A 60,948-nucleotide genomic window follows, 5' to 3' on the forward strand; every position below is an offset into this window, starting at 1 on the left:
ATTTTTACTTTTTCTTCTTTAATTAAGGTTGGAGCCAAATTATGGTGAACAAATTAAGAACACATGATTATGGTAGGAAACCTCTAATTGTGAATTGACAAGTGAACTTCTAAACCCTTTCCTTTGTTTAATTAATTAAAATTTTATTAGGATTCTAACTAACATCCATTTTGGGTATCTATTTCATAAGTCTTCCATATTCAATATGGGGTTTCCTTATTAGGTTGTTCTCTATTCATTCTTCTTTTTAAATATTTTGAAAATTTTCTTGTTTGATTGCCGAATATATTATAACTTTTTTTTCCTTTATCATTTATTATATGGAGAGTATTCTTTGTAAATTTTGAGTTTGTACTTTTTCTTCTTTTTTGTTCTTTGTCGTGCTATGTCTCTTTATCAGATATTTTTAACTTTAGTTCTTTTTCTTTTCTGGTCCTTTCTTGTGCTATATCTTCTTATGAGACATTTTAAATTTAGATTATCTTTCATTTTGCGGTTGTAATTTTGTATTATTTGTTTAAGTTTTTTTTTTCTTTTTTGGTCCTTTGTTATGCAATGACAAATGGGATACTTTTAATTTAGATTTATTATTTTTAGCTTGCTTGCACTATCATTTGATTGTTTTGAAATTTTGAGTTTCTTTATTTTTTCCTCGTTTTATATTATGTGGATTGTTTTGAATTTCTTCTTTTGTTTTTTTTATGTTATGTGATGTCCTTTTAATTTAGATTTATTATCTTTTAGTTTGCATTTTTCATTATTATGGATTGTTTTAAATTTTTTATTTTCTTTATTTTTTTGTTCATTTGTTGTAGAATGCATTTTTATGAGACATTTTTAATTTAGATATAATCTTTTAGCTTGCAAATTTTTAGAGATTGTTTTGAAATTTGGAGTTTGTTATGACATCTTTACTTTCAGTATTTTTTGTTTTTTCTTTTCTTTCTTTTCTTTTGTTAGTTTATGATATTTGTCTTGATGGGACAAACGTGGAATTTATTTTCTTCTTCTCTATGATGACGTTCAAATTCTTTTCACCCTCTCTTCGAAACTTTATTGTATCTATTTAATTATTCAAATCTTCCCTTCTTGTTTCTCTGTTTCATGTTGTTTCGTTTTTTCTTAATGTGAAATTCTTTGATTTAGTTCCAATGTTACTGTGGGTTTAGAATGGGTAGATAACTTCTTTGATTATTGTGGTAAAGGCTTGATTGTACTTTTGATTTGATTTTCTTTATTTTCGTTAGCATACTAATATTATTCTACTCTCTAACCAACTATTTATTGGTCATCCTCTCAGATCAAGATAGAAGCTTTCTTCCAAGACTCTAACTTCCATTAAAGCTCCTTTGGAGATACAAGCTTTCTTCCAAGGCTCCAACTTCAAGAATAAAAACATGTTCCACTTCCTCAAAATCAAGTGTAAGCATCCAGTTGAGAGAAAATCAGATGATCAAATTCTAGAGATTGAATGACATCGCATCAAATCACAAAAATACAACACCAACTCAAGTTCAACTCCACGAATCAAATTTCTCTAAAAATCTCGTGCGAACAAATTGGCACACCCAATGGGACCATCTCTACCTCTCATCTCTCTCTTGTCATCTAGATCTACAAGCAAATCAATGGCATCAAAGAAAGTTGCATCCAAATCTACAGTTGCAAGTGACACCTACACAGGATCGGTCACCTGTAGTCGTTCTAAGGGGATCGTTCAAGAGCAAGATCAAGGTTTCGCCATTGCGTAGAGCATCCTTAAGCAATTGATGGAATCTCCTAAATCTGGAATTGTCATCAAGGAAAATCCTCTATAATAATGACTTTGATTCCTACCTCTAGCTGGTAAAAGAAAAAAGCATACTATGATGTGATGTCTGTCATGATGGCTGATATAACGGTCGAGGTTGCCATGGCGGAGATAGAGAGAAATTAATAAATCAGTCTTTTAGGAATTGAACACCATGACCACCACCAAAATTGTAGATGCTGAACAAATAGGAAAAGAAGTCGAGGAAGATGAAGAACTACAAAAAATGAAAGCTAATCTGAAGGAAGGTGTAGAAAATGAAGGAAAATACCAATGGACTAATAATAAGTTGTTGTACAAAGGAATGATAGTATTGTCCAAGGATTCTGCATACATTCCATGACTCTATACTAGGAGGTCATTCTGAATTCTTGAGAACCTACAAAAGAATCAGTGGGGAACTGTACTGGTAAGGAATGAAGGTTGACGTAAAAAGATACATGGAGGAGTGTGACATTTGTCAACAGAATAAATTTGAAGGGACCATGCCCGCCAACGTGTTGCAACCAATTCCCATTCCACATAGAATACTGGAGGATTGGACAATGGATTTCATTGAAGGGTTACCTCTAGCGGGCGGATTTAATGTAATTATGGTTGTGGTAGACCGCTTGAGTAAGTACTCTTATTTCATAATGTTGAAACCCCCTTATATAGCTAAACAAGTGGCGGGCCTCTTTCTGGATAAAGTAGTAAGCAAGAACGGAATCCCTAAGTCCATCATTACAGATAGGGACAAGATCTTCCTTAGCAATTTCTGAAAAGAATTATTCGCTACCATGGGAACACTCTTAAGGAGAAGCACTGCTTTTCACCCCCAAACGGATGGGCAAACGAAGAGAGTAAATAGATGTCTTGAAACATACTTAAGATGTTTCTGCAACGAACAGCCAAAGAAGTGGGATAAACTCATTCCCTGGGCAGAGTTGTGGTACAATACCACTTTTCATGCGTCCACGAAAATAAATCATTTCCAGACTGTGTCTGGCAGACCCCCTCCTCCAATTTTATCTTATAGTATGAAGAAATCCCCTAATAATGAGGTTGAAAAAATGTTGAAGGAAAGGGATTTAGCCCTCAATGCCCTAAAGGAGAACTTATATTCTACTCAAAACAGAATGAAGAAGATGACAGACCAGAATAGAAGAGAGTTGAATTTTCAAGTTGGGGATGAAGTATTCTTGAAATAAAAGACCTTACAGACAACGTTCTTTGGTGCAAAAGAAGTGTGAGAAGCCAGCACCCAAGTTTTATGGTTCTTACCCTCTGATTGAGAAGATTGGAGAGGTAGCTTATAGATTGTTATTACCCCTAAAGCTATTATTCATATGTGTTTCATATATCTTAGTTAAAATTGAAGCTAGGGAAACACCAAGGAGTTCAGCATCAACAACCGATATTAACAGAAGACTTCGAATTGCAGTTATGGCCAGAAATAGTGTTGGGAGTACGATGGAACCGGGAGTTAGGCGGAAATGAGTGGTTAATTAAATGGAAGGAGTTGTCCGAAAGTGAAGCCACTTGGGAATCAGTCTACCAAATGAACCAACAGTTCTCTAATTTTCACCTTGAGGACAAGGTGAACTTGGAACCGAGGGGTATTGTAAGGCATCCAATTGTCCACACGTATAAAAGAAAGGGTAAAAGAGTAAATACACAACTGGCTAATAATGAGGGAATGATAGAAAAAGATAGTGCCAGTAGGGCCCATGCGGAGGAATGAGAGAATGTTGTATAAATAGGTATTTTTCGGGATTGGGTAGCTAGGTCTATTTTTGTTCTTCTGTAAAAGTCGGATGTTGTAGCCTGGGAAAGATATTTTCTGTGTTTTTCTTTTGTTATCTTGAGTATCGTGTCTTCTGTAATCGTTTTAACCTATATATAAATAAAGTTTAGCAGAGTATTGTCTCTATTTTTCGATTTTGGTGTGAAAATGTTATTATTTTATAAGTAGAATCTTTACCGTTTCACTTGTTTTCTCAATCCATATAAAATTGACATCTAATACTCATAATATATACATAAGAGAATTACTACATTCTTACAAATTTAAAAAATAACAAAATTATTACCAATGAAAAGTAAGTTGAATGAACTACATTATTATTTTAATATCAGTCTATACACCAAAACTGCCTTCTTTTTTTTTTACCATTTTTTATATATTTATAAATCCTAAATTGCACACAAAGAACAAAAGAAAAAAAAAACTAAACGTGATATATATATATATATATATATATATAATATTTGAAACACTAGGTTATATTGACATGATAGAATAACATATGTTTATACATATCATTTGTTCCCTTGGGTGGATCGATATTTATACTTAAGGGCCCAAAAAAGGTAGTGCAAGAAATTGAGGCCACTAAGAACACACATAACCCAATAGAAGTTAGAAAGACGGTAGTGATTAATGTTGTGTCCAGACAGCCAAGGCCTATGCCAAGCTTTGGCACTCACATGGTTCACAACCGATACAATGACCGAACTTAAATAATACCCAACAGCCAACGAAGCCCATGAAAGAGCCGTAGCCAAAGACCTCATAGTAGTCGGAGCCTCCGTGAAGAAAAACTCCAACAAACCCGCCAACGTAAACAAATCTGCCGACCCCAAAAACAAGTACTGGAATGCAATCCAAAGGAACGTAATGGGAAGCGGGCCGTGCACATCCGGGTTGGCATCAGCCACGGCCTTACGTTTGGTCTCGACGAGTGCAGCGACAGCCATGGCAAGGACAGAGAGGAGGAGGCCGACACCAATGCGTTGGAGGTGGGTGATGCCGGCTTCAGTGCGAGTGAGGGATCGAGCGAAGGGGATGATGAGATGGTCGTAGAGAGGGGCGAGGATGATGATGAATAGGACAGGGAAGACTGGGAGGGAGGCTGGGGGGATTTTGAGGGAGTAGATTTTGGTGTTCATTGTGGCGGCTTGTTCTATGGAGAAAGTGGAGAGTTGAGCTAAGCATGAGTTGAGTATTATGGTGCATGCAAAGATTGGGAGGACTTTTATGACTATTTTAACGTCTTCAAGTTGTTGGGTTGTGCATTTTAGTGATGGGTGGAAAGGTGGGTTTTGTACTGCTTTGTTTAGGAATTTGAGGCTTTGAGTTGGAGTAGTTACATTGTTTTCTGTTAGGTCTTTATTGATTAATTGCTTTGGGGTTGATGTAGTTGATGGGCTTCTTGCAAGGCTTGCCACTGCGTTTGTTGCTGGTTTTTTGTTGCTCCTACGGTTCAATGTTGCTGCTACTAGTACCTAATTATATCATCATTCATATAATTATATTAAATGCGTTATACTAATCTTGGGCCGATTGTAAATAAGTCTCAAACCATTAACAAATATAATATAGTGTAATGTTAAAGAATTTGCAAATAAGTAAAGTTTAGATTCTTACTCTTCTAGAGTCTATCCGTAATAAACTACATTGCTGGTAATATGAGTTTATTATTGTCGATATAGTTTTTTTATTAATAGCAGTACTGTATTAGCAATAGATTCTATTACTGATCAATTTTGCTATGTTTTCGAATGCTTTAAAATTGTTATTATATAAAACTCATTTTTAGCCATAGAATTGTTATCCATATTGCAATTATCCTATAAAAAAAATGTTTCGGTACAACTCGAGTTGTATCTATCTTTCTACGCTATCCTCTCTAATACTCAATCATTGATGGCACATAGCAAACTTTTCTTAAAAGAAACATATTTTAATACTTCCAAAAATATAAATATATATATATATATATTTTTCTTTTCTCGATCGAGTGGATGCATGAGGATATTAAACTTTAGGCTACACTCAAAAAAAGCAAATACTTTGATGTAATCTAGTCTACACTCATCTTCTTTGCATTTTCTTTTAATTATAAAGTAAAAATAATATAAAAATATATGTTTTTTTAAAAAAAGTGTTAGCCACTCATGTGATGATATTTTGCTATATTTAATTATACACGGGAATGAAATGCATAAAAGTAAATGCATGTTAGTGGTAAGCGTAGAAAAATACCTTGAGAATGGTGGTAAGGGGACTACCGGTGGGGATTTTGTTACGATAAAAAGGAGAACCAGCAAAGAACAAAGGAATGGATAGAAAAATGCTGATAGTTGAGATTCCAAAACCCCATTGCCACCCCAAGTTGTCTTCAATCCAAACCACGAATGTCACTGCAATAAGGGCTCCACATGACAGACTAAACACAAAGTAGTTGAAGAAACTAGACCTCCTCTTCCTCCCTTGTGGGGTGCTTTCGTCGAACTGCTCTGCCCCGTGCGCCGGCAGTGACCCCTTTATTCCACCGACGCCCAACGCCACCAAGTACAGCCCTATGAACAGCACCGCCATCTCTTTCCCCCCTACTTCCTTGCACCCCTTTGAGCTCCCCTCCTCGCATGATGAACTCACCTTTGCTTGCACTGTCAGCATCACTAACCCCTATTCCATGTGTATATTAGCACCAATCAGCATGGTTACAAAATCAACAAACAAGAAAAATAAAAAATCAAACACATAGAAATATTTGATTTGTTAACCAGCGTATCAGTTACTTCCGTGAGATAAAGGAAGAACAATTTTATTTGATAAAATGTTACAAAATACTTCGTGTCACTAGGGTTAGAGAATTTATATAATGCATTTCTCTAAACTTCATATTTGTTCATTCAAACAACCATGTAACATATTCAAAGTATTTTAACAAGCATACACACACTAAGATATTATTTTTAAAGAATCTCAACTACATCGACCCATCTATATTATCATGGTTACGTTGTATTCCACTGTCAATTCATTAACAGTAATAGGAGCACAAAAAAACAAAAACAAGCAGACAGAAAGTAGATGAAAAGACAATGATGTATTACATAAAAAGCAACTAAATTAAGGGGAAAAAATAGTGGTTGGAGTGTAGTTCTGTAAAGAGTTTTGATGGATGAGAAAGAAAGTCATGAAAATAAATAAAATCACTTTGAAAACTGTCAAACTATATTATCAAGTTACTTTGAAAATTCTCTACAAAACGATGCAATTAGATGTAGATGTATAATCTGAATATATGCTCCGAGTCTTTCCATTTTTGAGAATTTTGTTATCTCATACGAGAGTAACCCCTCATATATTATTCCACATTTTGTTATCTAATATGTTTATCTGTCCTATTAATTAAGTTTTGAATTTTGTTTCAATTTTTATTTTTAACTAGGTTTTAAGATTTACACGTTTACCTCATTTTCAATATTAAATATTCACTTTCAACTATTAGAGTTAATATATATTAATTGATTTAAAATAATTAAGAAGTGAAAATATCCTTTAATTTTGACCATGATGAAAAAGTTTTCACTTTCAACTATTAGAGTTAATATATATTAATTGATTTAAAATAATTAAGAAGTGAAAATATCCTTTAATTTTGACCATGATGAAAAAGTTGAAACTTAATCTATTATAATTCTTTTAAACTAATTAATAGGCATTAACACTCAACAAACAACAAAGTTAAAAGTGTAAAATTTGAAACATGTTAAAATTATAACTTTCTTAAATCCTAATAAATTGAAACCTAGACTCAAAATAAAAGATAAAAAGAGATTATTCTTTATTTTTAGAGCAATAATTAGGTGTAATTCATACTGCATCTATTCTCAACGTTCCTCCCCTTTACACACAAGTAAAAAAAATCATTCTATAACAAAGAAAAAAAAAGTCCAATAACATATTTGTATTGGATGTTAGCGAGACTGTATGGACTTGAGTTTATTATTATTATTATTTTGATGGGTGGGAGAAAAAAGAGGTTGATGGGAAGGGATGTAAAAGAGAGAAGAGATATGTAGGGTTGTGGTAGTCGTCTAGTTGCAATGAAAAGGAAAAGAGAAAAAGAAATGGAAAAGGACAAGTTGAGGAAGGAAGAAGTTGGTTTAGTGGAGGTGGTGAAAACCAGATCAAAAGAAAAAAAGCTTTATTTGGTTTGACGCAAACGGATGAGTTCCAAGGTCGTAACACACACTTTCATCACTCATCCATTCTCACTATTAACTTCTTTTTAAAAGGTATAATTTAATTTTTTTTAAAGATGTTTAAAGCTATATGAAAACATGAATTTGCTTTTTTACTTTTTATCAACTCAATAAATAATATACTTTTCATACTGGTGTATAAGTTTCTTTTTTTAACTTATATTTACCAATAATTTTCTATTTGTGTATATATTTGACAATAAGACTTTATTCTCATTATTCCCAAATTACAATCTTAGAATCTTAGACATATGTCAAGATTTATAGTATTATCTTTTTCTCTCATTCAACTTGATCAACTTGTTGAGTAGGAATTTAGTAGAAAATTCTTTAAAGTTACCAACTTTTGAATGTGTGTTTGAGTTAGCTTTGGAATATAAAAAAAGAAAAAAAAAACAAAATTAATTAAGTTTTTTCTTTAACACTTAAGTTTGACAAAGATACCAATATTGTTTTTCTTGGTGTGTATGACGTAAAATATATGTATATATCTTGACCATAGCCTCCATACTATTACTAACTTTAATATGATATTAATAAAATACTATATATATATATGTATTTTGTTTTTGGGATTTGTGTCATTATCTTCGGGGGGAAAAACGGATGCCTACGTTGTTTTTTTGGTTGTGGGACATTTTGCCCTTCTTTTCATTTCATTTTTTTCAACTCAATATAACAAAACTAAGAAAGAAGAAATTGATTGGAGATAAATGGAAGAAAAAAAAAACCCATCTTGTTTAGACCCCCACGTAACCCTTTTATTGTTTGTTATTGCTTTTTGAAAATTAAGCCTTAAAATATTATTTCATCTTTCTTCCTCTTTTCAAATATAAAAACTGAAAATAGTTACTAAATTTGGTTTTAAGTCTTTAATTTTTTTAAAGTAAATCTATTTACAAAAATTTAATTCTTACCTAAGTTTTAAGAAAACAGATTTACAATAATAAAAAAGTACTTATATGTACACTGTAAAATTTGATAGATTTTGACATGTAAATTGAAATATTACTAAGATCTTAACTTGAATTTTCAAAACAAAAGAAAATAAATAAATAAAGAACTTTGAATAAGAAAACCGACTATAAAAGTCCGAAAATTTGGAAATAATAAATACAATTATTCCAAAAATCTTCATGGCCGATCACATGGGTTCTCATAAATCATGGCAGAGAATAGAATTTTAAAATAAAAGAGAAGAAAATAGGCCAAAGAAAGAAAAGAAAAAAAAGGCTTTCTTTTGTTTTTCTTTTATTTTGGTTCTGATCACCATTTCTTCTAAAAATATATTCAAGTTAATACTAAAAGATACAAGAAACATATTAAAACATCAGTTTAATTCCCTGTTAACAATAACACACCTACGTTTGTTTGTTTTGATTGGAATCTCCTACCCAATTCTCACCCAATCGATGTACTAAAGAGAAGATAATGTTTAGTTCTCTGTTTTAGCATTTTTTTTATATGGATTTTACAATTTTAACCTACATAAAAACACTACTATTTTTACTAAAATAGAGATTAAAAAGAAGAAGAAGAAAAAAAACATAAAGAGGAGTTAAATAAGACGAACCAGAAACTCAATGAAAGAGGAGAAAATGAAGACGTAATAAGTTGTGAAAATGGCATCCGATAAGAAACCACCAAGAAGTGCAAGAAGAAACGCCGTTCCCATAAACGTCGTGACATGGTTGGCCGATTTCGCCGGTGAAAATCCCATATATTTCCTCAAATACATCACCAAATTACTTGCGTTTGCCAAGAACGCCAAATTCTCCAACACTTCAACTCCTGCAATAATAGTTAATTAATACCAAATTTAACTCTCAATCAAAATGTTTACTCATTATTATCTAACATGCATGCATGTATGTATGTAGTATGTATTCACCAACCTAATACGAATCCAGCCGCTATCATTCCCCCATGCCGCCCTTTGGCTGCAGGCCTCTTCCGCCAATCCACATACCCTTCCCATATGCTCCCGTCGCTCTCCTCCTTCACGGCTTCCTACATATCCAACCAATTTCATTCAGTAAGATACGTATTATTGAAATTTTTATGACCCTAGCTATACAATGACTTTCATAAAGGAATTTAGGGATGAACATACTTACCATTTTTATTGAATTTTGAACACAAGTGTTATGGGGTGGGTGAATAATTGGTATATTTATAGAGTTAAAAAGAAAATATATATGAAGAGAGAGAGAGAGAGAATATTCTAAGGACGAGAGAGAATGGTTTAAGGGAAAGAAACGCTCTTTCTCTTTTAATAAAAATCTCAATTATTCCTTTTATTTTGATACCGGACAAAAACAACTTTAACCATATAGGTTTTTTTTTTTGTCAAGCATTTACACAAATAATTTTGACGTAATTATTAGTATTTCTTTATATATATGTATAAAAAAGTTATAATATCTTATTGTGTCATATATGCTTTTAATTTTTTTATTTGAAATTGTTAGAATGACTCGAATTTGTTCCTTTATATTATGGTAACCAAGTACGGGTCTAAATGTTTGAATTATTTTTAAAAAAAAAGATACAATTGGTCAGTTGGATGCACTCGGACATCTCCATTGGTGGATACCCCCTTAACATCTGCATCACTCATGCTTCATTAATAGATAAAGAACTTTGGGATGCTAGTCCATAAGCCCGTGAGAGCTCGAATGTCATCCCAAATCTCAATAATTCTGCACTCCAAGTCTTTGAAGATTCTCTTGTTCCTTTCAAGCCAAATAACCTTTGAATTACATTCCTCAATATATAAATTTAACTGTATGTGGGTAAGTTTGTAATTAAGAATCATGCAAAATTAAGAAGAGGAAGAGATCAGCATGCATGATTGGAGTCTTCAATTTCAAAATTAAGATATTGAGACGTTATGGGAAAAGCTTGTTTTAAGGCATAGATATGTGATGGATTGGAAGAGAGGATTTGTTTTTATATAAAGGACTTAGCTGTTACTTGAATTTTGTTAGAGGAGGATGATATATTGTTTGTGTACTTAAGATTTATTCATGAACAAAATGCTTTAAAAGGTAATTTGTTGGATTTGTTACAATTCATTATTATATCATTGAGTCTTCATTTCCAAAGAATCATGGATTCAAGTTTAATGTATCTCTTAACTCTCATGCATGCAATTCTTTTTCATTGCATTTAAAGATTATTTTCACATAGAGTAAGAAACATATATATCAAATTAAGTAGAACTATTATAATTGGTGCGTAGTTATTTATTTGAAAGTTAATGCTTTTCTTTACATGGGTGTCCACATCCTTCATTATTCTTGTGTAATTTCAGGGTTTGAGAGAGAAAAAAAATAAAGAAAAGTAAAATATTAAAAATAAATACTAGTTAGATTTTTTTATATTATTAGAACCGTATATAAAATTTATTGAGATATTTCAACTAAGTTCACACATCCTTTATCATATTTCAAAGCTAAATGTGATGCATTATTAATCAAAATAAACTATACAAACGGGTCGGTGGAAAAAAGAACTACAAATGAGAAGAGGTAAGAAAAAGATCTTCCAATTAAGCAATATAATAGAAGCAGTTGTAATCACAAAAATGGGAGAATAGACAACACCATAGGTACGACTACATGAAGAAAATGATATCTTAATTAATAAAAAGTATATGATATAACTCAAATATATTCAAATATAAAGGACAATGGAATTACAAAATTTAGCTTAGTGCCCTTAATTACAATCTAATCCCTAATTGTGTTCTTCCTACAAATTATTGCTTACCTTTCTCCTTCCACAAGACCACAATTACTATTTCTTAATCAAACTTTTTTTTTTGCAAGGGTGTGTTCAATAATTAATGCGGACCACTTTTTTTTTTTGTAAAGATATTATAATAAATGTTGAAGTGAGGATTTGAATCCGAAACCTGTTGTCCACGGGAACATACAGATGTCAGTTGAGCTAAGCTCATATTGACAAGAGACCACTTATTTAATAAGTAGATGGAACCAAAGTTGAAATTAAAGGATGTTATTAATTGATTTGTTGGAGATGAAGTTCAAATAAAAGGAAAGTTACAATTGATGATTTAGAAATTAGTTATTATTTTATTTTTATCAATTAATGTTTTTGGATTCTTTTGCATGTGTTGTTGACTATAAAAGGGGCTTGAGTATTGAATGCAAAGTTAAGGTAAGTGATTGCTTCATCATGCAAATGCATATAATATAAATTTATGTACATAAATATGTGAGAGATAAAACTTTATGTCCTCACCATATACATTATATTTGGGATGTATGTATTTATTTCTCTGTTTCCTTTATTCAGTAAAACAACCTCAGCATTTATAACAAATTGGAGCTAATTCTTTTATATTTAATTTCACTCCCAATTGAGGTCTCGACTTCTCCACTTTCACTCCCTCCAACTTAACTTTATTAAAACCCCAAAAATTTATCAAAATAAATAATAATATTTATTATTATTTATTTAAATTGGTTTTTTCCTTCTAAAAATTCGTAAAAATATTTACAATACAAAAAAAAAAGTGCACATTCATTCATATTGATGTTTCAATCTAGAATTGATATTACAGTTTCTTAAATATTCTAAAAGGTATTAGTATTAGTATAAGCTTTTACACGTGAATTAGAATTTTGAAAAGCATATATTCATAGATTAACTAATAATCAATTTGATTAACAAACTTATAAAGGCAGTTTAAGATTATTTTAATTCTAATTAAATCATTTTTTAATTCTCCTGTCCTGAAAAGATTGTTGGGAATTTTTTCTCTCTTTCTCTCATAATTTAACCTTATACAAAGTCCCTAGACTAAATGGAGAATTCTTGTGTCAGAAGTAATTCCCCAACAATGTGACAATTATGTGCATGCATAGAGTACATTAGTGTCAAATATGAAACTTACCCAACTATCAAAGACACAATGTGAGATCTGCTCCAAAGGAGATAAAAGAAACTACAACTTGCAAATGGTTGCTTTGCTCCATCACAATCGCTAAGAGTTCAAAAACGCCAACATCATAATAACTTACGTTGTCAAAGCCTACAAGCTAGAGCGTTAGCTTTATAAAGGATATGATTCATCATATAATTGAGTCAAGAAGCCTCTAAAAAAAAGACCGTAGATCCAAACTTGTTTGAATACATATATCTTATATGTATATAATATATATGTATTTGCGTTACACACATTGAATGAACACGGTGCATTGATTGATTCATCTCTACTGTCTTCATAATAGAGTACAATAAATGTCATTTAGATATACCTGTTTAGGATGGAGGTGATTACCCACATTAAATTGATAGGGTGCATTGATTCTTCCTCTGTACATAAGAGATGCATGGTAAATTATATAATTTGATGCGATCCAAAGTTTAGAGTAAATACAGTAAAAAAAATTAATAGAAGGAAATATATATAATAGCATCAGAATAGAAATGATTGTATGATGTAAAAATATAATTAGAACCAGAAGATCTAACGTATTCTATAACTAAGTTTATTAAGGAACTCATCCTTTTATAAAGATTGCAATTTTGATTTTTGGTCTTCTTACTTTTATATACTTACGTTTAATTTCTTTCAAATTTCTAATTAAATATTTAAATTATTTGTAAAAATCTAAAAAAAAAAATAGTTTTTTTCTACATTTTTCTTTTCTGATTATGTTTTTTAAAAAAATATACATGGATAACTAAAAAATGAAATAGTATTTATAAACTTAAAAATAAAATATATATATACTTACAAAATTTGATCATAAGTAGTTCTAAATAATATAATGACCAACTTAATATGTGATAATAAGGCATGTCTTATTTAACACTTTTCTTACAAAGTGATAATTAAGATCAAACATGAACCATTAGGAGGAAAGTTAAAAAGTATTTTTAACAATTTCAAAATTAGATTCATATGCAAAGAAGTAATAAAATTAGGTTAAAGCTAAAGTTTTAAAGTGAATTGAATAAAAAGATTTTATTTAATTTTTTATTATTTGAGCTCACAAAATTTAATTATTTTAAGTTTTCCTTGTTATAAGTATATATACCGTTTAAATTATAAATTTTTACGTACAGATTAGAGGGAATATTTGAAGTAGGTGAATATATTAAAATAAGTTATGTTTTAATTTATATAGTACAAATTTAATGTTAATGTTAATTGAATGATACTGCTATATATAGTTGAATAAAATCAACAAAAATTGGTGTAAAATGAGGAATAATGTAATACTATATATATTCCACCACTGGGCAAATTGATCGGGATATAATTTGTTTTTTCCTTTTTCTTTTTTACAAGTTTGTTAAATTCAAAGCATATTTCAAGTTTCAACTTCAATCTTTTTTGTCCTTTTGGTAGATTTCCACTTATTTATCCAATTTTCATTTATGATTTCTATATTCACAATCACCAAGTGGCTAATGGTTCCCATTTTTCTTTAATTAATTTGATGTTGGCTGAGTATATATCTCTATTATCTATGAAGATCAAGTAAAAGGTTAACATCCTCCTAGTATTTGATTGTGCTTTAGACAAAAAAGGAAAAAGAAAAAAGAAGCCACCAACAAAAATGGGCGGCTTTATTAAGTGGTTAGGGGCACGTGTCTCTCCTCACATTATCCGTTTTTGTATTTTAATATTGATTTTGAAGTGTTAGATTGTCATATATATTAAATTTAGCTTTATTATGCCTAAATTCTGCTTTTGCTGTAGTGATTGTGCCCTTGCACAACCATGTGGTTATGAGTTCAAGTCTAGTCATCTGTAACTATTATTACTATTTCCTAACTCTCATTTCTTATCTAACAAATGTAGTGAATGTTATTGGAGCATCAGTGAAACGTTAAGATATTTTTTTAACATTTCTTAGTGTGTTTTATTATATAGTATTTGATGTCTCTCTAAATAAAATTTTTGAATCCGCCACTGGAAACGAGTAATAAATGGACACAAAGAATAATTACGAGAGAATGTCAAACATTAAAGCTATAGTGGAATGGGCAGAATATTTCACATTTTGAGAGATCTGATAAATAATGTGTAATAAAAACAACATTTCCAACACGATACTAAATGTATCGTCAATATGGATCCCAATTTTAGCTAAAGAAACCTAAAAAAGATCACTGACTTCAATAAGTGAACACCCCTTAGCATTCCCATCATACCCACTTCATTAATATAATAAGAGTTAAGTACATATCAGAAGCGAGGGAAAGCACACACAAAAAAAAAGCTAAAGATAAGCCCCTATACAAACAGCGAATATCAAAGATTAAACAAACGTAGGAAGATTTAAGACAATAATGCTTGGGCCATAGTTGACAAAAAAGGAGGATCTACTGGTCCAGTATCCCGTGAGAGCACGTATGTCTTTCGAGAGCTCGATGATTAATTTTTCATGGTCTTTGAAAAATCTACTATTTCCTTCCAGCCATGTAGACCATTAGGACAAATGAAATTGTATTGGATGATGGTGCATTTTCCATTCTTTGTTTGATGGAACATATAGTAGAGTACAGAGCTATCATAATCTTCTGACGATTATTCTACCAGTTCATGAAATAAAGATTCTCACCTTTTTTCCAAAGATTATAGGTTGTATAACTGGAGACGAACAATGAGATTAATATTCTGAGAGTGAGCTTACAAAAAGTGCACCAATTTGGGTTAAGATGTGTATTTGGGAGTTTTCTTTGTAACATGTCCGCTGTCTTAATGCATCTATGAATGTGTGACCAAATAAAGAATCTGCAGTTTTTTGGGATGCTTGATTGGAGGATCACATATTAATGAATCCATCAATGGAAGAGTTGTTACCAGCCCCACTCTAGATCAATTGCACATAAGCCCACCTAAATTGCTTCAACTTACAAAAGTTGACACTCCAACTCCTCTGGATAAATTTACAACCACCAAATTAAAGCTCATCTTGCCACCCCATCACAATTTCCCTAACCAAGCCATATCAATATTTAACTTCCATTGCCCTTAGATAGGAGAGGGCACATGTGGAGCTACATATGGCATCTGCTTGAAACAACCACAAGGGTCAAGCCACGCCATCTAGCAGGGAAGATATCTTGATCATGGGAGAAACAATGTGTCGAGAACACTCGTACCTAAAGCAGACCTCTTGTTTCAAAAACTTCACAAGCTCCAAAAATAATCCATGCACAATCCATATCCTCTCCACAGCATGCACCTCTTAAGCAATTCCAACACAATGAATAATAATAGGCGTCCCATATACTCTTGTCAACACCAAACCAACTCATATACTCTTGTCAACACCAAACCAACTAATTAATCAGATTTATATCTTTTAATCTTTCTGCAACCCAATGGGGGATAGCAAAGGATGTCAATTGCATCTTGGAGAAGAAACAACTTCCTAGTCAAATTTAAATTTCATATACGCTATCAAATAGGATCACATGTGATTGAAATATTAACACTACTACCCACAACATAACTATTCTTTTTTATCTCTCCCACACATAATACTTTTACATGCATATGTTGGAATGATTGTGACCCAACTTTCCCAGCATAAGGAAAACTAAGTTTTATAATTTCTAGGTCTTCTCTATATGTGTATAATCTTTTATTTTATTTTTTAAAAACAAGTTTATTTTGGGTTTTTACTTAAATACTATTTCTAGGTTCTTTATTAATGTTAAGAAATAAAATAGAATAATAATGATGTATGAAATAATTCATGCTTTCACTTGTAACAACAAGATATAATATTCAATTTAGTGTCGCATATCATTAATTAAAATTGTCGTCGCGTCTAGAGTATCTGACACTAGATTTTATTTCTTTAATATATAATGACAATTTAGTGCCTCTAAAAGGATAGATAATAAATTACCGACAAATATTAAGAAATGTTCTGTTTAATGATTAACCATAACTATCCAAAAACTATTTGAGTAAATATTATATATGAGTTTTTGAAAGGAGATCGTTAATAATCGAGTTTTTAAAAAGTGTCAAAAGTTATTACATGTATCATAATTATATTTTATTTGTCATTATTGGATGTGTCATTGTTATAGAATCCTATACATTTCATTTTGATTCATCTATCTTATAAAGAGTTCAAGAGTCTCCTTGGTTTTTATAGTGTAACATGCTCTTTTATGATATATGATGCCTCTTTTGAGTTCACTAGTATTAATTATTGAATCTCAATTTCTTTTTATTGAATTGAATATTCATTTGAGTTTTATAGGCTCTAATACCGTATTTAATAATATGGGGTTTCATTTCAAAATCAATTGGCAATGAGAGAAGCACACATCTATCTTATAAAGAGTTTGAGTCTCCTTGATTTTTATTCAATACGAAATTAATTTTCAATAATTAGACATGTAATAATTATAATGAAAAGATCAAGATTCTCTCTACACTTGTCCAAGGTTTATTGAAACTCACAATCCAATAATATTTAATGATCTAATCTCTTATATATAAATTGTTTGTGCGAGACACATCACACTCACATATCTTCACATAAATGATTTGAATCAAATTATTTGTAACAATAGCAAAATAAGTCATATTCATGTTGAGTAAGAAATGTTAAGAGATACAAAAAGTCTTGCTCATATATGTACAGTAATAAAGCATTTAGATTGTTTTCTTAAACATGATCATCAAGTTAATATTGCATACTTGTTTGACATGTACATATTAATAACTAAATAAAAATTAAATAATTTCATTAATTACAAGATTTTAGGGTTAGAAATTATTGGAACGTATGTTTAATAGATAAAAACTTTGACAAAGTCGTTTACAAAAAAAGATATATTTGATTGATGATTACTTTGAAACTGATGTTGGGACTTGGAGGTGTAATTTTAGATAGTATTATAGTGTGTGGTTTCCATAGAGATGAAGAGGAATTAGATGCCACAGATTTTGTATTAAAAAAGTTAGAATTTAATTAGGTGGACCTTAATTGAATAAGAATTAATTGATAGGGTAAATATGAAAATTAGGGTTGAATTGATTAGGTACGGATGTGGTTATAGTACAAAACTGGTAATTTGAGCTGATTAGTAATCATAATTGAGAAATGAATTAGATCCGTTAGGAATGGATGGAGTAAATTATGTGAGGAGTGGAGGGAGGTAAAAGTGGGCATAGATAGATAGATAGATGTGATGGGAGAAAGGGAGGGATCGGAATGGTGCGAACTGGGAGGTGCATCAAAAAGTCTTGTCGTGGTGATAGGAGGGAGGTTGGATTTGAAAGTTGGAGGGGGAGGGGGAGGAAAAGGAATGAGGGGGTAGCCAAAGGAACACCATCCAGCATGTAGAGAAGAGAATTTTAAAGAGGATTGTAATTGATGATGCATGATGATGGTACCCCTTCTGTTTTTGTGTTTTTTCTTTACCCCGCCGTACCCCCTTATTTTCTGCATCCATTGATATTGCCTCCCCTCACGTATTCCGACCCCACTCCCTCCCCTACACTTACACTTACGCTACGCTACCTCTTCGTGCAAATGCCCACCCCACATACCCTTTCTTTTTTTATTATATACATATATACATATATAATGAAATTGACTCATTCATTCTCACATATTTTGTACCCTTCAACCTTTGTGTTTATGTTAATTTCATGTTGCTTCATTCACTAATATGTTTGTATCGATTTCTATAAAGAACTTAAGTCATCAACTATTTATATCTCTCTAGTTCATTTGAAGTGTAAAATTCTAAGTCGAATCATAATTTCAGAAATAATATTTAAGGATATGGCAATATTTAAAAAAATTACAAATATAGCAAAATTATCGCTAATAAACTTGTATCGCTGATAGATTTGTATGATTTATCAATGATAGACCATGTTGTAAATATTGGTCTATCGGTGATAGACTTCTATCATCGATATAATTCGATAAATTTTGCTATATTTGTAATTTTTCTAAATGATCTTATATACTTAATTATTTTATATTTAATGACTAAATTTATAACTATCCCTTTTTTTATTTATAGAGTTTTTTTTTTTTTGGTGAGTTTTGTAGGGTTTGGACTTACTTGGTCCATGGGTATGCCTTTTGGGCCCAATAATTGGATTGGATCTTGAGTTCGGGTGGTTGGCCTTAATTTGGGTCAAATGAACTTCACATTAAATATTAATATGAAATAAATTATTTTATTTAATTAAATAGTCAAGATCAAAATACTTGCCCTCGTTAGAATTAGTCAATTTATGTGTTTAATTTAAAGTTGAAATATATCTTAACCTTTAATATTGGTCTCAAATATGATGATTTGTAATTTTATTATTAATTTGAGAAATGACGTTTTAATTTTTTATTGATTCAAAAAATTTCATTTGGATACATGGTAAATGAAACCTAGATGGTCTAATTATTTTCTGTCTTAAAAATCGTACGGTGTAATTTTTATTGAACATGTGAAAAAATAGTATTTGTCAACTTCAAGTACGCTACAATAACTACCATGCGTGCTAAAAAATTGAACAACCAAAGTAAGTTTGTGTGTAATTGAATTGTTTAACAAACATAGGTTTTCTTAAAAAGAAACGCAATCAAAATTTAATTTACAAATTCAAATATATATAATTTTTCAAGTCAATTCAATTCATCACAACATATGAACACACGAAGGAACGCATATATATATTAACCTCACGTACATTTTAGTTTAATTACAAATAATTGTTGGACTCAAAATTTGGATGAGTATAAAAATTTCTATTTCATCCACGACTATTTTCTTAAAATAACTTTTTTCTTCTCCCACTTTTTAACTAATTATATTAATTAAAGGAAGATGTAAGTGACGTTGTTCGTTTGTAGTAAAAATATATTTATATTAATACCACTTGTGTAGTCAACAAATGTTGAGATGGCCGAGTTGGTCTAAGGCGCCAGATTAAGGTTCTGGTCCGAAAGGGCGTGGGTTCAAATCCCACTCTCAACATTCATTTTATTTAATTTTAGCTCTTCCCCCTCCTAAATGGAACAACCAAGCAAACTTATTATCTATGTATATTATTTTTAATTAATGGAAGTCAAATATCCCAATAAAAATTGTTCACTCACTCCAACAATTCATATTTTCATTGAAGTTAAACACTGGGTTGATCTTGTCAAGGTCAGCTTCCCTTGAAGTTCGTTTTTGTTCTTGTATGGAACATATATTTGGAGTTGCTAATAACAACATATTTATAAATATTAGAATCATTATTATATTATTGGAATTCAAAAGCTTTTCTTTAGCATTCGAAATGGTACTTCCAAATTTAGCTTTAAGCTTTTAGAGTTTGTCTTTGTGACAATACTACAATATATTTATCGGTGACAATGTACTCTTACTCTTTGATGATGGAGATTTGAAGTTTGTTAAATCATGATTACTATTTGATTTCTTTATTTGGTGAATGGTATATAATTTTACAGCCGTTCTAACTTCCATTAAAAGAACTTTGAATTTTGAAGCAAAATATATATAATCCATGATTACTGTTGATTGTGTATTCAAACAAAAATATAAAGATAATTAAACTTAGGAAAAACTCACAAAGAAATGATTGGGAGGAGGTATGGAACTGTGAAAGAATCTTGAAATTTATGATCTAATATACATATATGTGTAGAAATTTTTTAGCTCAATTTTACCTTTTTCATGCTTAGTTTTGCTTTAGTTTTAGTGACAATTTTGTTATTTATATAGATTTAATATTTGTATCATTTTCATTATAACTTTTAATGAGTGAAAATGATTTTTTTAACCTTTCTTGTAACTTTACTTTTGTTTTAAAAAACAATTACTCAAATTAATTATGTCATTTAAATTTATCCAAATTCATTCATATTCTCCTCTCTCCCTTAATTTTCTATCTCTCAACTATTCACATTCTCTATCTCTTTCAACCTTTCAAATTCCTCCTTTCCAAATCTTATTATAAATATCTTTTTTTTTTCATTCATATTCACAAGTCACAACAAAATGCTAGGATGAGAAGAAATCAAATCATGTTTTTCTATTCTTTTCTTTTTATCTATAGTTTTGTATATAGAAGTATGCTTGAACTACCAACTTTATGGGTGACATGTACATGTGTAAATCATATAATATTGAGAATCTTTTCTAAATGTAACCATAAGAATCTTGCTCATGTTTTTTTCTTTATTTATTTTTTTAAAACTATTTTATTAATGAAATGGTTGGGTGACTTATACTCTGATTTTGTTAAAATAATGTAAATATTGTTGAAATTTATAGTATGAAAATTGGAGGCACTACCATTGCGCCACAGATCCATTTGATTAATCAAATGTTTATACGCCATTGAAATAGACACAATGATACATATAAATATTGGTAATATATATTTTACCAAAGAATACAAGAGAGGAGGGATCAGCCACACTCATATATAGTATTAATCAATAAGAAATTTAATACACAATAATTTATTTGTACTCATTCCCTTTGATACTCCATCGCCAACAAAGCTGAATATAACCAAAGAAGCGAAGAAGCGTGTAGAAAACAAAGGAATGCACAATAGAAAAAAGGGCTTTACAAAGACAAAAAGCTTTTTTTTTCTTCTTTTTTTCTTTTTTCTTTTTTTTTGTCTCTTCTTCCCTGTACAGATTTGAGCGACGATAATGGAGAAGGCTAAAACCCTTCTCAAAATTCCGAAATTATTTATTTCTAAATGAAAATATAACAACATTTAAAAGAATAAAAGAAAAGAAAAAATAAAAGAAATTTTGCTAGCATGGTTTGCCTGGGGTGCATTCAATTGTGCCAGAAAGGCGTACAAGTCTTCTGACGTAGGTTCCTGGCTTGAAGGAAATCATATCATATCTTGATAAACCTTTCTTCTTCCCTTTTGTTTGGTCACCTGATGCAATAAACACTGCTCCATTCATCAACTCATCTCCTTCTGATCTCCATGACCAATGCTTCCATTCATCTTCCATTGCATATTCTCTCTTTGTTATCTATCATTATACACATATCTCAAATCCGTCATATTGCTAATACTTTCATTTTACTAGTGTTTTTTGGCTTTCGGTCGTAATTATATTACCTGTTTGGCATTGGGGTTTGGAGGAGCGATGAAACGATTGCCTTGGCTAACAATGGTAGGATGTTGGCTACCGCCGATCGCGTACATAAGCCAATGAGTGTAGTCATTGTTAACAACATGGAAGAAACCCCATCTACACCTTGGCATCCTTTGCACCAATCCTCTCCCAAAGTGGTTGAATGCTAGGGTTACTTGCATAATTTCGTCTTCTGCGTAGCTATCGCTCGCTCCAAATAACATCACCTGTATGCATGCATACACATGTGTGTAGATATACGTGTCTATATATATATGTATATTTATCATCATAAAAATTAAAAGAAAATTGTTTGTTGTTGTTAATTACCTCGTTGTGGTGAGTGAAATGACAATTGGAGATAGTGATTGCTGTGGAACCCATGATGGCGTCAATAAGACCATCTTGACAATTGGACATGGAAACGTGGTCGATCCAAACATGAGAAGAACCAAAGATGGAGATGCCATCGCCATCGCTCTGTGTTCTGAACCCATAATGATCCACTGAATCTCTAATCATTCCACCCGATTTAGATACGATGTCATGGATGTGAAGGTTATGAATGATTACATTGTTGACGAATTGAATGGTGAGACCAGCGCCAAAGGCAATGTGGACGTTAGCCCCCCGAGCGTCAATGGTCTTGTGGCTTGAGATCATTAGCTCTTGACTCAGCCTAATGACCATGCTTCTCCCGAAGATGATCCAAAGTGGGCCTTTTTGGATCACACCATGTCGTAGGGTTCCAGGTTTAGGATTAACCAAGTCATCGTCAGACGCGTCTGTCACCACGTAGATTGGTCCTCTCTTTCCGCCAATGGTTTGGTGGCCGAACCCCAATGGACATTCCGCTAGCTTCCGTCGGTTTTTAGCCCAATTTCGATCGCATCTCCAACATCTATCAATGGGGTTCGTTGCCAAGCATGGTCCTCTATACTTCTTCCTTAGGCTCCTTCTCGTACTATTGTGACCCAACATCGTTCTGCCAAAACAAACCAACCATATATCAGAGCCAAACATAATAGACATATTTCATTTTTATATAAAAAAAAAAAAAAAAAAAAAAACTCACCGACTAACAGCAGCGTTCAAGGTATCGGTAACAATTTCAGGGTTAGCATTGAAGGCACCTTGTGCAACTTTCTTAGCTTCAGTGGCACGCGTTTGCCAGTATTCATCTTCATCTACATTGGCATTTGCTACCACAAAAAACAGCAACGAACACACAAACAAGGAACTAAAGACAGCCATTGTGTTTTTTTTTTTGGAGGGGGATTTTAATCTATTTAATTTTCTTTTTTTTTTTTTTACTTTTTAATTTTTATTTGACAAGAAATCCAACTGGTGAGTTCTTAAACCACCAGAAATTTAGAAGAAAAAAAAAATAGGAACTAAAATTCTGTAGGCGAAACACAAATGGTTCCGCCCTGAGGGTGGTGAAGGCAGATTTTTTGAGTTTAAATTATAATGGTGAGTTTCAAAGTCAATCGATTTTTAAGGTCCAAAAATAGGATAATGCCCACAAAAAATGGAGACTGAATTTCAACCATTTACCATTTAACCTAAAACCGTTAAAATTAATCGTAATAAACTCCACTTTTTGTTTACTGCCTTTAATCTTAGCCAACAAAATTACTCTTTCTTACACTCATCAATTTGGTGGCTCAAATTTTACTTACCCTTTTGAGTTGTTTTATGAAATGACCTTTCAATTTTTTGTTTAGATAATCATTTGTTAATTTAGCTGCAATTTATAATCCTCTAAGCTTAATAAATATGTAAAACTGTCTTTCCTGTTATAGTATAGTTTATTTGTTAAAAAAACAGTTTCTTTGAGCCTCTTCCTGTTATAAAAGGAAACCTTCTTAGTTTGATCCATGCACATAAGAAATCCATTTGTATCAATCTTTTTGTTGCCCTTTGTCCTTTATCTCGCTTAGATAATGTACCATTCCTCGAGTAGTCAAATCGCGTAGTGATTATTTTCTCAAGTTGACAAAACGCCTAATGGTCATAACGCAAAACTTCAAAACGTCTTTTAAGACATTTCGCGGCTTTGCTCCTTTGTGCAATTAAAAATATAGCCTCGTCGTTCTCCAAATAAAACAACATTCTTTCTTCAATTCATTTTCACAAAAACCAATTAGAATCTCAACCGTGGGCTAAACACTCACAAATATTAGGTAACATATTACTAATAAATGGATTGTAATATTGATTTAAAAGATCAGTAAGACATTGGGTCTAAAAATTCCGTGAAAACAATACATTAGTATATGTGACGATCATGTTTTTAAATTTGGTAGTCAACAAAATACATTAAATTTAGAATATTATCTTATACTCATTGATATAGTAAAGTTAATTTATTATATTATATGATTTGTTTTACCAAATTTAATTATCCTCTCGCTATGTGCTGCCCTGTCCATGCACTTGTAAAATTAGTTGTGGACTTAAATTTAAATTTTCAATCATTTGTTTCATTTAGGAAACTCTTTACTAAAATAGTTTTAACTTCTAATTTAACTAGAGTCTTAGCTAGGAGTCATAGGAAAGTTTATAAATACTTTAATATTTCAAGATGACAAAAACTGAACTAAAATAATATCTTGCTCCCAAGCACAGTGGACGTAAGCACTTACTGAAGCACTCTAAAATTTTGTGTGTTCATCTTCTCCTTTCTCCTCTCTTCATCTTTTCTTCATCTCACCATTTCCTAAAAGAAACTAAAAGAACGGAACCGAGAAAAATACAGTAAAGAAAGAAATAAGAAGAAAGCTTGGAGAACTCTTCTTAATCTTCTATAATCCAAATTTACACACAAAAGTGAAAAGAAATGGAAAGTAAAAGATGGTGGAGAGAGAATCTACCATTACATGCAAATAAGTGATTTCTTTGTGTCCACACACGTGTCTTCCACTACAAATTGGTATCAAAGTGTGCAGAAAAGATTCAAGAAAGCTTCAAGAACCACATTTTTGATTTCAACACTACATCAAAAACTACCTATTATGGTTGTTGTATACATCCCAAATTGAAGGAGGAAAGAAAAAATTGTCACAAAATATCAAAATTCGCGTTTTTGACGGGAAAATACAGAATTTTTCGAATTCAAAGAATTTATGATAGTTTTTAACTATCATAAATCTAAGAAAATTTTAAAATGTAATTAAATATAAATAATAAAATATAATTCCCCCCCCCCCCCAATTTGCCTCCAACTTTTCATTAAAAATTATTAAAATATAAATTTACTTTTATTTCCTCTTTCTTCATTATAATACTCACGATACAACCCAAAAAACCCAACTCCAACCTCATTCTTTTATGTCTCCACTACCTTTCTTCTAAAAAGCGGAGACCCACGACAATGTCGAATCTAAGTGTTTCAAAGAGATCGATCCATGCTTGTTTTCTCATTGACGGCAACCCACACTTGTTTTAAAGATTTCGAAGATAGGTTAATGTTTAATACCTTTCACTTTTGTGTCTTTCTCTTTTCTGAATTTAATCGGTAAGGTATAAGAAATGGAACAAAATTTGGAACAAAATTTACTATTCCATCTGATGATAATGATTTTGTGCAATGTGTCATTCCCCATTTAATTTTCAATGATTGCAAAAAATACTCATTATTTTGAATTGGTTAAAGCATCCATTAACTCCATGAGATGAATGTAGAGGTATAGGGAAGGAGAAAGGCAAAGTAAGGAGAGCAGTCATATTCAACCAAAGTTTTCATTTTCACTCCCATTTTCTTTTCATTTTTCATTTTACCCACAATACGAAGGTATTCAACCAAAGGTTCATTATTTCTATTGTTTGTATTTGTACAGTAATATATTAATATGTGGTTGTGACGTTTTTTTTTTCTTATTTCTTTTGTATTAGTCTACTTTACAGAATATGAAGCATTTTGTTGGTTGCTTACAATGTGTTTGATGAATTGTCTCAATGAAGCATTTGGTTGATTTTTAATTGATTTTTGTTCGTTCGAATTAGGAAATCAAGGCCAAGGGAGATTTCATGGCTATGAGTTGAAGCTTTGAGAAAAAGAGAATGAAAAATGAAAGGTGAGATTTTAAACTTTGATGATGTGTAGGGTCTTTTTGTTTATGTCTATGCATTTTTCAAGTGAATTTGAGTACTTTTGATTTTTCTATTGATCTTTTATTTATGGTTGCTATTGAGTTGTATCGTAATTGCATGATAATCATAGCATAAACAAACGATATATCTAAACTTGAACACAAGTACTTGTTATCTAACTCATTACTAAATTGTTGTAATTTGGTTACTCTTAATTTACTAATGATTGAAGATTAAAAGAAGTTATGAACGTTTTCACTATGAGCAATAAATAAACACTTTATGTTGCTAATGAACTTATCTTGATTTATAGGAAGCTCTAATAAACCATCAATTTCAATTATTTTGGCCTTGTTATAGTTGTGAAATTCTATTTCTTTTTGTACGTGTTGGAAGTTAATATGCAATAATAGTCCTACTGCTCCTAGGCAGAGAGAAGTCTGATATTTGTAAGGTAAGTCATTTGCTATTAAACCTAAATGTATTATTGAATTCCATTTTCCATTGTTATTATCTTTGAAAAAGAATGCTAACCTTCACTCTTTTTTTTTTTTTTTTTTGTCTCTATTATGATCTTGCAATCTTGAAAGCGTTACAGTTTCTTTTGTAACATAAATTTTTTTATTTGATTTGGATTGAAATTATGTCTTGCTTTGATTGAATGATAAATGAAATGATTATTGATAGTTATGGGTATGTACTCTCTCCCTTTCTTACAATAAGTATAGTAGCAACACAAATTTCTACATGTTCTTTTATATTGAAATGAAAGACCAAAAAATGCATAGGGTGCCCATGAGCATATCTGCAAGTTGTTAAGGTGGTGAATTAAAATAACTCGCAAAAACCATATCTTTAAAGTGGGAGCGTGAGACATACAGTACGGAAGGTACGATTATGATTTATGCATTCCTAAAGTATAGTCTTTTTGTTACAATGGAGGCTATATTTTTTATTTTCTACTTTCTGGTATATGCTTCATATTGTGTGTAATATAAGTCATCATTTATAATGCACTTAGTATAGACATCTTTTATAATGCTACGTGAACTTTTCATATGACATACCCTTTTCAACAAACCTCCCCAAACCTTGTTTGTAATATTTACATTTTTTGATAGATGTGTTGTATGTTCATTGTTGATAATGGGTATTCTTCGACAAAGATTTATTTTGTATGGTAGAATTTTATCTGCCACTTACCATGCTAGACCTTTCCAAGAGGAGTAAATTTGAAAATTTTGAAGAAACAACCGTTGTCTTGACTTAAACTTTCTTTGGGTGCATTCTTGTCAATTAGAAGGAATATCTCTCTCACGCTAGCTAATAATCAGTTTTATTTGCTCTCTAACTTTTAGTTTATTCTCTTTAGACACTCTCTAATGCATATGATTCATTTACCACATAAAATAACTGTCGTCGTAGACCATTTTTCTTGTAATGTAGCTATAATGAATTATTTGCATTTTACCATTTTTAAATATTAATTGTTAATAGTTTGGCTATTTATTTTTTTATTTGACTATTATTTTTCTAGTTTGTTGAATGCAACTTTGTTGGTTCGTTTGACACACTTAATGGTAGGTTATTGCCCTTCTAATCACAAATTTTATTTTAAAGAAATATTTATCTTTATTAGTTGAAAACTTGCAACTCTATTTTATTGCTCCTGTCATAGATACGAATGAGGTTGAATTTTATTTATTTATTGATATCCCATTAGAGATATTTTATGTTATTCACCATTGGATGTTACGATTTCAAAAAGTTTATTTTTATTTCATTAGCCAATGAAATTTGTTTCTATTATAAGAAAGTTCATATAGTCAAAAAGTCTGGTGTTGAATACATATTTCTTTTAGTATTCTAGGAGAGTTTCAATCCTTAGGAACATTAGATGGCATTGTTTCATTAGCAAAATGGAGGATTTTAAACAGATTGCATGATAGGAATGAGATGGTATTGTCAAGTAAGTTGCAAAATTATTGTTGTTTAGATGCTTGTGATTATGTTTTTTTCATTTTAGGTCCTTATTGATAACATAAAAGCACTGGATCCATTTCTTTTGAGGTGGAGATTTGTAAGAAACTATTTATTAAAATAGTTATCTTTTACTTTAAGAAAAAATATAGCTAATTTTGTTAATTGAACTTATGATTTAACTATAGTTTTAACTAGGAGTTATAGGAAAGTTTATAAATACATTAATATTTCAAGATGACAAAAACTGACTGAAATAATATCTTGCTCCCAAGCATAGTGGACGTAGGCACCTACTGAAGCACTCTAAAATTTTGTGTGTTCATCTTCTCCTTCCTCCTCTCTTCATCTCACCATTTCTTAAAAGAAACTAAAAGAACAGAACCCAAAAAAATACAGTAAAAAAAGAAATAAGAAGAAAGCTTGGAGAACTCTTCTTAATCTTCTGTAATCTAAATTTACACACAAAAGTGAAAAGAAAGGGAAAGTAAAAGATGGTGGAGAGGGAACCTATGAATACATGAAAATATGTGGTTTCTTTATATCCACACGCGTGGCTTCAATTACAAACATTGTAATCAACTTTATAACGATAGTTCAATTTCATGGTCTATTAGTAGTCGTTCTCATATTAATTCAGTTTCTTCCTCCAAATTTGTAGAACTTTTCCTTTTCAATTATAGAGGACGTCAAATTTGATGTATTTGAATATGGTAGGGTAATTAATAAAGCTTTGAGTTACTTATAAATTTTTCTTTTTAATTGTAATATATCTTTTAAAGTACTTCTCATGAGCTATACTAATATTTTGTTTGGGTACTTTTTAATTAACTCCATCTAATTTAGTTAACTTGGTTGGTTTTTGTACCTTTTTCTTGTAATTATAATGAGGTTTTATTTTAAATTTCTAATTAATAGGACCAAAGATACAATCCCTCAAATATACATGTAGTCGAGTTCAATGGAATAGCTTGAATCTGTTTAAACCTAAAGACTTATTCATGATGAAGTGGTTTGCTTACTATATTTTATTTTTATTTTCTTAATGACGTTCCATACGTTGGATTTTATGCTCTAAGTTTCATGTGCTTCCTAAATAAACTATTTGTTAACTTGCTTTAAATTTTTGTATTTAATTTTGCATAAACTATTTCAATAGAACAATGTCCAAAATTATTTATAAAAACTCGGACGGACAATACGAAGTTCACATGCACAAATGAATCATGTTCAAGTAAATAATCTAAAAAGTCTACGATAATGGATAAAATTAGGTGTCTAATTATTCCAATGATACTATGATTTTGATCCACTTTTGTAATTGTTAAAATGGATACGATGTGAAATGTGTTCTTGGAATATAAGTGGCTCAAGCCCTCAACTCAAAATGTCTACTACCATGACTTAGTTAAAATGGTAGAAACTCCATTAAACCACACTTAATTAATCATTGTTTAAAGTCAAAATGGTTGATTCATCCATTAAATAGCTCAATCGTTCTAATAAAGTCTATGTCATTATATTTTATAAATTGCAAAATTAATAAACTTGAAAGTGGATAGTCATTTGATAATTGTAGGATATATCTAATTACTTCATACGTATAATATGTAAAAAAAAAATGGTATCAACGGTTTTATTTTATAAAATTTGTCATTTATTTTTTATTTATGGATGTGATACAAGAATCTAACCTACCATCCCTTAGAAGAGAAAGTTGATATTCTTTTACTTTAATTTTAAAGTAGTATTTGAGTCGTTTTTTTAAAATATAACAAAATCCCTTTTTCATCATTCAAATTAGTTTAATATTTAATTATTTAATTATTAAAATTGATACAAATAATTTTAAATAGTTATGGGTGTGGAAGTAGAAGTGGTTCTAAATTGAAATAAAAAAGATATTAAATGGGACATAAATTAAAAAGCAATATCATAAATTTCTCATTATTTTTCTCATAAAAAATGACCTTAACGAATTTAATAAATGGAAAATTGCAAAAATTCCATAATTCGGAAATTGAAAATGGAAACGCAGGGTTTCGAACAACGAATATGCGTGCTCGATGTTCCGATTCTCAAGGCCACGTTAGACCACAAATCAACGCCCACAAAGCTACCTCACACTTAATACAAACATCCAACGGTTCAAATTAACTCTATTTTCTTTCTTCCATCGGCCTGCCTCTTCCTTCTTTTCTTATTTCATTTCATCATTAATAAACACTTCAAGGGCCACCCTACGCCACGATTTCCTCTTTTCTCCCTCACCGCCGAAGTTCATCAATCTCCTCTTCCCGGAAAAGCCATGGGGAAAGGTCCAGGTCTTTACTCCGACATTGGCAAGAAAGCTAGAGGTTCCTTCCTTTCTTCTTCATTCTCTGTTTCTCTATGTCTTTCTTGTTCTCTAACTTGTTGAAATTATTTTTTTCCCTTTTTCCATAGATCTTCTCTATAAGGATTACCAGAGCGACCATAAATTCACCGTCACTACTTACACTTCTGGTGGAGTTGTGAGTTTCTGAATTTTTCTTCCTTACATTTTCAGTCGGATTTTGTTGTTTTGGCGGCTTTTTATTGCAATCAACATATCGTTGTTCCTTCTCTGTGCTGTAATTTCTTTTGTGTGTTGCTTTTGTTTGATTCTTGAGAAATGTTTGCATTGGAAAGCTAAGCGACTCACTGTCCTACGCCCCGACGGAACGACGGACCGACTGACCGACTGACCTCGCTTCTTTCTATGTAATTAATGTTTGTTCTTGGGTTTGTAGGTCGGAGGGGTGTAATCTTTGTTTTGAAGATTCAAGAATTCATTTCTGTCGGTATTGTCATTTTCAGGCCGGATATCGATATTGTTTTTTATCTTTATTTTACTAAGGGCTAAGGCAGAGGAATTAAGAGCGGGAGGATTCTTGGAATTCGTGTCAAGAGTGTTATGTAGTTTTTGTTAGAGATTGTTGAAGAAAGAATCGAAAATATTAAAAGGTTTTGCAATGTACATTCTTTTTTTCGTTATTTTGGACGGTTTAATATTTTATAATTAGATGTTTGTGATTGGGTTAAATAAGGTGCACCATTTTCTTAGATAACTTTAGTCGAAAGCAATTTCTTTTCGCGAGCATTCCCAAGGAATAGCCTCTTTCTAGCTAACAATAAAAATGTTGATACACTGAAGCTCCCGTTTGTCTAAGCAATCTCTTACCCAAAAGCTTTTATTTCTATTAATTATTATTGAATCTGGGATGTTCCTATAATTGTTTTTGTTTTCATATGTAAAGCTATAGGCTGGTATCGTAAATGCCATAATCTAGTTTAGGACATAATGTGCAAGTATAACTGACTTTTATGAATTTCTTATGAAACTATCATTTGCTTATCTGACCTTTATATGATGCAGCATGTCACATCTTTCGTTTTTGTATTTCTCTTATGTTATAATTGAACTTTCTCTTTGATTCACTTTTCAGGCTATCAGTTCTACTGGAATTAAGAAAGGTGAGATATTTTTGGCAGATGTAAGCACTCAGCTAAAGAACAACAACATCACAACTGACGTAAAAGTTGACACCCACTCCAATGTAAGTCTATATGACTAAACATTTCAAAGGTTTCTATATGTTTTGAAAATATAGTTTCACTGAATAAGTTTGTATTTTGAAATGCTCTTAAGTGTTTGGTACTTGTAAATAGTTTCCTTTGTATTGTGCTAGAAAAACTATTTTGTGCTGCTGCTGATGTGAAGATTTTATCTAAAGGTTTGTTTTTGCTTGAGCTGTAGGTTCACACTACTGTTACTATTGATGAACCTGCTCCAGGGTTGAAGACAATTTTTAGCTTTCGTGTTCCTGACCAGAGATCTGGCAAGGTAGTTACTTCTTAAATTGTGTGATGCTACTAGGACAAAAACAAATTGATGATCTTTTGTAGTTTTCTAACAATTGGTAGAAACAGGGATGACTTCTCTGTTCCCCATTCTTGCCTCAAAAATATTTCCCACCTTCTGTGAAAATTTTCTTAAAATGGGGTGTTCTCGACTCCTTGTGGTTGATTTATTAGAATAAGATAAACTATGTATAAAAAAATATAAGCTATCAATCTATCATGCAGCATTAATTATCAAACAATTTACACCCGTATGGGCACAGATTGATCTTCTTGTATTTGATCATTTATGATAACTTGTTCAGGTTGAACTCCAATATCAGCATGAATATGCTGGAATAAGCACTGGCATTGGTCTGACTGCCAGCCCCATTGTTAACTTCGCTGGTGTTATTGGAAATGACAAACTCTCACTTGGAACAGATTTGTCATTTGACACTGCCTCAGGAAACATTACTAAATTGAATGCAGGCTTGAGTTACACTCACTCTGACCTTATTGCGGCACTTACCTTGTAAGAAAGCAAACTCTTTCTTTGTACTTCTTTTCTCATACCTTTGTTTATTTATGAGAATTTATCTTTTTCATTGAGAGAAAATGAAAGAATAAAAAAGGAGGCGACCTAAAAAAGTAGCCCGTAAAATGATTCCCTTCCAGCAGTTATTTTATGCTTATTCTCAAAACAATATTCTTTCAACAAAGTGACAAAAATGTAGCACTTTTACTCTTAGTGAGAGAGTTGTCGAGAAAGGAGAGAACACTTTACATTTTCTCTCAGAAGATTTATACTCCGAACTATTAACTCTTAATTCGAAAATGCTTAACTTTAGAATAAAGTTTTTATTTTATTTTATATCTATTACTGGTTAAAACCACTTTGCATCTGCATGCGCCATACAAAGAGGCCATAGCAAAAGAAACCAATAGAAGTTAAAGCCCTTCTATCATAACCAAGACCAGACATATGATATTCAATCTGTGTTGTCAAATTACAGGAACGACAAAGGTGATGCTCTTACTGCATCCTACTACCACCTGGTTAGCCCATTGAGCAACACGGCCGTTGGTGCGGAGCTTTCACATAGCTTTTCTAGCAATGAAAACACTCTCACTATAGGCACACAGCATGCTCTAGACCCCCTGACTTCAGTGAAGGCACGGGTGAACAACTATGGTAGGGCAAGTGCTCTAATCCAGCACGAATGGCGCCCGAAATCCTTGTTCACCATTTCTGGAGAAGTTGACACACGAGCCATTGATAAGAGCGCAAAGATTGGTCTAGCCTTGGTTCTCAAGCCTTAGGGGGAAATCTGTTCATCCTTGGAGATTACCGTGGAGGGTAATAAGCTGGTTTTTTCTTCATCTAGTGTAGACTTTTTTCTTTTTCTTTTTCTTTTTCTTCATATTATCAAAATTTCCCTTCCCCAACTGGAACATTGATGTTTGTTTTCAATTGGTTGCATCTGTTGGAGGGTGTTCGGGTTTGTGAAAATAATTGACTTCAACAATCAGTTTTCTTTTGGCTGAAGTGAACTTTGCGGTGGTTTTTAAACTCAATTGAAATCATTCACTTTAGTTCAGTGCAAAGCGAGGGGTGTTGGTTGATCTTGAAATTATTCGGTTTTGAAAAGGTTTTGTGTAGGGTTGCTGTGGTGACCGCAGATGAAGTCATGTTCGAAAAGAGAATTGGAGAGGGTAATATGAAAAATGAAAACAAAACGGATGAATTACAAATTTACAATGGTTTCAACATTTAGAAAAGTTAATTATTTATAAAATTGAATTTTATATCTTGACTGGGATTCTAGAATTTTAATTTAATGTTTAATCAACCATTTTTTAGGTTAAAAAAAAAAACTTTAGAATTTAAGGATTTAACACACGATGATACACTTATTAGTTAAAAGTTGTAATTTAATAATAATGTATGAATAGGTTTTGTAATTATTTTTTACGAAATGATAAACAGAAGGTTTTAAAAAAGAAAAATCTGAAAAGGATTTAGAAAATAAAATATAGGCCAGATATGAAATAGAAATTGTTTGGAAAAAAAAATAGTTTTTTTAAATTTAATTTTTTAAAAAATAGAAAGTATTTTTTGTGATATTATGTGAAAGCTATAATTAGAAAATAGGGTGTGACATAACTAAACATTCTTTGATCTCCATACTTATACTTATAGATGTAGCACTAAAAGTAAATTGTAAAAATCTAGTTCATTTTTTAAAAAAATACTTCTAAAAAGAGATTACAAATTAAAGAATGGATTATTTGTAATTAAGGTTTAAACACCCAATTTAAAAAATATATATAAAGGTAGACTTAAACATAGACTACTATTTGTTTGAGTCATATTGTAACTTATATATTTGAGAAAAATCCGTAAAAAATGATACTTAAAATTAAAAAAGAAAAACCTAGGTAAGGCCGTACCCGCTCTTTTACTTCCTCACTCTCGGGGAGACTATCCTTTCTTCACGCCGGTTCCCTCCCTTACGCACCTCCTTGCCACCGCCGCCGTTGGTATAGTCTCTCTTCCCGCTTTGTCCCTCTTCTACCAGTTTTTTACTGCTATACATTTGGCACTCCCGTCATCCCTTGTCCGGTTCAAAGTTCACCTGTGCACGAGGGCAATACTGTATCATCTCCGTCAACTGGAAATGTTTTGACGGTACGCATCCCTTGCTAGATCCGAATCTCCCTCCATTTCTCTTTCTCTTTCTCCGGTAACTTTAGTTATTTCACTCATCTATTTCTCTATTGATTGGCCTTTTCTGGTGCTGTAACAGTGATGGTTCTTTTTTTTCCTGGTTCGTGTTATTACTGCACTGTGAACATGATGGGAGAAATTAGTGTTTATGTAACTACGAGAGTCTCCAAAGTGTGTATTGCAGTGTCGTGTTTAGAGAAGAAAAGGGATTTTGTTTCTATTTTCTTGAATTGTATCTTTCTTCAAATGTCTGTCCGATAATCTGTTACAGGATCGGCGCAGCCTCAGAATGTTACTTACTGTTTGAATTTCTTGAATTGTATCTTTCTTCAAATGGTTTGATTTTTTTTTTCCCCCTTTACTTTTGAAGGTCTCCTGTTAACAGTGAAATTCTCGTTTTACTATTAGTGCTAGACTTTGTTTCTCATTTGTGTTATCTTAACTAATTTTTGGGAGCTTGATTGTAGAGAAGAAATGAAAAGAGGAGCTTAATATCTAGGATAAGCTTGTGTTGATTAGAAGCTTCATTTCCGAGCAAGCTATAATGGAAATTGATGATCAAAACCCTGCATCAACTGCTGCGGAATCTCCTGAAACCCTTCCTGGTGGTGAAAATGAGGAACTTGATAATCCAGCCGAACCAACTCAACCTGCAGCTACATCAGTTATTCCACCTTCAATTGTCCCTGCCATTGCTCCTATCCCCCCTCCAATTATCCGTCCATTGGCTCCTCTTCCGAGCCGACCTCCCCTCTTTAGGCCCCCTGTAACACAAAATGGTGAGCTGAGAACAAGTGACTCAGACTCGGAACATGATGAATTGGCTCCTTCCCGAACAGCTCCAGGTTCAACTGCAGAGTATGAAATCTCAGAAGAGAGCAGGCAAGCTAGGGAGCGTCATGAAAAAGCCATGCAGGAATTTTTGATGAAGCGTCGTGCTTCTGCTCTAGCAGTGCCTACTAATGACATGGCTGTTCGAGCTCGTCTTCGACGTCTTGGTGAGCCCATAACTCTTTTTGGAGAAAGAGAAATGGAAAGACGGGACAGGTTGCGGTCGATAATGGCACGATTGGATGCTGAAGGGCAGTTAGAGAAGCTCATGAAAGTTCACGAGGAAGAGGAGGCTGCAGCTACTGGTGGAACTGAGGAGGCTGAGGAGGAAGTGCTTCAGTATCCCTTTTATACTGAGGGGTCCAAAGCTCTCTTGGATGCAAGAATTGATATTGCAAAGTATTCCATCCTAAGAGCATCTTCACGCCTGGAGCGTGCAAAGAGGAAACGGGATGACCCAGATGAAGATGTGGAAGCGGAAATGGATTGGGCTCTGAGACAGGCTGAAAGTTTGGTCCTGGACTGTAGTGAGATAGGAGATGATCGACCACTTTCTGGTTGTTCTTTCTCGTCTGATGGAAAATTTCTTGCCACTAGGTATCTTCTCACTTTGCAGTTAATGATTTTTAGCTACTGTACCAGTTTCCCCTTTTTAATATCCATCCCCATTTCGCCTCTTGGTAGAAGGGGGAAAAACGAAAAAAGAAAATATAATAGATCTTTCTGGCTATAGATTAGCTATTATCTTCCTACTTAGCTAAACTTCCTCAGTTGAACACGAAACCAAAGATAATATAGAAATTAATGTTTTTCCATTTTTCATTCCAGTACGTGATAAGCTTTACAGGCTTTGTATTTAGCTTTCATTTGCTACTGGCTTTGCATTTGATGGTTTCTGTATTTTTTTTTCTTGTTTCATTTCTATAGTTCATTGAGTGGAGTTGCAAAATTGTGGAGCATGCCTCAAGTAAGGAAGGTTTCCAACTTTAAGGGACACACAGAGCGTGTTACTGATGTAATGTTTTCTCCAGTGAACGAGTGTTTAGCAACTGCCTCTGCTGACCGAACTGCAAGGTTGTGGTCTGCTGAAGGATCTCTACTTAAAACATTTGAGGGCCATCTAGACCGCCTTGCACGAATTGCCTTCCACCCGTCGGGCAAGTACTTGGGCACAACTAGCTTTGACAAGACCTGGAGATTATGGGATGTTGAAACTGGTGTAGAATTACTTCTTCAAGAAGGTCACAGTAGAAGTGTCTATGGGATAGCCTTCCACCATGATGGATCCTTGGTATCATCTTGTGGACTTGATGCGCTTGCTCGCGTTTGGGATCTTCGAACTGGTAGAAGTGTTCTTGCCTTGGAAGGCCACGTCAAGCCAGTAAAGCTCTCTCCTTTCTTTCGATGGGATTGTAGAACATTTGCTTTTTTAATAAATTGGCTTGTTTGCTTCTCACTGATTCCTTGTTTTTCAATGGATGTCATATGTCTATGATGTTATAACCAGGTCCTTGGAGTTAGTTTTTCACCCAACGGTTATCATTTAGCTACTGGTGGAGAAGATAACACTTGTCGAATATGGGATTTAAGGAAGAAAAAATCTCTTTACATAATACCTGCACATTCAAACTTAGTTTCACAGGTGAAATATGAACCTCAGGAGGGATATTTCTTGGTTACTGCATCATTTGATATGACAGCAAAGGTAATCTTGAATACTGCCAGGATGATATAATCTTGTTCAATTCTTAATATTTTCATTTGATTGTTGCTTAATCTCACTTGTTGTCTAAGGTTTCACTATCATATGCTCAACTTTTTTTTTCTGCAGATTTGGTCTGCTCGAGATTTTAAGCCTGTGAAGACACTCTCTGGTCACGAAGCAAAAGTTACATCTTTGGATATAATTTCAGGTTAGTTATATAACAACTCCTAGGTCATTTACTATTATTGCGTTGTTTACACAGATTGCCACCTAAAGATTTGTAATTTTCACCGGTAATTAGCCTTATTTAGGCACAATCTCAGATTGAACTAATTAACAAAAATATCTTTCTGAGGTGGAACCATATTATGTCATTGATGAGCTGGAATTCGGGATCCTATTTTATTAGCTCTAGTGGTGAAAATGGACAGCTTTTTCTTGGTCTAAAATTAAGTGCTCTTTCAAACATTATAGGTTATCGATTTTAGTTACTGGTTCACGATCTCTTCTTTGATCACCTTTAGATTCTTGAGATATCCTCCTTATTTCATTTTGAAATATTCCTTTTACACAAAAAAAAAAGAGGTTTCGGACCTTTGGTGGCGGGCGATGGCCATGTTAGCTCCAGTGAGAGAGAGCAAACGAGTGAGAGAGAAAGGGGACTAACCAATGAGTGGTACAACCAGTAGGGAAGGGGGAACTAAAACCAACTAGTGATGGAGAGAAGGGGAAGAAGTACCTTTTGGTTTTATTGGGAGAAGTGTTGAGCTCGAGTGAGAGGGAGATAAACAAAATGGTTGTTGATTGAAGTCTCATCTCTGCAATTTATGAAAGAGAGAAAAAAGGAAAGAAAGAATGACTTGAAGTCTTTAACCTTCAAAAAATTGTGTGTGTCTATATATATAGATAGATAGGTATATGAGATTGATTCAGTTCAGGTTGAATCAAAGTTCTTTTCAAGTATGCCCAATTCTTTTGTTTATTTTTGTGATCTTGTACAATTCACAGCGGAGTAACCAACCCAAGTTCTAATTACTCAACTTTTTTCATCAACATAGATTGGAAGGTTTATATTGAGAGAAGTGAATGAATATAGGAGGGAATTAGAAAAAACGTGCAACAGAAAGAGGGGATCAGACTAACTACGTGGACTCCAGTCCAAATGAACAAGACCTAGGTCATAAGTACAAAAAGAACTACTGATTGACGCCCACAAGGACATGTTAGGCCGTTCAAGAGATTTTACTGTAGCTTAGCTTTTTCCTTCGTTGTTTGGTGGCCTCTTCTTTGGCTACCTGTTGGGTGTTCTCACTTTAGAAGGTTAAAAATTCTAAAAAAGGTAAATCTTTTTGTGGTGAATTCTTAAAAGTAGTGCCAGTATGGTTGGACTATACCAGGGGAAGGGGATCTAGAACACCTTTAGGGTGGTGTTCCTATGGCTTAGAACAAATTCTTTTTCCCGGATGATGGATGTTAGTTCAATCCAAGGTTGTTAAATGATCTTTTGGGCACTGGAAAGTATTTCAGTAATCTTTGTAATACGGTGTTGGTTTTTTCTCTAATCTTCACCCTTGCTGTAATATTTCAGCCCATTATTGTTTATGTGAAATTTCAAATAAGACCAACTCAACCAGAATATGGTTAAGGATTTAGGAAATTATTAAAGGATACTGGACTGTTTTTGTGACAAGTAAAACGTTGGAAGGTGTTTGAATGTAATTTGCTTGTCTTTAAGGACGCAACCATAAAAGTTATCAACAGTTTTTCTTTGGTTTTAATATGAATGGTTACTGATACATCTTTAACACTAAGCTCTAAGTTTGTGCATTGTATGCTTAAAATACTTTATGGAGCTTTATTCTGCATATATGCTTCTGATACCCTGATATTGTTCTTGTCAATAACAGACGGACAGTGTATTGCAACCGTCTCACATGATCGGACCATAAAGCTCTGGTCTGTTAATAGTAAAGACATTCAGACTATGGACGTTGATTGACTTTTCATAGTATCAACATGGGAGATGTTTCACGACCTTACTTGAACAGGGTTCTGTTCTATAAATTGTTCGTCTCGTCCTTGAGTACTAAAGAGACATGAGAGATGTTTCGAAACTTTGTGGCCTCAGGTGATAAAGAGCTTGGATCAGATGATCTCTGTAACATCATGTATCTGATTAAAATTTTTTAGGGAAAACCCCTGTACTTTTTTTTTTTCCTAGAAGAGAAATGGAAGGATTATATCAATGGAGGACATAGAGAAAAAGGGAGATCGGGATATTTCCCGCATGTTGAGATTAAAAATGCACCAAAATTAGAGGTAAGAATTGATAAGTAAATTACATGTAGTTTTCTTTAGATTTCCTTTTGGTTAGAAATGGTTTGTGCACCGACTACCATAGTGATTATTCGGTTAAAATACAATTTCAGGTAAGCCTAATTGGACCAATTAGACTCTAACCAAATCTATAAATTTATCAATTGCTTTTCCGTCTTAATCTCTGTTGAGTTCGATAAGCAAATGTTTTTTAATTAACTCTAAATTGAATAAGTTGGTGGTGAAGATGATCACATTCCCTATTTGGATGTGTGCACAATTCTCGAAAATCTTAGTTATGTTGAATTGAAATAACCGAAAATGTATGGATTAAGTATGGAAGAGAATTATGCTTTTTTTGTTGGATTTGGTTGTAACAGTATGATCTAGAATTTTAGATTTTCATTTCAATACGAAATCAGAAGTAAATGAAATAAGAAAATACATGCGAGTTGATAAGTGATGAGAACAAGAAAAAGGAATTGAAGAGAGAGAGAGAGAGAGGTTAGGAAAAAGAAATTGAAATTGTCTTTGTTTGTAATGGGAAACCCCAAACACGTGCATAGAATTTGATCAAACTCCAACGTGGATGCATAAATGTGATTTAGTCATACATGAAACGCAATTAAATAAATAACACACGATGAAAAAGGAAGCGTACCAATATTTTTACACAAAGTTCTTCAATATATTATGCTACTTTATACAGAAATAATTACTTTAAATTTTAAAATAATATATCCTTCAGACATATATGTGAAATGTTAAATGAATTTAAATGTAGAGAGTCGTATAGAAATTAGATACTAATCTATAAATTAGGTTCAAAGTATGAGTATACAAAGCAATATTTTAAAAGAATTATAAAATGTTGCAAAATTTTATATTTAACTATTATTGATAGAATTTGAAATATTTTATACATATTTTTATCAATTTTTTTTTTTTTTTACAATACTTACTCTAATAATATGTTATAAAAAGAAACCAAGTATAACTTTTAAATATTTATGTGCATTTTCGGGTGTGAGACTCTGTTTAAGTGTACAATTAGAAGTTACCAAATAACACACTTTTTTTTTCCTTGTTAACATTTAAAAACTCAAATAGTTATAACTTAAACAATTATGGTATAGAATCATAAAAATAGAGCTGAGTTAAAGTCTATTAGATTGAAAGTGATTAATTTAAGGAGAGAACAACAAAAAGTGGAAGATATTAATTTTCTTTTTTATGAAATAAATAAAGATAGATATTTGTCGAAATATTGGGAGTTTGAAAATAAAAGGAAGGCAGTGTGGAAATGTCAAGATATTTAATTTTAGGTATTGACATTGTGGAAATTAAGGGATTGACATATGGAGGAGGCAATGAATTGCATGAAGGCAACAAGACTCACTCAACCTTTCATATTCTTCTTCCTTCTTCCTCAAATGGGAACCCCAACTTTCTCTCTTTACTTTTTCTTCATTTCTCTCTTTACTTTTTCTTCATTTCTCTCTTCCCTTTCCCTTCCATTTTCTCCCAATTCTTTTGCTTTCCATTATTTCCATCCCAATGGGTAACTGCTTAGATTCTTCTGCTAAAGTTCAAAATGCCCACACCTCCCAAGGAACTCACGGTAACACTCTTATCTCCATTTCTATACATGAATCTCTGACCCTTTTCTTTTCTTCTCTTATTATTTATGTTTTTGCTCTCTTTTGGCCTTATGGTTTCTGGGTTTTCATTGCTTTGATCTTTTGCTTGGTTTGGTTATTTGGAATTTTTGGTGGATTCTGCTGTTCCCTGTTGTTTTCTTTTTCCCCTCTTTTCTTTCTGGTTTTAGCTAATTTGAGATTAGGCTGCTGTTTTTATGATACTGTGTATTGGTTGAAGTTTCCAATTGTTTATTCTGTTTGGAAAGAAAAAAAAGATCTAGAGACAAATGTAATTTGTTAAAGTCAATGGAATTAATTATTTTTATTTGGAGCTTTATGGGAAATGGGTAGAAACTAGAAAGTAATGGGTTTACTATTGTAAGCTTCTAACCTTGATTAATTAATTGAAAATTAAGTATGACAAAGTTGAATTAGAAATTTGTTTCAATTTTCCTAACTCCTAAGAAATCAACCATTGCCAAAAGTGAGCCTAGCCTATGCTTATACTATATGTTCAAATCCACCACTCCCTACAGCTATTGTATTGAAAAGATTTTAATCACATATTCTTGAAAAAGTAAAAACAAGATTTGAAATTCTTATTCATGAGGTAACAAATAAAATTATTCGTTTGAAATTTTACAAATTTTTCTGGAAATGAACCAGAATGATAACCACTTACTTTTTAGTTCTTTGGCTCTTTAAAGTTAAGCCTATAAACACTAATTTATATTTTGGTTCAAGTGTCTGTTTAGTTCAAATTTCTCATGTCTTAAAAAGTTTTAAATCCACTTCCAATTTAATAACTTTTAGTTTCTAATACGTTATTAACTTTTTAATTTTCTGTTTTATAGGTTCCTATATTAATTTTGTTAGTTTTTGACCGATTTGATAATCATTTGAATTTTTAGAGTTACTTCTGTAAACACTACTTTTACCGTACCAAAATAAGTTTATATGTTTTATTATCTACTTTCTACTGACGTTTTAGAAAACCAAGTCAAGTTTCTTTAGGACGAAAACCATATTAAAAAGTTAGGAGGTAACACGTAGAAATTTCAAAAGTAGAAAACTAAAAAGGAAATCTTAATAGTTATGCCTAAATATAGTACAACTTGCTTGGAATTAGTTGCAAGGGACGAGTGAAAAGGAATGAACCGTCTTAAGTTATAAAGTTGTACAAAAGTAAAGATGTTAATTTTTTCTCTTTTGATTTGCTAATCCAAATTTCCAAAATTAAAAGGTTATATATATGTTTCTATAAAACTTAGAAGGTAAAAGGTTTTCTATAGTTATGTTATTTTTAAATGATTGTGGTCGTGACCGATGGAAGCATTAAAGGACATAAATAACAACAGAGACCTATTAAATATATATATATATATAAGTTTATAGACTTATTAATAACTTTTAAAAGTACAAGAATTTAGAAATACTTTGGAAACTTTTTGAAGTTAACACTAGGAGTAGGGGCCTATTAGATGGATACGTAATTAAAAGTTGAGAGATTTATTTATTTCTTGTAGTACAGAGTCAGAAAGATGCAACCTTAAAAATTGGGCGGAGATATTTTACAAACTTATTAGTACTAGAGAAATTAAATAGATATTAGATACAACTTTAGTTTTAAGGATTAAATAGATATAACTAACGAATCCCTGACACTGTCGTGGTTTTCCTTTATGGATCAGAAATCTCCCAAAATTCAAGCAAGCGACATCCATTAGTGCCTTCCAATCTTCCTAACTCATTGGTGGATAGGAATAACAACGTACTAAGTCTTCCCACACCAAAAACAGAAGGTGAAATACTGTCATCTTCGAATTTGAAGCCTTTCTCTTTCAATGAGCTCAGGAGTGCTACTAGAAATTTTCGACCTGATAGCTTGCTAGGTGAAGGGGGATTTGGTTATGTTTTCAAAGGATGGATTGATGAAAATACATGGGCCGCAGTGAGGCCGGGAATGGGAATGGTTGTTGCAGTCAAGAAGCTTAAGCCTGAAGCTTCCCAAGGCCACAAGGAGTGGTTGGTGGGTATAGCCTAATTGATGCTATTTTCTTTTTCACTTTTCTTGTGTTCCTTCTGTTATATTCTTTTGTCTCCAACTAACTGCAATTAAAATTCAGACAGAAGTTAATTATTTGGGCAAATTTCATCATCCAAATCTAGTTAAGCTGATTGGGTATTGCTTGGAAGGCGAGAATCGTTTATTGGTATACGAGTTTTTGCCAAGAGGGAGCTTGGAGAATCATCTCTTCAGAAGTAAGTTCTGTAAACTTTAGTTGTACATAGTGGAAAAAGGGCCTTTACTATGGATGCTCCATATAGTTGACTCTGCTGCTTGGATTCATACAATGTCATTGACTCTGTTTCTTGAATATTCTTCTACGAAATTTGTCTGCCTCTCTCTCAAATGCTCTAATTATCAGTTTTCACATTGTAAAGATAGTTAACAGTTCATTTATGTACCCTGATATGAACTGGATTAGGAGTACTCAAAGGGGGTGTTTGAGGTATTGATGAGTTACGAAGTCTAGAGTTAATATGTCAGAATTAGGAAGAGGGCAGAGTTGTAAAATGGAGTTTCTCGATAAATATGCAAAATAAAGAAAGGGGAGAGTATGAAGTTTCTCGATAAATGTGCAAACTTCAATAATTTACCATTGAAGTTGAGTTAACTAACACCAACTAATGAAGCTGGTGGGCCAAACCCCTCTGAAGTGTTCATAATGGTTGCTTTTGCATCTTGAAAACTGTTTACATATGACCCTCTTTATAAACTTTTCTCTCTTTCGAACAGGTTTATAGTGAAAAAATTGCTTTTATGTGGGTTTGGATATTATATGAATAAAATATCATGTGAAACTCACATTTTATTTCGACTTATAATATATGTAATTCAACAAGCTCACATGATAAGTTCTGTTGTGCAGGGGGTTCCCAGCCTCTTTCTTGGGCACTGAGGATCAAAGTGGCAATAGCTGCTGCCAGAGGGCTTTCCTTTCTCCATGAAGCCGAATCACCTGTTATATATCGCGATTTTAAGGCATCCAACATCCTACTTGATGCAGTAAGAAAGCGATTCTTGTAGAGAAAAACACCCACATCCGTTCTGCACAAATGCTATACAATCTTGTTACAAGAAGTGTTGTTTGTAATGCAGGAATTTAATGCAAAGCTTTCTGATTTTGGTTTGGTAAAGGCTGGTCCAACTGGAGATAGAACTCATGTAACTACTCAAGTTATCGGGACCCGTGGCTATGCTGCACCTGAATATATTGCTACAGGTTCGTAACATATCCTATATTGCACTTTTGCAAAGTGTTGGTGGTTCTCTCTTTTATTTACATAAGCTGAAATACGTGTTAGCTAAATTTGAAAGGATAAGGCATTATTTGTTAAACCATTTAGTTTTAGAATTATTGAACTTACAAATACTACTTCAACAGATGAATTTGTTATCTATATTTTCAAAATCTAGGTCAAGCTTTGAAAGCGAAGTAAGTAGACCGGTCTGATAACAATTCGGTTTTTGGAAAATGTACACAGAACAGAATCCTAGCTTTTACACTACGCACTATCCATTATCCATGCAATGTATTTCATTGAGGTTTCTGCTTTATGGTGTATGTTTATTTTTCATGAAAATAAAAAAAAAATCATAGCAATTAACCCTTTAATATCCACTTCTGTCTAGGTCGACTGACATCCAAAAGTGATGTTTATAGCTTTGGAGTTGTGTTGCTCGAATTGTTGTCAGGTCAACGTGCTGAGGACAATCTTGTTGAGCGGGCAAGCCCTTATTTGGGTGATAAAAGAAAGTTATTCCGAATTATGGACACCAAACTCGAAGGACGATATTCTAAAAAGGGAGCTTATGTAGCTGCAAATTTAGCTTCACAATGTCTTACGAGTGAACCGAGGGCCCGACCTCGAATGGCAGAAATTTTGGGTGCATTGGAGGAACTTGAAACCCCCAAAACTCCAGCTAGAATCTCACATTCAGTTCAACGTAGTACTCCTACTTTGTCAAACTCGAACCCTGATGGGTCTCTCTCGAAACCGCATCAGAAGTCACAACAATAATAATGAAGATGTATTGTATAGAGCTTGCTAAGATTTGAGCTGGGTAAAAATCTTTCATAACGTCCATGCTACTGCCAGATATTGATCAACTTTTGGTATACTATGATTTTAGTTAACAAAAACATAGAGGAAATTGGATAGTTTCTTAAAGGTCAGAGTATTAACATGTATAACAACATAGAACAACTTTTTTTAATTCCAATATAGTTCCTCTTGTAATTCTTTAAAAATGATGCAATATACACAATTGTGTATAATTTAACTTGAACCTTACTAATTGTGTGAAATGTACATGAAAATGTCATTCTTTTTTTAGTACAATGGTATGACGAAAAGAATGGGAAGACTCACGTTAACAATTTTTTTTTTTTAAATGAACAAAAAAATGATTTACATACACATGGGAGATACTTTTTCAAAGCTGTAATTTTAAAAAATAGATCTTAATTATTATTTCCTTATAAATTTTTGGACTAGTCTAGTAGAAGAAGGTTTGCTGAATGTGACAGATACACAAATAATATCATCTTGCATGCTCTAAAATTTCACAAGTTTAGAGGGAAAAAGAGTGGTATGCGGAGGAGTTGATGAGCCTTCAAGAAGAGATGTTTAATAGTTTAGAATCCCAATATTTTTTAAAGTCAATTTATATCTCATTTAATATGGAGATACATACAATTACAATGAAACAATGGTGTCTACCAATATATTTAGATAATTTTAAGAGATTATTTCAAATAATAAATTTATTTGAGTAGAAATTGTTAAGAGGGTTGTCATTAAACATAATTAATTTTTTAAAGTAAATAAGAGAGGATTGAGGAAAATATCAGCAACAGATTTCGTAAAGATTTAGTGATATTTTCAAATTCAAAAGTAACCAAACTTTTGAACTTTCCATATTAAGATTCTGCATTGAGGTAGGAATTAATCTCATTTCTTAGTTCTATGTATATCCAAACAATTCATATATATGTATATATAAAGAACGCTCATCTAGCCTTAATTGGCCTCTCTTGATTTGTAGATTTTTGGGTTTCAATGGAGCATTTATCTCTACCCGATAACTCTTACTTTCTCGGATTCGACAGTTCTACACAGTATGTTTTTGCCAACAATTGAGATTCTTCGTTTCTTCTATGGATTCAGTTTTGATTTCGTTTAGAATTTTGAATCATTATTGATGTGTACCCCCCTTTTCTTTTCTTTTTTTAATCTTTTTCACTGAACTGATTTTTCTGTTAGGTCTCTGAAAGCAACTGTGTTAGATTCCAATCTCAACATTGTTGCCTCAGAATTAGTTCATTTTGATTCAGAACTGTCCCATTACAAAACCCAAGATGGAGTTTACCGTGATTCTTCTATCAATGGCCGAATCGTTTCCCCCACATCCATGTGGGTGGAAGCTTTGGACCTCATGCTTCAAAAGCTAGTCAAGTCCAATTTGGATTTCGCTAATATTGCTGCAGTCTCTGGGAGTGGACAACAACATGGTAGTGTTTATTGGAAAACTGGAAGTTCTACAATCTTATCTTCATTGGATCCTCAGAAGCCATTAGCGGGTCAGCTTGTGAATGCCTTTTCCATTAAAGAATCACCCATATGGATGGATAGTAGCACTACTGCACAATGTCGGCAGATCGAGGAAGCCGTTGGGGGAGCTTTAGAATTGTCTACACTTACAGGATCGCGAGCATATGAAAGATATACTGGACCCCAGATCAAGAAGATATATGAAACTCAGCCTGAAGTTTATCAAAATACTGAAAGGATTTCCCTTGTCAGTTCTTTTGTGGCGTCTCTTCTTATTGGAGGATATGCCTCCATTGATGAAACTGACGGTGCAGGAATGAATTTGATGGATATTAAACAAAGAACCTGGTCTAAGAAAGTGTTAGAGGTACAATGTGCTGAAACTATGATTATGCGATGAATATTATTTGTTAAATTCCAATAATCCTTTTCACATTCTTGTTCCTTGATTTTATTCTTAATTCCACCAATACCATAGGCCACTGCCCCTGGTCTGGAGGAGAAACTTGGGAAGCTAGCCCCTGCATATGGTGTGGCTGGTTACATTGCTCCATATTTTGTCAAGAGGTTAGTCTCCTTCCTCAGACCTGCATAAAGAAAGTTGAAAACATTCTTTTTTTATTAATCTTGGATCTAATGTCTCTTACATAAGAGCGTAGTACATAGAATGTAACCTCGTTGGTATATCTTAACATACAATGCAGTACAAAAGTTTTCCACAACATGCTTTTAAGATTATGTCAAACATTAACATAGGAGAGTTAGTCATATGGATGTTCCTATCTAGTAAAGGATTAGCAAAATGAAACATTTTGTTCTATAATCATCCATTTTATTCATTTCATATGCATCTGTACTATCTCAGATCTTTTAGTGAGTTCTGTGTCTTTATCTTTTGGGTTCCGTTGTAACTTGACCAATAGGGAACCAACGGATGTGGCCTCTCTTCTTTCCTTACTTGAGGGGTTCATTGATAGATAGGGGAGGAGAGATGCTCGTGTTTGGATTCCTAATCCTAGTCAGGGATTTTCTTATAATTCTCTAATTGGTCTGTTGTTGGATCCCGCTCCCTCTAAGGAGTTGGGTCTTCGATGTGGTTTGGAGGATTAAGGTTCCTAAGAAAGTTAGGTTCTTTACCGTCTTGCTTGGTCGAGTTAAAACTGTTGATAGGCTTGTCTGGAGGTGGACTTCACCTGTTGGGTCTTTTTGCTGTTTGATGTGTCAGATGGTGGATGAAGGTTTTGATCACCTATTTTGGGATTGTCAATTTGCGAGGCCTGTTTGGTGCTCTTTCCTTCAGGAGTTTGGTGTCAGCTATTTGGTGTCAGTTATGCCGACCGGAGGAGTGTTAGAGCGATGATTGAGGAGTTCCTTATCCATCTTCCTTTCACTCTCATAAGGGAGGCTTTTTATGGCGTGCCGAGGTGTGCGCGTTTATTTGGGATATTTGGGGCGAATGGAATGTTAAGATGTTTAGGGGTAGAGAGAGGGGCATAGTGGGATTTAGTTCTTGGTTAGATATCATGCGTCTCTTTGGTCTTCAGTTTCGAAGAACTTTTTTAACTATTCTACCGGCAACATTTTACTTCGTTGGTCTCCCTTCCTTTAATGGGATGGTTTTTTTTATGCCCTTGTATTCTTCATTCTTTCTCAATGAAAGTAGTTGTTTTCATAAAATATATACACACACATACATGCATCATATATACATATTAACCCAGCACAACTTTGTCAATGATAATTGATCAAATTAGTGGAAACTAGAATGAAAACTAATTTTCATCGCTCTATATGCGCTTAATTTCCCTATAAAATTTCATAATTTGAAAATCAAGAATATGGCATGAGTATGTAATAGGGAATCTCTTTCCATATGTTTATGAAGGTTGCATCTCATAATTTCCATACTACGTGTGCTATGTGTGGGAGTGCTCTCCTTCAACATCTTCATGCTTTGAGTGACATAAAACGCTTTTACCATAATTCAAATTTTGTGAATAATATGCTTGCGAACTGCAAAGTAATTTTATCTCATGATCTGGAGGCATCTCAAAAACACTTTGGAGAATGTAGAACAAATATCAAAGATTTTTTTCATACTTTTCACTTAAGTTTTTATAATTGAAGTATTTTGCTAAAAGTACTTATCCTAGAAACATTAACAAAACTTGCTGTTTTATTAAAAGGTACTTGCTAGTAAGTTAAACTGCTGATGATTTTACAAATCTTGGTGTAGATATAACTTTAAGGAGAATTGCATGGTTGTTCAGTGGTCAGGAGACAATCCCAACAGCCTTGCAGGTGATTAAAATCATCTTTTCCTTTTGTAACTTCCCTCCCTATGTGCATGATATTTTCTTTCTCTGCTTAAATATAAGAAGATACGAATGATTTCTGTTGAAACATTTATGTTCTTGCTTTGTAATGCCAGTTTGGTCTGGATATATGACATTAAATTCATCTGATTTTTGTAGTTCTCTAGTTACCCCAATTCATGATTAGTTCAATTTACTTTCTAGATTTAAATGCTAGTAGATTGGGTTTGGACTAGTAAATGAAGGTGTTGGAACTTAAGGCTGATCTGGTGCAATTTAAACCATTTCCTCTTTAGCTTGATTAAGTGAGAAGGAACACAGAGGGATCTTATAATGATCCTAGGTTATCAATATTTCAAGGTTCTCAACTATTGGGATAAAAACATTAATGGCTTCCAGTGTAGTCCGAATTTTGTATATTTTTCTTGCATATTTTTCTCTTTTAACTATATTTTGTTTACCCCTTATTTTGGGAACACGCAGGTCTAACTCTTAATACTCCTGGGGATCTTGCAATTAGTCTTGGGACAAGTGACACTGTGAGTTCATCTATTGTTTTAGTAAATTCAGAATGTGAGATTGTAGTTTGAGTTTAACTGGACTGGGAGCTGGCTGGCAGAGTACCAATCTAATAAGTGCTTTACTTTATTTCAAGCTGGTAAAGTCAATGGGAGGATATCAAAAGAGTGTTTGGAGTTGTTTTTGAAAAACTGCCTTTTAAACCAAATCAAATTTTCTATTGTGCCTTTAGAAAAATAATATTAATATAAGGGCATGTTTGGGAGTGAGCTTAAAAAGATTAAGTAGTTTTTTTCGTGTTATCTTGAAACATCTTTAATCTTTCAAAATCAATTTAGTATTTGATTTTATACAGTCAAACCCAAATTTTATAGCATTAGAACTGATATTAGTCATTAAAAATATGTTTTGGAATGATTTTGAATATGAAAAATTGATTCTAACCATTTCAAAAACACTGGATACATGCACTAAGTATATTTGGTATAGCTTATTGAGTGGTTTAGAGGATTGTGTTTTTTTTTTAATTGTAATAAATAAAAACCACTTCAGAAAATTGTTAATTCAATAACAACTTTTGAAGCAAGGAAAAAAAACACATTTCTTTTTTATAAAATCACTTTTGGATGGCAATAAAAGATACTGTTCTTTAAAACACTTTTAAAAATAATTATAAAGTTATATATCAATTGAAAATAATTATTTTTTAAAAGAGGTGCTTAAACTAGAAGGTATTGCAAACACACCCAATACATTTCCTTTTATTAATATATCATAGGTTTTACAAGTCTTAGTCAAATCTTGTAGTTTGTAATCCGTTTGTACATATTATTTAGGTATTTGGGATTACTAGCGATCCGCAACCCAGGTTAGAGGGTCATGTTTTTCCAAACCCAGTAGACCCGGAGAGCTACATGGTAATGCTGGTTTACAAGAATGGATCATTGACACGCGAAGGTGATGCAATTTCCTTTGCCTTTATTGTAAGTTGTTTTGTTTAATTGTACCTTTTAAATTTAATGAAAAATTTTCTTCAGATGTTCGCAACCGCCATGCAGAGAAGTCTTGGAATACATTCAATAAATTTCTGCAGCAAACACCTCCTCTAAACGGTTTAAGACAATCCCATTTTTTCAACTTGTAATATTTGTGGTTTCATTTATTTTTCCTTATCTTGAGCTGTATTATGTAGGTGGAAAGATTGGATTTTACTATAAGGAACATGAAATTCTTCCACCCCTTCCAGGTAGAACTCCCATTATTGCTCACACTCTTTGGTGTGTCTGAATTCTTTGGACAGAAACACATAAAGAAGAGTGAAGTCTTTTTTCTGGAATTTTTCTATTATTCAAATAAAATGACAAACTAGGGGTTTTTTTTACTAAACCCAATAGTCAACTAAAATATCAGGAAAATATAAAACGTTACAACTTCTAAAATATCAGGGGAATATAAAACCAACAGTCAACTAATTGCTAACAGCACAGTGAGCATAACACAGTGAGCATAATACATCAAATTCCTCCCCCTTAAGAAGAGCAAACTCGTCCTCGAGTTTTAGGTTGAAAGGTGTAGCTGGTCGGGAGGGAAATACTTGAATATATCAACCACATTGAAGATAGGATTAATGTGTATGTGATGGGGGAGATCAATCTTGTATGAATTATCTCCAAATCTCTTGATTATTGGATACGGTCCTATCTTCTTTGGCTGTAGTTTGTTGTATTTTCCTGCCGATAGTCTTGCCTTTCGAAGGTGTATCATTACTAGATCTCTTCCCTTGAATTCTTTAAATCTTCGATGTTTATCGTCTTGACTTTTGTATGCTTGGTTCATCTTTTCAATTTGGGCGGTTATGACTTTATGGAGCTTTGTTATTCTTTCCGCCATATTTTCAACTTCGGAGCTAAAATCAACATTAGAAGGTATGTTAGTAAGATCAACAGTTAGTCTAGGTAACTTAGTATACACTTTTTCAAATGGTGACTTCCCTATTGTTCAGTTTTTCATGTGATTGTACGCAAATTCTGCTTTGGCTAGGACAAGATCTGCTTAGGTTTATCACCTCCAATGCACCTTATGAGATTGGCAAGTGTCCTATTTGTAACCTCGGTTTGCCCATTGGTTTGGGGGTGACTAGTGGTGCTAAACTTGAGAGTTGTGTTGAATTTTTTCCAAAGTGTCTTCTAAAAGTGACTTAGGAACTTGACGTCACGGTCGGAAACTATGGACTTGGGGATTCCATGCAACCGTACCAATTCTTTAAAAAACAGATTAGCAATATAAATGGCATCCGATGTTTTCCTACAAGGCAAGAAGTGAGACATTTTGCTAAATCGATCAACTATAACAAGGACAGAATCATACCCCGGTTTTTTTTATCCAACTCACTTTGTATGGCTGTGGATGTGGGTCAAGTTTGAGGTTGGAGCGCTTGAACAAGTTTTGAGTAGACAATGCTCTCGCTACTTCCGCTATCAATTATGACATTGCAAAGTTTACCGTTAATTGTGCAGCGTGTACGGAACAATGAATGTCGTCGAGGGCGAGTTTCTGTTTTTGGTGTTAGGAGAATTCGTTGTATCACACAAGATAGTTGTTCCCCTTCATCCGGTTCCAACTCGTTTATTTCCTCTTCGGAATTAGATTTCGCTTCGTCTTATTGGCTCCCTCCTTCCTCAACATATGCTACCGTTTTCCGTTGTGGGCATTGATTGGATAAGTGTCCGTTTTGGTTGCGTCGGTAGCAAAATCCCAAATTCGGTCTTGGGTAATTGGTTGAACTGTTCTTGGTGGAGAGTTCTTGAGTTCTTGGGCTTTGGTTTGTTTTGGAAGGTTGTCCTTCTTTCGCCTTTGATGTACCAGAGCCTTGAGCTTGTTTGGTATTGTCATAATTCTTTCGTTGGTACGGGATGAATGCCTTCTCCCACTGGTTCTTCTTGGTGCCGCTGTTTTTCTGCCTTTTTTCCAGCTTCAATTCAGCTTTAAAAACCATCGAAATTGTGGCCGGTAACGTGGCTATGGGCTGTAAATCTAGCTGTTCGTGTATGTTCTCCTTAAGACCATCAACAAATCTGCCTATTTGATAATTTTCACTCTCGTTCGTTTGGGTTCTTGCACTTAGATGGTGGAACTCCTTAGCATATTCTGCCACTTTCCTATTATCTTGGCGGCATTGTTGGTATTGTTGATAAAGAATCTGTTCGAAATCCGTGGGCAGGAAGCGTTCTTTCATCATCTTGAGCATTCTTGGCCAGCTCCTTATGAGTGTTTTGCCAATTAAACGTCGATTGACTTGGATTTGATCCCACCAAGTCGATGCACCCGATTTGAGCTTCAACGCGACCATCTTGACTTTCTTGTCTTCGGCTGTCTCTATATACTCAAAGAAGCTCTCCACATTTTTAACCCAATCAATAAATGCTTCTATATCCAATTTACCGCTGAAATTTGGTAAATCGACCTTCATCTTGAAGTCTTGCTGAAATATTTCTCTTCTTCCATCTCCTTTGTATTGGGCTGATTCTAATCTGCCTTCAAAATAGTCTTCTCCACCATTTCGGCCTCTTCTGAAAACTGGGTTTTGATATCCAATCTCTCTCTGGCACCGGCCGTCTCTCATATTTCTTCCCTTTCTTTGGCCTGGGCGAAAAAACGTCTCTTCATCTTCAGAACCCTCCGAAACTTGAAGACCCATATTGGGCTCTTGTAACCGGCGGCCGCTGAGGTGGTTCCCCACCTTCGTCGGACGATTCTGACGAACTCTGGCGATTTTCATGGTCTGACTGGCCAGAATTTCGGCCGGCAATGCATCGGAGTTCTTGGTGGTTACCGTTGCCGATCTCTTGCTGCTGGGGAAGGGCACTCAATGCCTCTTCAAGCCCGCGAGCAAGTCTCTCCACGGTGGTTTCAAGAATTCCCATTCGGTCGAATATTTCTGCTATGCTTTCTTCAATGGTCATCAATCGGGCAGTCGAAGTGTGTGGAGATGGGATTTCTTCCTCTGTCAGCACTACCTCCTTTTCCTTGTCGGAGGTGTTCTTGCCGGTCACAACTTCCTTCATTGGTGAAGCTCTGATACCAAGTTGGTGTGTGTCTGAATTCTTGGACAGGAACATGTAAAGAAGACTAAAGTCTTTTTTCTGGAATTTTTCTATTATTCAAATAAAATGACAAACTAGGGGTTTTTATACTAAACCCAATACTCAACTAAAATATCAAGAAAATATAAAGCATACAACTTATAAAATATCAGTGGAATATAAAACCAACATTGCTAACAGCACAGTGAGCATAATACATCACTTTTACTTTGATTGCTAATACAACAGCATAGATGTGTTGAATCAAACTCCAATGTGATCATAAATCTAAAATTGCAGCTGATGAGGTAATTACTTTTGGTTTCAGTTGGCGTTCATCGGTATAGCCTTGAAAATTTCAAGGGCAACACTATGGAGGGAGTGACCGAAAATGAGGTCGAGGAATTTGATTCTCCTTCAGAGGTTAGGAGGATTACTAGGAAAGATCTTTGTTTGTTTGAACAAATTCAATTGTCTTGATGTCTTACTGAAAAGAACTATTAACAAACTAACTAATATTTCAGGTACGAGCATTGATTGAAGGCCAATTCCTGTCGATGCGAGCTCATGCTGAAAGATTTGGGATGCCTTCGCCTCCAAATCGGATCATTGCAACTGGAGGAGCTTCGGCGAATGAGACCATTCTTTCCTCCATAGCTTCAATCTTTGGCAGTGATGTCTATACAGTTCAAAGATCTGGTATGTTGTATTATATATTATCTCTATAATGACATTTTCTAACCGGTAAAATCAGCTCTATCTATTTTGGATGACGATAAGAAATTTCACGTTTGGCTATAATGATCGAAGGTGATTTTGAAAAAGTTGAAAATACTTATCATGAATTTGGGATGACTACTATCTACTTGTTTTTAGAATTTCAAATTTGTTAGTTGGTTATCCAAGTCAATACTAAGTAAATTTTGAAAAATGCTTTGGTTGGTCAAAAAGCAATTGTCGCCCCTCAAAATCATCCAAAATTCATTCTAGAAAATAGTTTAAACTTTGAGCATTTCTCCTGACTGTGTTTATAGAAAAACATACTCTTCAAAATTGTTTCAAACCTACTTTTAGCACTTAGAAAGTCAATTTGAATGGGCCCTTATTCTTGAGGGTAATTAAAGTTGAAGTTTCGTATATTGAGGTTAATTAAAGAGGAAGTTTCGTAGAGGTACTTTTGAATTGAAATTTATTTGATGAATAGATGCAGATGTTAGAATTTTCAAAGTTTTTTTTTTTTTTATATAGCCAAACACAAGAAAGTTTTTTTAAAAAAATGCTTTTAACGATTTCAAAGTACTTTTTGTCATTCCGCAAGTGATTTGGAACTCACATTTGGTATAATAGTGATATGTATGGCTCTTCAACAGTATGCTCTTTTGTTGCATTCTGTTCAATCTCGGAATAACAAACTAGGATATAGTTATACACATATTTCAGCTCCAATGTCTCAATTTTTTTTTTTGGCTTCCTTTCCAGATTCAGCTTCGCTCGGTGCAGCATTGAGGGCTGCTCATGGTTGGTTGTGCAACAAGAAGGGGAGTTTTGTACCCATCTCTAGCATGTACAAGGACAAGTTAGAGAAGACATCTCTGGCTTGCAAGTTCTCAGTGGCTGCTGGAGATCAGGAACTAGTTTCCAAATATGCTGTTTTGATGAAGAAGAGAATCGAAATTGAGAACCGTCTTGTTCAAAAGTTTGGACGATGCTGAAACTATGGAAGGCTGCTGCACATTCTTGTTTATAGATTAATTATGAATAAAGCCGCAATAATATAATGCTCCCATTGGAACGTAGGAATAATATCAACCAAACAGAGCAATTTGATCCGTAGGAATGAATAAAAGCTTAGTATTTACTTCAATGGTAAATAAAATAATGCCTTTTTTCTTTTTTGGAATTTTGAGACTAACGATTGGTTTCTCATTCAGTTATTTATGTATATAAGAACTTATTAGTGCTTCATTCTTTCTCTTGGCGCAAGTGCTTTATTACTTCTCTCTCTGTATTTGTGAGGTGTAATACACATAAAAAGATGTATTTGGCTTGCAAGTTAAGAATTGCCTAATTACTTAGATGGTTTTGAATATATACTAAATCAACATTGGTTTAATTTGGTTGATAAATCAACCTTAAGGCTTTACACCCTTAACACTACCTATTAAAAGATATACATCTAATATTACACAAACTCCACACTACCTATTAAACGATATACATTTAGTGTTACACAAACTCCTTTAATGTTAGTCAATAAAAGTGAACTATAATATTCAAGAGGGCGTGGTGACAACTTACATTAAGGGTGACTAACAATAAACACCTCTAAGTACAACTTCCTTCAATGTTAGGTTTAATCGACAAACATATCCCTTTCATGTCGGTTTTCAATTGACATTGTAACTAATTTTCAGAGTGGTGACATTCTTAATTTAGTTTCAAGAAATTAGTAAGCAATTATGTTCTAGGAAAAAAATATTGTTATTGAAAGATAATAATCTAAAAACTAGTTTCTAGATTTAAACATATCATTAACACGTAATGATCCATAGAAACTAGCTTTGCCTTAGTTAATGACATAAATAAAAAAATCAACCCTCGTGAATATCTTTTTAATTTTCTTCAACTTTAACTCTCGTTTTTCTTTTATTTTGAAAAACACACATCATTTAGTTTTCAATCCTTAAATAAAAACGAACATGGTTTTAAAATAGCTAAGTAATAATTTAGGTATTTGATTTATATATATTACACTTGATATACATATACTTGTGTAACAAAAAGTGTTTGACATCATTAATGAGAATGTACACACATTGTTGCAATTGAAGTTGTTTGGTTTTAAGGAGAATCTAAGTAGAGTGCATGTGATTGCCAATAACAATCTATCATGATAATATGTCAGGCATTGCAATGATAAAAAGAATCTTGTCTTTCATGCTCGATTGAAAACATATATTGTTGAGTTACATCATTATTGTATTCGATTTGGTGAACAAACAGAAATATTTCTCCTTAGAATTAATTAGTAATAAATTAATATCAACTTAGATGCATATGCTCATCAAAGCTATTATGTAAGAGAAGTTCAAGAAATTCAAGATGCTTTTGAAAATTACAAATGAGGGATCGGAGCGTTTAAATGTAATTTGTAATTCCCCATTTGTCTTTTTCGAGTTCTTCCATATGTGAGTTTTTGAAGTATGCAAAGGTTATCTTCTTGAGATATCCATTTTTTTATAGAAGAAATATGTAAAGGTAAAGTAAATTTTCTAAAAAGAAACTATTTCTCTGGTCATTTAACAAACACAAGAATTTGTTTTTGTAAGGAGAGTGAGAGAGTTATGATCATTAATTAAGGTAGGTGATTAAGAGCTTAATTTGCCAAGTTTGAGAAGAACAGAAAGGCAATTATAAAGTAAAGAAACAAAGATGGTTTAGTTTAGTTGGCAATTAATTAAAGAGAGAGAGAAAAGGCAGAATTTGGAGTTTATGTTGTGTACTGTTTCGTTTTTCTTTTGAAAGAGAAATTAGTAAATTAAAAGACAAATTAAAGAGAGTTAGGTTTAGAGGTTTTCATGGCGTCCACTTGGGAAAGACCAAAGCAAATATAAATATATAAACGCAATTTTCGCGCCATGTCTTTGGGATTTAATTTAGGGTTTTCGAATTTCTATTTCTTCTAAACAATATTATCTTCAAAAAATTGAGTCAACATTGCTGCGGCCTCTACGCACTGCCAAACCTTTCACCTAAATCTAATCTCCACTCTCTAAATTAATTAACTAAATCCATCAAAATTCAACTATCAAACTTATAAATACCAATTTAAATCTCAAACTTTCACAATTTAAAACCTCCATTACATGTTATTTGAACACACTTGGGTATGTGAAAGTCCAAGCTTAAAATTCTGATACATTCAATAATTTGAAGCCTTTTTTTTTATTATCAATACAACTTTTAAAATATAGGGTTAATTAAGTTGATACAATAGGTTTTATATATTGTAATTAACACAACATACGTGTGTGTATATATTATATATAGTAGAGGTTAATTAGTGATATGAAATAATAAAAAGAAATAAGTATTAGTATAGAGTGCATTGCCTTGAGGGATACGGCATGAGAGAGAGAGAATTGAAAGGGTTTCTTTTTTGTATTTGGTGAGTGATATATCCAAAGGGATTCTGTGGAGTTTTCTTCTCTTATAGTCCGTGAGATTTCGTTTTTGAATATTTCAAATGATATCAAATTCATTGTATCATCAAAATCTATACATCTTTTCTCTCTAAATTAAATTAATTTACCCAAACACCAATGTCACGAGACATCATCTAGTATATATCTACCTCTCTCTCACATAAACGTCTTTGTATATATCTTTCATTTAAATTGTTTTGAAATATAATCACTCTATATAACTTTCATATATCTTTGTTTTCATTAATCTTTTTAAGTCATTGTCTAATAATAACAATTCTTCAAATTTGATTTGAAAGTTTTGTAACGTTCCATTTTTAATATCAAGATTTGAGTTAATTTTTGTTTATATTCCACAAAATTCAAAATGTTATATTTTTACTCTTGTTTTTTTTAAATGGTAGATTTCACGGGTTTACAATTTTACCTTCAAACTATCGCTCATGCTTGCTTTGGTCATATTTAACGACATTAGGTTTAAGTTGATCATTAATATATAATATTTATATATGAATTGAAAATTTGTAATTAGTGTTAGTAGGGAATGAAAATATATATACTTAAAAAAACTCATTATTTATAATTGTTGCAATTCTCTTACATTAATGGACAAACATCAACTCTCAAAACTAAAATTAAGTGTGTATTTAGTAACAAAATCAAAGTTAACAAAAATTAAAAATTTGAAACTTAGAACTAAAACAACAACTAATGAAATTCAAAATCTAGGAGTAAAAGTACAACATTTTTAAAACTTGGAAGGAATATAAATTTATTAAAACTTTGATATATTTCCTTGAATTAATTAAGACAAGAAAAATAGAAGAAAATTAAATTTGTCCCTTCATTTATTGTTGGCTCCACCACACATTCATACCCTATACTATATTTAACAAAAGGATAGGAGAAACTACCTCCATCCATTTTGCTCTTTCTATTCATTTATTATAAAACACTTCCATTATTTATTATTTTTATTTCCTTAAATTAAAATACAAGTAAATATATATATATATATATATCAAATAGTATAGTCTAGGAAAATTATTATTATTTGTATATTTCTCATTAATACAATAATATCAATAGCCCACAATTTACAAAACCTTTCACAATACCCATTAATTTGTTACTCTCCACTTCCTACTTATAACACTATTTGAAAGAAAAGAAAAAAGAAATCAATTATCATCAGTAAACCATAAATGCATATTATATTATTATTATTGAATATAATAATCTATAAGCATATGATCATCACACACCACTCTTATCCAATATGATTATTTTCCAAACATACAAAAACATGTGCACGTCACGTGAACGACAACCACCAATTGAATAATTTGAAAAGCAATTAACATGATCAATATTTATATATTGAGTTCATAGAATAATATTATAAAAGTCAAAGGTACTTCAAACTCTCTGCTCAAAAGAGGTGTTATATTATGCATAAAATATAGCACACCCTTCTGTGTAGTGGTCTAATACATTGGCCAAAAGGAGCCCTAGCTAAACAATATAATTTAAATATCATATATAATATATATAGAGGAAAATGAGAAATAAGAAATTAAGGACGTCGTAATTATTAATTATGGGGTAGGGAAATTGTGGTTATTTAAATGGTTTTTTACATAAATAAACTCCTAATAATGGTAGCCTCGGCGCTGTCGTTTTCGGTTGCTGCCAAAAGTTGTGACAATCTCTCGCTTAAATCATCCACTTCTCTGTGTAAGTTCCTTATGTAGTTGCATGTTTCTTGTAGCACTCTTGAAGCCGACGCCTACACCCATCAAATTTAAACATCATTACAAACTTTTTACAACACCTGAGAACTATTCCTTTCCAAGCTAATTTTCTTTTTTAAAACCAATCGATGCACCACAACTTAATATTACTCTCTCTCTCTCTCTCGTTTTAGTGGAATCTAGTGCAGGGCCAAGATGCACACAAGTATTTTTTTTAAGTCATTCATGTGATTTTACACTAGAAATGAAAACTGGAAAAATCTTTTACAAAGGGATCATTATAATTTTGAGAGGCTGCCCCAATGTAGCTCGTGAGAGAGATTTATCCATCATCTTTTTGCATATACAGTAAAGAGAAAATTCAAACTGTTATCTTAGTAAGTTTAATTTTTTCTTTTATTATTATTAGAAGTGGATAGATTTTGAAATCTATATATATACACGTATATATAAGGGAGTGATTGAAAAATGAATAGTACTATGAAAGGGTATTATATGAAGAATAATAATAAATTGAAATAGGAGGGGTGTGTGGAGGGGGGAATTTGGAGTATCCCCAGCTGCATTGGCAGTGGAAGGAGGGAACAGTGTGAGACCCACAACCCGACATGTGGGGAGACAAAATTTAATAACCATTTTGGAAACAGAAAGGAAGAAGATCATAAACAAAAACCAGACCAAGGATGACTTTCATTCTTTTATGGTAGTTAAAGTATATGCTGGTGTTTTAAATTACCTTGTGGGAGGCACGGGGATTACGAAGCTCGGGTATGAGACGTTGCAACTTAGAAACAAGATCAGCGATTTGATCGTCGGAGATTAATGGAGAAGCAGCCGTGGAGTTTCTGGAGCGAGAAGATCTTCTTGAAGACATGATAAAATTGTTGTGTGATGAAGGTAAAGAGAAGTATTTAGGGAGAGAGAAGGTTAAAGGACGACGTTATGGGGATGAAGGGAGAGAGATATGGGATAGAGATGTATATATAGAGAGAAATATGAAGAGAGAGAGAGAAATAATGGGTTTGGTTTGGTCATTTGCTGGGGTTGAAGCGGACAATTGCATGGGAGAAAGCAGTGGGCGATTTTGGCTTGCTTTTTTTTCCCTTTTACTTTTGTCACACACATATATTATATTCAACCTAACTACCCTTCATTAATTATTATTAATTCCTCTAAATTGTCCTTACTTACAAGTTCTTGTAAATCAAAAATATAATATTTACAAAATATATTATAGGTAAATAAATTATAAAATATATATTTCATAACATTTTTTTTCATATTACAAATATGATGAATATG

The 60,948-nt window shown here is 32.7% G+C and overlaps 7 protein-coding genes and 1 non-coding gene across 10 annotated transcripts; 5 read left to right on the forward strand and 3 right to left on the reverse strand.

Moving 5' to 3' along the window:
- Positions 1-4,057: 4,057 nt before the first annotated feature.
- On the reverse strand, positions 4,058-10,086 carry LOC101218158 (protein NRT1/ PTR FAMILY 4.6). Its single transcript, XM_011659179.2, has 5 exons — positions 9,967-10,086; positions 9,745-9,859; positions 9,423-9,640; positions 5,838-6,263; positions 4,058-5,077 (listed from the first exon to the last, which is right to left on the reverse strand). Exons 1-5 carry the CDS (start codon positions 9,967-9,969, stop codon positions 4,112-4,114), a joined length of 1,728 nt encoding a protein of 575 aa, XP_011657481.1. The 5' UTR covers positions 9,970-10,086; the 3' UTR covers positions 4,058-4,111.
- Positions 10,087-19,774: 9,688 nt separating this feature from the next.
- TRNAL-AAG lies at positions 19,775-19,855 on the forward strand. The gene has a single exon. It is a non-coding gene; the product is annotated as a tRNA-Leu (tRNA).
- Positions 19,856-21,288: 1,433 nt separating this feature from the next.
- On the reverse strand, positions 21,289-23,374 carry LOC101217922 (pectate lyase). The gene is made up of 4 exons (XM_004146744.3): positions 23,069-23,374; positions 22,324-22,978; positions 21,978-22,220; positions 21,289-21,888 (listed from the first exon to the last, which is right to left on the reverse strand). The coding sequence occupies exons 1-4, from the start codon at positions 23,245-23,247 to the stop codon at positions 21,658-21,660; spliced, it is 1,308 nt and encodes a 435-aa protein (XP_004146792.2). The 5' UTR covers positions 23,248-23,374; the 3' UTR covers positions 21,289-21,657.
- A 6,889-nt stretch (positions 23,375-30,263) lies between these two features.
- LOC101207764 (mitochondrial outer membrane protein porin of 36 kDa) lies at positions 30,264-33,537 on the forward strand. The gene is made up of 6 exons (XM_004146702.3): positions 30,264-30,425; positions 30,514-30,581; positions 31,536-31,646; positions 31,847-31,933; positions 32,256-32,464; positions 32,946-33,537. Exons 1-6 carry the CDS (start codon positions 30,377-30,379, stop codon positions 33,250-33,252), a joined length of 831 nt encoding a protein of 276 aa, XP_004146750.1. The 5' UTR covers positions 30,264-30,376; the 3' UTR covers positions 33,253-33,537.
- Positions 33,538-34,337: 800 nt separating this feature from the next.
- Positions 34,338-39,644, forward strand: LOC101207521 (U4/U6 small nuclear ribonucleoprotein PRP4-like protein). Of its 2 annotated transcripts, none has more exons than XM_031886878.1 (6): positions 34,338-34,621; positions 35,133-36,088; positions 36,419-36,872; positions 36,999-37,196; positions 37,323-37,404; positions 39,104-39,644. In XM_031886878.1, the coding sequence occupies exons 2-6, from the start codon at positions 35,205-35,207 to the stop codon at positions 39,193-39,195; spliced, it is 1,710 nt and encodes a 569-aa protein (XP_031742738.1). In that variant the 5' UTR covers positions 34,338-34,621; positions 35,133-35,204; the 3' UTR covers positions 39,196-39,644. The 2 variants fall into 2 exon arrangements, with proteins under 2 accessions (XP_031742738.1, XP_004146749.1); XM_004146701.3 differs by having other exon boundaries at positions 34,340-34,621; positions 35,128-36,088.
- Positions 39,645-40,866: 1,222 nt separating this feature from the next.
- LOC101208008 (probable serine/threonine-protein kinase PBL3) lies at positions 40,867-45,506 on the forward strand. The gene is made up of 6 exons (XM_004146703.3): positions 40,867-41,133; positions 42,844-43,181; positions 43,279-43,414; positions 44,086-44,222; positions 44,316-44,439; positions 44,850-45,506. The coding sequence occupies exons 1-6, from the start codon at positions 41,070-41,072 to the stop codon at positions 45,236-45,238; spliced, it is 1,188 nt and encodes a 395-aa protein (XP_004146751.1). The 5' UTR covers positions 40,867-41,069; the 3' UTR covers positions 45,239-45,506.
- A 510-nt stretch (positions 45,507-46,016) lies between these two features.
- On the forward strand, positions 46,017-55,657 carry LOC101207268 (xylulose kinase 2). 2 transcript variants are annotated; one of them, XM_004146700.3, is made up of 12 exons: positions 46,017-46,158; positions 46,266-46,338; positions 46,484-47,138; positions 47,250-47,338; positions 49,008-49,072; positions 49,570-49,625; positions 50,442-50,562; positions 50,643-50,717; positions 50,798-50,851; positions 54,016-54,110; positions 54,212-54,386; positions 55,167-55,657. In XM_004146700.3, exons 2-12 carry the CDS (start codon positions 46,280-46,282, stop codon positions 55,397-55,399), a joined length of 1,677 nt encoding a protein of 558 aa, XP_004146748.1. In that variant the 5' UTR covers positions 46,017-46,158; positions 46,266-46,279; the 3' UTR covers positions 55,400-55,657. The 2 variants fall into 2 exon arrangements, with proteins under 2 accessions (XP_004146748.1, XP_031743261.1); XM_031887401.1 differs by lacking the exon at positions 46,017-46,158 and having other exon boundaries at positions 46,180-46,338.
- Positions 55,658-59,291: 3,634 nt separating this feature from the next.
- LOC101207028 (transcription factor PRE6) lies at positions 59,292-60,658 on the reverse strand. The gene is made up of 2 exons (XM_004146699.3): positions 60,383-60,658; positions 59,292-59,681 (listed from the first exon to the last, which is right to left on the reverse strand). Exons 1-2 carry the CDS (start codon positions 60,518-60,520, stop codon positions 59,529-59,531), a joined length of 291 nt encoding a protein of 96 aa, XP_004146747.1. The 5' UTR covers positions 60,521-60,658; the 3' UTR covers positions 59,292-59,528.
- Between the last annotated feature and the right edge of the window lie 290 nt (positions 60,659-60,948).

The sequence above is a fragment of the Cucumis sativus genome, chromosome 6, assembly GCF_000004075.3.
Source record: "Cucumis sativus cultivar 9930 chromosome 6, Cucumber_9930_V3, whole genome shotgun sequence".
Lineage (NCBI taxonomy): Eukaryota > Viridiplantae > Streptophyta > Magnoliopsida > Cucurbitales > Cucurbitaceae > Cucumis > Cucumis sativus.

Bases quoted from the DNA above. Each gene is read 5' to 3' on its own strand.
- LOC101217922 (XM_004146744.3), bottom strand. From the start codon at position 23,247: ATGGCTGTCTTTAGTTCCTTGTTTGTGTGTTCGTTGCTGTTTTTTGTG. The intron at 22,221-22,323 runs GTAATTAACAAC...GCATGCATACAG, and splicing joins ATTTCACTCACCACAACGAG to GTGATGTTATTTGGAGCGAG. The intron at 21,889-21,977 runs GTAATATAATTA...GTATAATGATAG, and splicing joins CAAACCCCAATGCCAAACAG to ATAACAAAGAGAGAATATGC.
- LOC101218158 (XM_011659179.2), bottom strand. The intron at 9,641-9,744 runs GTTGGTGAATAC...CTATTATTGCAG, and splicing joins AGCGGCTGGATTCGTATTAG to GAGTTGAAGTGTTGGAGAAT. The intron at 5,078-5,837 runs GTATTTTTCTAC...TGATATAATTAG, and splicing joins CCCTTACCACCATTCTCAAG to GTACTAGTAGCAGCAACATT.
- LOC101207268 (XM_004146700.3), top strand. From the start codon at position 46,280: ATGGAGCATTTATCTCTACCCGATAACTCTTACTTTCTCGGATTCGAC. The intron at 54,111-54,211 runs GTTAGGAGGATT...CTAATATTTCAG, and splicing joins AATTTGATTCTCCTTCAGAG to GTACGAGCATTGATTGAAGG. The intron at 54,387-55,166 runs GTATGTTGTATT...CTTCCTTTCCAG, and splicing joins CTATACAGTTCAAAGATCTG to ATTCAGCTTCGCTCGGTGCA.
- LOC101207764 (XM_004146702.3), top strand. From the start codon at position 30,377: ATGGGGAAAGGTCCAGGTCTTTACTCCGACATTGGCAAGAAAGCTAGA. The intron at 31,647-31,846 runs GTAAGTCTATAT...CTTGAGCTGTAG, and splicing joins AAGTTGACACCCACTCCAAT to GTTCACACTACTGTTACTAT. The intron at 32,465-32,945 runs GTAAGAAAGCAA...GTCAAATTACAG, and splicing joins CTTATTGCGGCACTTACCTT to GAACGACAAAGGTGATGCTC.
- LOC101207028 (XM_004146699.3), bottom strand. From the start codon at position 60,520: ATGTCTTCAAGAAGATCTTCTCGCTCCAGAAACTCCACGGCTGCTTCT. The intron at 59,682-60,382 runs GTAATTTAAAAC...TGATGGGTGTAG, and splicing joins ATCCCCGTGCCTCCCACAAG to GCGTCGGCTTCAAGAGTGCT.
- LOC101208008 (XM_004146703.3), top strand. From the start codon at position 41,070: ATGGGTAACTGCTTAGATTCTTCTGCTAAAGTTCAAAATGCCCACACC. The intron at 44,223-44,315 runs GTAAGAAAGCGA...TTTGTAATGCAG, and splicing joins CCAACATCCTACTTGATGCA to GAATTTAATGCAAAGCTTTC. The intron at 44,440-44,849 runs GTTCGTAACATA...ACTTCTGTCTAG, and splicing joins ACCTGAATATATTGCTACAG to GTCGACTGACATCCAAAAGT.
- LOC101207521 (XM_031886878.1), top strand. From the start codon at position 35,205: ATGGAAATTGATGATCAAAACCCTGCATCAACTGCTGCGGAATCTCCT. The intron at 36,873-36,998 runs GTAAAGCTCTCT...TGTTATAACCAG, and splicing joins TGGAAGGCCACGTCAAGCCA to GTCCTTGGAGTTAGTTTTTC. The intron at 37,197-37,322 runs GTAATCTTGAAT...TTTTTTCTGCAG, and splicing joins CATTTGATATGACAGCAAAG to ATTTGGTCTGCTCGAGATTT.